At 35.1% G+C, this 71676-nt stretch overlaps 4 protein-coding genes, 1 long non-coding RNA gene and 1 other non-coding gene across 20 annotated transcripts; 2 read left to right on the top strand and 4 right to left on the bottom strand.

Annotated features, from left to right (window-relative positions):
* Window positions 1-933: 933 nt before the first annotated feature.
* LOC142505532 (pre-mRNA cleavage factor Im 25 kDa subunit 1-like) lies at window positions 934-4086 on the top strand. Of its 2 annotated transcripts, XR_012804444.1 has the most exons (9): window positions 934-1429; window positions 1543-1588; window positions 2172-2265; window positions 2374-2447; window positions 2524-2610; window positions 2690-2800; window positions 3052-3155; window positions 3477-3607; window positions 3868-4086. XR_012804444.1 is itself a non-coding variant. In XM_075618557.1 (7 exons), the coding sequence occupies exons 1-7, from the start codon at window positions 1257-1259 to the stop codon at window positions 3118-3120; spliced, it is 654 nt and encodes a 217-aa protein (XP_075474672.1). In that variant the 5' UTR covers window positions 939-1256; the 3' UTR covers window positions 3121-3415. The 2 variants fall into 2 exon arrangements, 1 of the variants encoding a protein (XP_075474672.1); XM_075618557.1 differs by lacking the exons at window positions 3477-3607; window positions 3868-4086 and having other exon boundaries at window positions 939-1429; window positions 3052-3415.
* A 6309-nt stretch (window positions 4087-10395) lies between these two features.
* Window positions 10396-10501, bottom strand: LOC142512985 (small nucleolar RNA R71). The gene has a single exon (XR_012808956.1). It is a non-coding gene; the product is annotated as a small nucleolar RNA R71 (small nucleolar RNA).
* A 19577-nt stretch (window positions 10502-30078) lies between these two features.
* On the bottom strand, window positions 30079-32673 carry LOC142505821 (protein phosphatase 2C 7-like). Of its 3 annotated transcripts, none has more exons than XM_075618934.1 (5): window positions 32084-32673; window positions 31687-31987; window positions 31099-31452; window positions 30919-31024; window positions 30079-30544 (listed from the first exon to the last, which is right to left on the bottom strand). In XM_075618934.1, the coding sequence occupies exons 2-5, from the start codon at window positions 31912-31914 to the stop codon at window positions 30210-30212; spliced, it is 1023 nt and encodes a 340-aa protein (XP_075475049.1). In that variant the 5' UTR covers window positions 31915-31987; window positions 32084-32673; the 3' UTR covers window positions 30079-30209. The 3 variants fall into 3 exon arrangements, with proteins under 3 accessions (XP_075475049.1, XP_075475050.1, XP_075475048.1); XM_075618935.1 differs by having other exon boundaries at window positions 31687-31992; window positions 32097-32673; XM_075618933.1 differs by having other exon boundaries at window positions 31687-31992; window positions 32088-32672.
* A 78-nt stretch (window positions 32674-32751) lies between these two features.
* Window positions 32752-34368, top strand: LOC142505739 (uncharacterized). Its single transcript, XR_012804488.1, has 3 exons — window positions 32752-32932; window positions 33017-33122; window positions 34030-34368. It is a non-coding gene; the product is annotated as an uncharacterized LOC142505739 (long non-coding RNA).
* A 4945-nt stretch (window positions 34369-39313) lies between these two features.
* LOC142505637 (protein phosphatase 2C 7-like) lies at window positions 39314-42585 on the bottom strand. Of its 6 annotated transcripts, none has more exons than XM_075618704.1 (6): window positions 42149-42585; window positions 41342-41445; window positions 40921-41226; window positions 40334-40687; window positions 40154-40259; window positions 39314-39779 (listed from the first exon to the last, which is right to left on the bottom strand). In XM_075618704.1, exons 3-6 carry the CDS (start codon window positions 41146-41148, stop codon window positions 39445-39447), a joined length of 1023 nt encoding a protein of 340 aa, XP_075474819.1. In that variant the 5' UTR covers window positions 41149-41226; window positions 41342-41445; window positions 42149-42585; the 3' UTR covers window positions 39314-39444. The 6 variants fall into 6 exon arrangements, with proteins under 6 accessions (XP_075474819.1, XP_075474822.1, XP_075474818.1 ...); XM_075618707.1 differs by having other exon boundaries at window positions 40921-41221; window positions 41338-41445; window positions 42182-42585; XM_075618703.1 differs by having other exon boundaries at window positions 42182-42585.
* A 13473-nt stretch (window positions 42586-56058) lies between these two features.
* LOC142504751 (uncharacterized) lies at window positions 56059-70742 on the bottom strand. 7 transcript variants are annotated; one of them, XM_075617537.1, is made up of 15 exons: window positions 70534-70742; window positions 68859-69400; window positions 68491-68770; window positions 67756-68051; window positions 64265-64444; window positions 62556-63290; window positions 62357-62451; window positions 62191-62253; window positions 62019-62107; window positions 59953-60555; window positions 59794-59853; window positions 58967-59037; window positions 58812-58869; window positions 57245-57518; window positions 56059-57107 (listed from the first exon to the last, which is right to left on the bottom strand). In XM_075617537.1, exons 2-15 carry the CDS (start codon window positions 69269-69271, stop codon window positions 56425-56427), a joined length of 3900 nt encoding a protein of 1299 aa, XP_075473652.1. In that variant the 5' UTR covers window positions 69272-69400; window positions 70534-70742; the 3' UTR covers window positions 56059-56424. The 7 variants fall into 7 exon arrangements, with proteins under 7 accessions (XP_075473652.1, XP_075473654.1, XP_075473655.1 ...); XM_075617539.1 differs by having other exon boundaries at window positions 62191-62250; XM_075617540.1 differs by having other exon boundaries at window positions 62357-62448.
* Between the last annotated feature and the right edge of the window lie 934 nt (window positions 70743-71676).

Below are 71676 nucleotides of genomic sequence, written 5' to 3'. Positions count from 1 at the left end.
GATACAAACTGTAGGCAATATGTATGTGAACGAGTTTAATGTAAAGCAAACCTGCTATTTATAGGAAAAAATTCAATGATGACCTTGTTTTTCAGTGTTCACTTACTAATTAAGGCAGGATGATTGCTCATACCCTACTTTCTGACAACTTTTCTGACACGCCAAACCCATGTGATCCTGACAGTAATGATACCAAGCGTAAGACCTCTCATACTTGTGCACTCGAGTACGGTACTACTTTCGAGGTAGTCCGGGTAGAAAACCATCACCCGAGAATTCGCCCGAGAACTCGGGCTCCTGGTTGCTCGGGTAAATAACATCCCGAGTACTCACATGCCCAGCTACTTACAATCTCCCTCTGCAAATTTATCATGATTCGGGCTAGCCATTTACTGTCCCGGGTTATCTATGACCCTGGCTCTTTCGGGAGTATCACACCACACTAATTTCACGATAACCCAACTATAATCGATTCACATCTTATATTATCAATGGATTTGTTGCTTTCGGATTATCATTGATCCAATGACATTTAATTACCTTAACATATGTGTTAATGTATGTTTTTCTGTTCCACAAAAACTCTTGTAAGACAGTTCCACATATCAATTTTGTGAGACGAATATTCTATTTGTGTCGCTAATGCCAAAATATTATTTTTTATGTTAAAATATTACTTCTTATTGTAAATATGAATAAAATTGACCGGTTCTCAATAAATATATTCTGTGTTAGTATTTCTTGGAAAAAAAAGAAAAAAAAATTGATTTAATTAATGAGATTTGGTAAATAGATCAATTACATCAATAACATTTATGTCCCAATATTTCTTACTAAAACCTGCAGCTTTGACCCCATGAATGGGAGTAAACACGCCTTGAATCCTGCTTCTGGTAAGGATCTCATATTTTGGCCGGTGCCAATCTTTGACGCTAGCAAATTGGTGTAGAATTTGTTAGGACAAATTTTTTGAGTTAGGACAAATTTTCTGCCACTAGGAAAACTGCTCTGGCAATATCACTACCCTTCCTTTATTTATTCCTTCTCACTATTATATTCGTGCCACCATTGTTCCAGTTCTCTCCAGTACAGCCACGTCGCGTTCCCACTCCCCTTCCCACTCCGCTGCTTTTTCCCGAATATAGTATGTATTCTCATTCCCCACTCGGCCACTCCTCCCTATCCTTCTACCACCTTCGCTTCTTCTCTTACACTGTTTAAGCACCGTGCTTCTGACACATCGGAATCGTCCTCAAATGGCCAATCAAACCGTGGTTTTGGGGAATGGTTACTCCCACCAGAGTGCAGATCATAGTGATACCGATGAGCTGGATATTTACCCCCTTAGCTGCTACTACTTCGGCTCCAGAGAGGCCGTCTCGTTGAGGGATGAGACGGTAGCTGAACGGGTTTTGCGAATGAAGGCCAAGTATGTATGAGTTTATTGATTTTTATGATGGGAGAGTTTTTCTCTTGTTGATTCTGGGTGTTTTTATGATGTGGGTTTTTTGGAAAGTTATTGAATTTGTGATTTGGAATCAGCTATGATGCGTATGGGATGAGGAAATACGTGTCTGCGGTGCTTGTGGTCCGTATTCTCTCTTTTCTTTGTGTTCTTTTATTTCACCATGCTGGATTTGTAGTTTAATTCCCGATGGTGTTACATAGTAGTGACTGATTGGTAATCGTCTTGATTGTTCAGTATGATGTACTCGAATTTTACATTTTCTGCTCGATAGAAGTTCATGACCGACTTGCTAATAATATTTAACTATGTTGTTTTTGTTATTTCTCTTTGAATGTGTTTCGACTCAGCAAACTGATACCTGCCATATCTTGAGGGTGTCCATTATTTTGCCAAATTCATTATATTAGCGGAGTTGTGGTATGAAACTATGAAGAGTGGAAAATAAATCCTATTACCTGATTTTCATACATACCGCTCCAGCTTATCTTTCTATGAATTGATTCAATTATGTAAACCCTATTATCTGATGTAATATAGTTGATGCACTTCTTTCAGTTTAACCATCCATCCATAGTCCCAACTCGCTCTCTCAAATATATAGTTTGGCTTTGATCCATGAACTTCGGCATGATAATGGACTGCATCTGCCTTTTGAGATGGCAATGCATCCCAATCCATGAATTATAAGTAGTTCTAATTACAGGGTGAATTGTTTAAAAACCCGCATATCTTGTTGCTTCAAGTACAAAACTCCACATTCAAACTTCCTGGAGGCCGCTTACGTGCGAGTGAATCTGGTAAATCTCAATTTTGGGTGTCATTCGTTTAATTGGGCTCCTAGACATAGTAATTGGACAGAAATCCTAGGCAAGGTTCAGGACTTTAAAATTTATTTTCTGCTGTAGATATTGATGGCTTAAAACGCAAGCTTTCAAGCAACTTATCAGTTGGTGAAGATGGTCGGGGTCCTGAGTGGGAGGTATAAAGAATCACAATCTCCCGATGATGGATTGATTACTTTAATTTGCTCAACATTTCTTTTTGTGGATTTCCAGATTGGAGAATGTCTTGGAATTTGGTGGAGGCCTAACTTTGAATCACTTCTTTATCCATATTTGCCGGCGGGTACAAAAAAACCTAAGGTGAGTTTCTCTGCATATAAGCGTTTTACATTTCGATATCTGCCAGAAGCCCTTGATTGTCTAATGCTCATCTTTTCAGGAGTGCCACAAACTTTTTCTTGTCAAGCTTCCAGCAAGTCGGAGATTCATCGTACCAAGGAACTTCAAACTTCTTGCTGTTCCATTGTGCCAACTTCATGACAATGAAGAGGTATGACTTAATTGCAGCCACAGCTCCGATCAAATGCAGCCACGTTGAATTCCATGCTAATCTTATTGTGATTTAAATGGAATTGTTTTTAACTTTTTGCTGCCGGAAACATGGTATTAATGTTTAAATGCTCTCCCTTTTGTGATCAAAATGCAGCTCACTGCAAACCGGATACTTGTGTTTTATGGGTGTTCTTTAAAGTTTGTGCAATTAACTAGGAAATAACTTGTCCCAATTGTTGTATTCTGTAGGCATATGGATCAGTTATATCTGGAGTCCCCCAGCTGCTATCCAAACTCTCCTTCAACATTGTAGAATAATGAATGTACTAATTCTTCGCCATTGTGTTGGTGTGGTAAGCATGCAGCAGTCATCATAGAACAGCCCTGGATGCTATTCAAGGAAAGGCTGTTTCAGATATATTAGTTGTTTTTGAGATGAGAACACTGTTAATATATGTTTATCAACAAATGGGTTTGTATACAAAGTTGTATTGTTATCCGTATATGGACGTTCCTTGTTTACGATGATGATAATTTTGTGTTAAATAAGACAGAATATGTTGCATATGTAGAAATTAAAGTTGGAAATACTTCCAATCGCTGGTTTCAAAGAGGAAGTTGGAGTACTTGATTCTTTTATATACTTAGAAAACATATCTGATTGAAAGTTTCAGGTAAAGGAAGCTGTTACAAACTGAAGCATCAGCGGACGATATTGTTCTGTTTACCAAAGGTCACAGCTTGATCAATTTTTGCATCAGCTCAAGCAATTGGAGGTTCAAATTATTTGCTACGATGGAAAGAGGTAAGTTTCTGAATTATGCGATTGTTGTATTTAGTTTGAGAAATGTCATATCTCCATTTTGAAGCTGAGGCTTGCCTAATGTTTTTCTGTTTGTTATAATTATAATTTGTTCACAAATTTTTTGCATATAGCTTTATCTGCTAATGACTGCCACAGTAGATATGATGCTTTGAATCTTGGGATATGGTGGTTATGAACCTTGTCATACTTGAAGTTCATGTTATTATTATACCTTAATTTAGAGGTCTCTGTTGCTGCAGAAACCAACGCATTGACTACGAATTCGAGAAACTTTGCTATATTTCGCTATCGCAATTTTCTTCTTATGCGGAAAGTTCTTCATGAATGGGCATATCTTTTGAGGTTTTGACTGTTGAAGTTGGCATTTATAAATGTCTCCTGCAATTGTTGTGTGTAAAAACCAGTATTGTTTAGTTGAATGTTGAGTATTCCATGCTAGCTCCATATGTAATAGTGAATTATCGGTTCTATAAAAGACCTTCTGGCTTTCCACTCGGGCTTATACAAAGTCGGGTAATTCGATGTTTCCCTATGTCCGTTAGACTGTAGATTTATTAATAAATTTGAAAAACGTGTTATTTTTTAATTTTCGTATTTTCAGCACTCCATAAATATAACTTTCTCTAATTCAAAATATAATTGTTTTTTTAGGTAGAAAATCAGATTATAACGAGATCCTTCCAAATAATTGTTGAGACGTATAATGCTGAACTCTATATTCCCAAATAATAAATAACATGTAGATATCTTACAACCCACGGACAAAAAGCAAACGGGCCGCCGACTTGACAGGTTGAGAGACCTCAATCCCATACAACATGCCTGTATTTTTTTTAATAAAAACACTAACCATTATTTTAAGGGTAAATTTGAAAAAAATATATATGTACATCTTTAATTTAAGATTATTTTAAGGGTAAATTTGAAAAAAATATATATGTACATCTTTAATTTAAGATTCAATTTCTGGATGATTTTTTTTCAAATCAATATCTGACAATAATACAAATTTAGTTTTAACTTCCTACAAAGATAAATTTACATTTTGCTCTTTTATTATTTAAATAAATATAACCAAAATAATTGTATCTTTTCTATCTATCAAATTAGTATCTATTATGGGGTTTTAGATACTTGATTTTGCTTTTTGAATACTTTAAATATGTAAAAAAATACTATATTTTCGAACAATCACCACAAATTCAGTTATTATTGGATTTTCACTAAAAATGCATTATGATGACTTATTCATGTTATGTTTTTTTTAGAAAAAAATATTTCTTCACTCATCATGAAATAAGATTAAGTGGATACTTTGACATATAAATTAGTATCTATTTTGAAGTTTCAGATGCTTGATTTGGCTCTTTAAATACTCCAAATGTGTAGTAAAATACTGGGTCTTCGAACGATCACCATAAATTTAGTCATTGTTGGTCTTTTCATTGAAAATGCATTAAGATGACTTATTCATGTCATCTAATTTTTGAAAAAACACAGTTTCTTACTCATCATGGAATAAGAAAATGTACTTATTTTGACCGATAACATATCTATTTTTGGGTTCCAGATATTTGATTTGGCTATTTGAATACTCCAAATGTGTAAGAAAATACTCGAGCTTCAAGTAATATTAAGTGACTTTTGATGGTGTCATGTGAAGTTAATATATAATACCTAACTTGGTACAAAGAGTACCGAATTCGAGTCTACAAATACTTGATTTTAGTCCCTAAATACTTGTATCCAATTATTTCGGGATGTCAAAATATAGTTTGAAGTTAATATTGATGGCGTAGAGTAAAAAAATGATACCTAAATTAAAACAAATAAGACATAGTTCGAGTTCACAAATACATGATTTTACCCTTTAAATACTCAAATTTGATTATTTGATGATACCAAAATATATAATTTGAAGTTAATATTGAGTGGCTTTTGATGATGAGATTTGTGAGCTAAAAATGTGGTATCTAAATTGGTACAAATAGTACTTAATTCGATCCCACATATACTTGATTTTACCTTTTTAAAACTCAATTTTTATTATTTTGAGGTATGAAAAAATATAGTTTCAAGTAATATTGAGTGACTTTTGATATGTCATTTGTAAAGTTAAAATGTGATACCTAAATTGGTACAAAGAGTATCTAATTCGAGTCTACCAATACTTGATTTTACTCCCTAAATACTAAAATTCAATTAATTTTTTTTCTTCAGCACGAGGGTGGGCTGGGCGAGCGTGCGAAAGGGCAAGATGTGTGGGCGCTGGACGAGGGCGATGCGAGGTTGATGGCGCGGGTGCGCAAGCAAGGCGATGGTGATGGTGTAGGGCAAGGCGAGAAGGGGCTGTGGGCGAGGCTGGAACGAGGGGCGAACGTGTGAAGGGGCAGAATGTGTGGGCGCTGGACGAGGGCGAGGCCAGTGGATGTAGGGGCGAGGGCACTGGCGGTGACTGGCAAGGCGAGGCGCACGGTGGTGAGGCGAGGGCTTGCGATGTGTGCGGCATTCAGGGCGAGGGCTTGCTGGTGTGCAAGGTGAGGGCTTGCGCTGAAGAAGGCACGAGCGAGGAGGGCGAGGGCAGGGGTGGGTGCGGGAGAAGGATGGGCGTTGGCGTGCGTGAGGCTGTGGAGTGGTGAGGGGCGAAGGCTGCACGATTTAGAGGGAGGACAGACGTGCGAGGAGGAGACGAGGCGAGAGGACGAGGCGCGGCTGTGATAGGCGAGGGCGGGTGCAAGAGACGAGGGCTGTGGCGAGACGACGAGGGCGAACTGCTGAGATGAAGGGGCGAGAGTGAGCAACACCGTGAGGCAGGGAGTTGGGCGACGCCGTGCAAGGTGAGGCTAGGGCTGGGCTGCGCGGTTGTGGCTGTGGACGAGATGGATAAATGTAAGCGAGGGCACAATGGCAAAGGGCGAGCGTGGGCGACGTGCTGAACGAAGGGTGGAGAAAATACTGTGCAGATGAAATGAGAGTGAAGTGAGAAGGGGACCTCTATTTACAGGAGAGTCCAACATAGATCTGACCCTTCAAGATGGGAAGATGATTTAATTTGTTTCCAAACTTGTGGAGACTAATGAGCAGTAGAGGAAGAACACACAACTCACATGTTGTAAACCGAGAACAACACAATTAATCGAACTTCGAACCTGCGATTCAGTTTGACTCGGGATGGAGAGACTGGTGATAACCCATGGACATTAGGCCCAAACCACATTTGGACCCCTGGCCCATCTCCAACCAAGATGGAAGGCCCAACACGGGCCCATGTATTTTCTTATAAATACCAGATTTGGGTGTCTAACTCATTCATTCACTATATTGTTTTTCAGCAGCACCCTTAGCTACTCTCCACTTTTATCCTCAGTCTCTGACTTGAGCGTCGGAGGAGCTATGCTAGGACACCCGCATGGCACTCTTCTAACGGTCTTATTCGTGATTTCAGGCTTGGGACAATTTTGAAACCTCCGTCTGGACTAGTGACACTTGCTGGAATCGGACCCTAAATTTCCCGTGAGTATCACCAATACACCAAATTTCTTTCTATTATCTCTATTTTTAATAATAAATAGCGACTGGGCATACATATTGAGTGTTGATGTGTTGTCGTTCGAACTACCAACTTAAATTCTTACTCTTTAAAAAAACGAGTTTAATGGTGAGTATGGTCGAATCCATAAGAAATAAAAAAATTTATTTTTTTCGAGGAAAAACAATTAAAAATTGGGGGATTTGTTGGATAAAGACTAAATAAAATATTAAAACTAACTTAAAAAGCAAAGAAAATTAATAATTTTTAGTCAAGAAATAAATAACAATGATGAATAATTAACGAATGAGAAGTTTTAATCTTACTGATTTCTAATTCAAGGGGTTCTACTATTCAATGTATCACTAGTCATAGGTCAACAAATTATTCATTCATGTAGTTTCAAGTAATTAACCTTAGAATTATATGGATAATCGCTAAAATTTTTGTGTTCTCCAAATTTAATTGATCAAACCTAGCATCCAGTCAAAATTTATCAGTAACTAATTAAGCACGACATCGTTCCATATTAGTTAAAGATAGAATTTTTGTTTTGTGACAACAGTTAATCCTAAAATCTAAAAACCGGGACAACTACAATTGATAGTTTCAGTTTCAGTTTCATTGATTTATTTAGATTAGATATGCTATGATCACACAACATACCTAATTTATCATTACTCACATATAAATCATTTACGACAATTACAGATCACTGAATTTATGAAAATTGAAATAGATGAGATATCACTTGAATTAAAAATAAAACTTAGCCTAAAGTTCTTGAGAAGATATGAAAAATTCATGCGTCTTTCTTTTCTTTCTTTCACGTGAAGTTAGTGTGGAGTAGAGAGAAGTCTAAAGAAAAAACCCGAAAACTAGAGCAAAAACTAATAATACTAGGAAGATATTAGGTTTATCAATAAAAAAAACTAGAGTTTTATGGAATCTTTCTTTATCACAATAATATATCCACATCTCCAAAAACATTCAATGATCAAATACCATAATTGAAACTCTTAAAATATGATATTATCATCATAATTTTCGAGTTCCTCTATGCGATTACAAGGCATTCATGAAGTAGTCGCAAGGCGTGGCCGGACCTTATTCCGGGATTTGTTATGTTTTGGTCATTATTTCAAAGCTCCATTTTGGAAATTTCAAATGTGATAAAAATCATTTCTTAGCCCCATTTTTCTCCAAGAAAATAATATTTACTTGATATGTGTGATTTTTACGCGCGTTATTACATTAGTTTGTGTGTGTTTGCATTGTGCATGCGTACATTTCGTTTACATTTTGTTCATTTTAGAGTAAACATTTGCATGTGATCGTGTCTCACTTGGATGTGACGAATTTGCAGGAAAAATGGCTGGAAAAAACGGAACTCGGAGCCAAGTGCTAAGCCAACAAGATTGTGTACAGAAAGGTTGGCGCCCAAGCGGTAATTTTCTACCGCTCGGGCGCGAGAAGCGAGTTGCTGAAGAGACGGACAGAAGATGTGGCGCTCGGGCGGTGAAATTCTACCGCCCGACCGCCCGAGCGCCACCTAATTTTGGCAAGATTTCTTGTCCGATCTTTTACCTTATTTTGGAGAAGGGAAGATATGGAAAGGAGGGAGGCACGAATTAGGGATTATTCAGACTCCATTATTCAGCCACCAGAAGCTTTGGAGAGCCTCTGGCGCTTGGATTGAAGATTTGAAGATTTCCGGGCATCGCTCTTCGTGTTTTTCGTCACTTCTAGTATTTCTTATTTAGTTTTTGTCACTTGAACTTAATTTTGTTGATTTCAATCATGAATTCTAGTAGCTAAACTTTAATATTTGTTGGAATTTAAGGAGAGCCTACCCCAAACTTTGATTTGAATTAATTTTTATTCGATTGTTGCGTAATTCTTTATTATACTATTGTTTTTCTTCGTGTTGTTAGAGCGTAGCTAACTTTAACAACGTTTTTATATTGCGAGTGAGTTCGAGAGAATAACTTGTGATATGAACGAGTAGTTTAATCCGTGGATCTACAATTTACATAGACATATGAAATTGGATATGCGCCGATAGTCATAGTCCTTAGGGTCGAAAACTAGGGGATTTCATAAATCGACATGTGATTCACTCTTGATAAATAACTAAAGACATTTAATTGCTTCATTGAGTCGAATTAGTTTGGCATAGCTCAAGAGAGTGTGTTCAATTGTAAAAGAAATCCTGTCGGAAGCATATAATCACTATCGAACGAACTAATTAATTAACGAGGGGTAGGTGAACCGAAATTCCCAACAAATTCATTTCTCATTGAATTTTACTCAACATTTTAGATATTAATTCTCATTCATTACTTATTAAAGCATTTTATTTACATCTTGCTTTGAGCATAGTAGTATTAATCACTCAATCAAATTTTCGTTGCTAAAGATCTCATAACTGAAAAGAATAATTGTTAAATACAGTCCTCGGTGGAACGATACTCGTACTCACTTACATTATACTATTACTTGACATCGTGCACTTGCGATTAATTTTCGAGCTTACAAAACCATATTTTTATTGGGGATTTTACTGTGCAAGTTTTGCTCGATCAAGTTTTGGCGCCGTTGTCGGGGACTGTTAATCTACAATTTTATTTTTAGTCATTTTCTTTAGCGTTATTTTATTTTTCTTTAGCTAACACTCCGTATTTTATTCCAGATATCTTGTCTAGTGCATGCCAAAGTCACTTGACTGTGGAGCTTGAGTTTGATCCTGAAATCGAAAGAACTTTCCGCAGGAGAAGACAGCAGCAGAGACTAAAAGAACTGATGGAGAGGCAGTTGAATGATCAAGAGGAGGAACGTCGTGAAGATAGACATATGGAGATACCGCGCCGCATACCAATGCTGGAATATGCCCAACCTTCTTTGGAGGGTGCACGCCCTAGCATTGTGAGACCTATCGTGCGGGCAAATCACTTTGAAATCAAGCCAGCCATAATACAGATGATTCAGAACACAGTCCAATTTGGAGGAACTGCAGTAGATGACCCAAACACGCACATCGCGGATTTTCTTGAAATTTGTGATACTTTTAAATTCAATGGAGTTTCTGATGATGCTGTTAGGTTGCGTTTATTTCCTTTCTCCTTACGTGATAAAGCTAAAACGTGGTTAAATTGTTTGCCTGTAGGTTCGATCGCTACATGGGAGGACATGGCGAAAGCATTTCTCATCAAATACTTCCCTCCCTCCAAGACCATGAAGCTGCGGGCAGACATTACAACATTTGCTCAATTCGATCAGGAATCTTTATATGAGGCATGGGAACGCTTCAAGGATCTACTACGAAGATGCCCACATCACGAGTTACCACTTGGGTTAGTCGTTCAAACATTTTATTATGGTTTGCTTACTCCTAACTGTACTATGATAGATGCTGCTGCTTGTGGAAACCTGTTGAGAAAAACCGCGGAGGAAGGATATGAATTGTTAGAGGAGATGGCTGCTAGCAGCTATCACCCTCAATCTGAAAGAAACAACCAGCGGAAGAGTGCAGGAGTTCACCAGGTAACTGATTTTTCTGCTATTACTGCACAACTTGATGCTTTAAACAGGAAACTAGACAGCTTGAATGTGGGTGGCACGGCGATGCGTCTTCAAGAGATATTCTGTGACAAGTGTGGAGGGGAACACTATGCGAAGGACTGTCAAGATGACAATCCATTTTATGTGCAAGAAGGGGTACCAATAAATCAAGTAGGGGTCCAAAACCGCCCAAGGAATGACCCGTATTCGAACACATACAATCCGGGGTGGAGGCAACACCCAAAATTCTCCTGGGGTGGTCAAAATAGCCAGAATAGACCACAAGGAGGACAATCATATGGGAAACAACCGATGTACAGGTCCGATCCTCCTAGAGAAGAGAAGTCCAATTTGAAGCAGATGATGTCTAAGTTCATCTCGTCTACCGAGACTAGACTACAGAATCAGGATGCATCGATAAAGGGGCTTGAGAATCAAAATGGGCAGTTGGCAAAAATGATCACAAACAGAGAGCCGGGAACCTTGCCAAGTAACACAAAGACAAATCCAAAAGAGCAAGTGAAGGCCATCGAGTTGAAGAGTGGAAAAGTTTTAGAGTCAAGAGAAAAAGAGAGAACTCAAAAATCGGATGAACACCCTGAAACATCCAAAGGTAAGTCCTCTAACTCTACATCATCACCCACTGCACAACCTAAAATTGTTATTCCCTCACCTTTTCCTGCAGCACTGAAAAAAGCAAGACTAGATGCACAATTCGGTAAGTTTCTTGAGATATTCAAAAAATTGCATATCAATATTCCTTTTGCCGATGCCTCGATGCAAATGCCTAGTTATGCTAAGTTTTTGAAAGATATATTAGCGAATAAGAGGAAGTTGGAAGATCACATGACAGTGAGTCTTACTGAAAATTGTTCTGCTTTGGTGCAAAACAAGATCCCACCGAAACTTAAGGATCCAGGGAGTTTCTCTATTCCTTGCACGATTGGAGATTTTGTTTTTCATAAAGCGTTATGTGATCTTGGTGCAAGTATTAACCTGATGCCTCTTTCTGTGTTTAGGAAACTTGGATTGGGAGAACCTAAGCCAACGCGAATGTCCTTACAACTAGCTGACAGATCTGTCAAGTAACCCCGCGGAGTGATTGAGGATGTACTAGTGAAAGTGGACAAATTTATTTTCCCTGTGGATTTTGTGGTACTTGACATGGAGGAAGACATAGAGATGCCCTTGATTCTTGGGAGACCATTCCTTGCGACTGGCAAGGCCCTGATTGATGTTCAAGAAGGGAAGTTGAGATTAAGAGTGGACGAGGAAGCGATCACTTTTGATGTTTTTAATGCACTTAAGCACACACTGCACTCTGATAGTTGTTATAGAATTGATGCTGTTGATGCTCTCGTTTCTGACTATGTGCAGGATGCTCTTGGGGACCCTTTGGAAGCCACCCTCACAACTGAATTGGAGAATGACGACTTGGACGAAGAAAAAGCTGAAATAGTAGCATACTTCAATGCCAACCCTCCATGGAGAAGGCCGATGAGGATGAGACTGGAAGATCTGGGAGAGCGCAGAGATTTGACCCCTCCAAAGTCAAGCATCGAGGAACCACCGACGCTTGAACTCAAACCCTTACGTTCGCACCTAAAGTACATATTTCTAGGTAAGAATAACACTTTGCCTTTCATTATTTCTGCTGCTTTGACAGATGCTATGGAGGAAAAATTGTTGCAAGTTCTCAAGGAGCACAAAAGAGCATTCGCCTGGAAGGTGGCAGACATAAAGGGAATCAGTCCATCGATATGCATGCATAAAATCTTGATGGATGAAAAGTACTCACCTCTCGTGCAACCTCAAAGACGACTAAATCCAAAGATGCAAGAGGTAGTGAAGGCTGAAACTATTAAGCTTCTCGATTCACGTATTATCTACCCCATTTCCGATAGTGCGTGGGTAAATCCGGTTGTGTGCCTAAGAAAGGAGGGATTACGGTGATCACCAATGAAAAGAATGAACTTATTCCCACAAGAACTGTTACGAGGTGGAGAGTGTGCATTGACTATAGGAAACTGAATGATGCCACCCATAAGGACCATTTCCCCCTTCCCTTTATTGATCAAATGTTGGAGAGATTAGTGGGGCATCAATTTTATTGTTTTCTAGATGGGTATTCGGGGTATAATCAAATCACTATTGCACCTGAGGACCAAAAGAAAACCACTTTCACTTGTCCTTATGGCACTTTTGCTTTTCGCCGTATGCCTTTTGGTCTTTGTAATGCACATGCTACATTTCAGCGCTGTATGACTGCTATATTCCATGATATGATTGAAACCTTTCTTGAAATATTTATGGATGATTTTTCTATCTTTGGTGCAACGTTTGATGAGTGTTTGCAGAATTTGAGATCCGTGTTGAGAAGATGCGAGGAGACGAACTTGGTGCTCAATTGGGAAAAGTGCCATTTCATGGTACAAGAGGGAATTGTTTTAGGGCACAAGGTTTCGGAAAAAGGAATTGAGGTGGACAAAGCTAAAATTGAAGTAATAAAGAACCTACCACCACCAGCCTCAGTAAAGGGAGTTAGAAGTTTTCTAGGCCACGCCGGCTTTTATCGGCGTTTTATCAAAGATTTTTCTAAAATTGCAAAACCTCTATCTTCCCTACTTATGAAAGATGTGCCTTTTGATTTTCATTCCGACTGTTTACAATCATACGATGATTTGAAGGAGCGCTTGGTGACGGCTCCTGTCTTGGTGGCACCAGATTGGGATCTACCTTTCGAGATCATGTGCAACGCCAGTGACACTGCGGTGGGAGCTGTGCTTGGCCAGCGACAAAACAAGGTATTTCATACAATTTACTACGCAAGTAAGACCTTAGATGAGGCTCAATTGAATTATGCAACAACTGAAAAGGAATTACTTGCAGTAGTATTTGCGCTTGACAAATTTCATGCATATCTTGTTTTGTCAAAAGTCATTATTTACACAGACCACTCTGCACTAAAATATTTGCTTGCTAAAAAAGATGCAAAACCACGCTTACTTCGGTGGATCTTACTTTTACAAGAGTTTGACTTAGAAATCAAAGATAAGAAAGGTGTTGAGAATGTGGTTGCGGATCACTTGTCTAGGTTAGAATTCGTCAGTGATGATTGTGTGAATGATGCTATTAATGATTGGTTTCCTGATGAACAACTGTTTGAGGTGAAAAATTGTCCATGGTATGAAAATTTTGCAAATTTTCTTGTTACAGGCTCACCTCCCCCAAATTTAACTTTTCACCAAAGAAAGAAATTTTTTTCGGACGTGGAATATTATTTTTGGGAGGAACCGTTTTTGTTCAAAATTTGTGCAGATGCCATGATAAGAAGGTGTGTTGCAGAGGAAGAGTTCGGTCAAATTCTCAATCACTGTCATGACCGTGAGGTAGGTGGTCATTTTGGACCAACAAGGACGGCGTATAAGGTACTTGAATGTGGTTTTTATTGGCCATCCCTTTTTAAAGATGCTCGTTCTTATGTGCTCGCATGTGATAGATGCCAAGAGACATGTAACATTTCTAACCGTCATGAAATGCCATTGAATAATATTCTTGAGTGTGAGGTTTTTGATGTATGGGGAATAGATTTCATGGAACCGTTTCCCAGTTCATTCACGAAAAAATATATTTTGGTTGCGGTTGACTATGTGTCTAAGTGGGTAGAGGCAGAAGCATTCGCCACTAATGATGCTCAGGTGGTCTTAAAATTTTTAAAGAAAAATATTTTTAACAGATTCGGAATACCACGAGCAATGATCAGTGATGGTGGCACTCATTTTTGCAACAAACTATTTGAAAAACTCTTGAGCAAGTACGGTGTCACACATAAGATCTCTACCCCTTATCACCCCCAGACAAGTGGTCAAGTTGAGGTGTCTAATCGAGAAATCAAACGAATTCTGGAAAAAGTGGTGGGTGTCAGTAGGAAGGATTGGTCGATGAGGTTAGATGATGCTCTTTGGGCATATAGGACTGCTTTTCAAAACACCTATAGGCACAACACCGTACAGATTATTGTTTGGTAAAGCATGTCACTTACCTGTAGAGTTAGAGCATCGGGCATATTGGGCAACAAAAGCACTAAACTTTAACTTTACTGATGTAGGTGAACGACGTTTGCTTCAACTAGATCAGTTGGAGGAATTCCGAAATCTGGCATATGATCTCGCACTGTCCTACAAAGAAAAGACAAAGAGGGCTCATGACAGGCGAATCATCGAAAGGGAATTCCAAGAAGGAGAAAATGTCCTGCTCTATAACTCCCGGTTGAGACTGTTTCCAGGAAAACTGAAGTCACGATGGTCCGGTCCATTCGTGATTTCGAAAGTATACCCATCGGGATCTGTAGAATTGAAAGATGGAAAGGATGGGACATTTACGGTCAATGCCCAGCGCCTGAAGCACTACATGGGTGGCACCGTTGAGCCACAACTTGGAATCACCCGGTTCCAAGACAATTCGAACTGAGACCGACCGACAGTCTAGCTCTCGACTGTAAATTGAGAACTTACTTTTCTTTCCCTTCTCTTGCATTTGACTTAATTTTTCTTTCGTGTCAATTTACTTATTTTCCTTTGCTGTTGTTTCGTTTTCATTTAATTTAAAAAAAATAAAAAAATAAAAAAAAATTTTAAACGATTTTGGCCAGAAAGGCTGGCGCTCGAGCGGTAATTTTATACCGCCCGAGCGCGAACGCTTGCCTCGGGATGAAAACTCCAGAGAGGCTGGCGCTCGAGCAGTAGTTTTCTACCACTCGAGCGCGACTGCGTTAAAAAGCGAAAACCCCTTTCCCCTCTTTCATTCTGCACGAAATTTCTTCAAATCCCTCACTCTCTCTTTCGCCCCTCTCAAATTTCTTGCAGGAAACTTCTCTTAAGATCAAGACTTGGGTACGTGGGTGCACTCCTCCTTGCAAATCAGGCAATTTTTCCCTCTACAACTCCGGTCACCATCTCCATCTTCAACCACCATGGCCCCCAAGAAACAAAGAGGTAACCCCGGTTCTTCCTCTTCTTCTTCTTCGTTTGATAGAACACGCTTTGTAAGTGAGGCGGCTCGGAATAGATATGATCATGCAAAGATTCACAGAAACCCCATTCCTGAGAGGGGATTTCGTCGTACCTTTGAGGATAGATACATGCCACCTCTTGTGGAGTTGGAAAGAAGAGGATGGGAAAAATTTAGCGAGCAACCTAAGGCGGCTGTGGTGTCTGTGGTTAGGGAATTCTACGCTAATGCCGTTGAACGAACTGATAGTAGGGCATTTGTTAGAGGACGGTTTGTGCCGTTTGATTCTGCCACGATTAACGCTCTCTTAGAAACGGCCGAGGTCGATGACTCTAATTTCCAGGCGTTGGTGGTTGATCCCAACTACAACTTGATTATCGAGACTCTTTGCCACCCGGGTGCGATGTGGAAACCGTTGGGCGGAGCACCAAGTTATTTTGATGAGAAATACTTGAAAGCTGAAGTTGCCCTGTGGTATTTGTTTGTGGCCCGACGGATGATGCCAGTCTCGCACAAGAGCGAGGTGCAAAAGGAACGTGCGGTGCTACTTTTTCGCCTTGACCCAAGGATACGACATCAATGTGGGCAAACTAATAACTTCTCAGATCATGTTGAGTGCTCACAACAGCCACATTGGTCTGTTCTTTCCGACGATCATATCCGAACTGTGTGCACGGGCTGGGGTACATTTCCGAGACGACGAGGAGTGGCTTCAACCTATGAAGCCAATTTGTTCAGGAGGATGAACAACGAAAAAGGGCGAAGCGACGGGCAGATTTCCCCACTCGGGCGGAGGAAGCCGGTAGATCCAGCACTTCCGTCCCACGTCTGCCATCACAACCCCGGAGGCGACCCCAAAATGAAAAAATCGATGAAACCCTCACCTTCATGACGCATCAAAATCAGATCAACTCGTACCTCATTGACCATGCAGCTCAAATGGACTCCATGATGCGCACTTTGCTCATACACGGGGGCATTGACCCAGGCACCTTCCCACCGACTATGCCACCCCCTACCCGTTCCATTTTCAGTATGACTACCAGCAGCAGGGGGACGCTTCCGGAGTGCCACCACCTGAGCACGACGACGACGAGTCTTGACCAGGGGAGTTTACTGTTTCCCCTTCTTTGCACTTTTATTTCTTTACCGCTTTCTGTTTTCTATCTTATCGTTGTTTCAGTCTAACATGTTTTTAGCTTTCATGTTTATGAGTCTGCATTTGTGTTTGCATTTCTGTGTTTTGAGTCTTTTGTGCAATGGGGACATTGCACACGTCTAGTATGAGGGGGTTGTCGTACGTCTTCTTATTTGTTTGCGTTCGTATTTGTCTTGCATGAGTGTCAGTGATGGTGAAACTAGTAAATTGGTAGCCGATGATGATTGTGGGATGAATGAACTGCATGTTATTTAGTCTGATCGCTATGTGTGAATCCCCAAGTATATTGAATTTTGGTTATGCACACATAGTGGATTTTAATAGTGGTGTCGATGACAGTTAAGTTCAAAACAATCTGTGAGGGGAACCGGAGAAACATTAGATGCGAGTTGAACTTGAATGAATGTCTGTTGACATGAGGGACTAACCAGTAGCATGAATTCGAGTAGCAAATCAAGAGTACGTATCAAACATCCTCCTTCCAATCGTGCATAAGACCTGAAAATTCATCCTTAGGCCGGATAAATAAACATATACCAAAGCCTAGGGAGTACGTATGAGAAAACTATGCACCAAAAAAAAAAAAAAGTGGAATAATAAAGGGGATGTAAGGTGTGGGGGAGCCGAAAAGGGATGAAATCCTATCCCAAAGGCTAAAAAGAAGGAGATGTAAGGCGTTGAGGAATGTCAGAGAAAATTTTCGACAAGGGCATAGTGAAAATGATCTACGTACTCCCAATCTCCCTAAGCCAGTTGAGCAGTTATAACTATTGACCCCATGCCTTTTGATGTTTTACCATGAAATTCTACCACTTTATGTGTTTACTGGTCGGTCCCAAATAGAGACAGAACTTAGTAGAGCGAAACTTGCGTTGACTTGTCTATTTGGCAACCCACATGATTTGCGAATAAAATTGTCTGAAACACAAGCTAGAAAAATCCACGGCACACACAACCACACTCTGTTGGAAAAGAACAAATGCTGTGCAATGTTTTGAAGGGGCAGTAATATATGTTGTGATTTGACTAAGTGGATGTGGTTCAAACACCCGCTGAGGCAGGAGATACCGGTTCGCTACTTCACCATCATTTTAGTTGTTTCAGTACCCTCCCTTTTGTGTTTGTTTTGTGTTTTGATTGTGGTCTATAACCTATTTTACTTGAGGGCAAGCAAAAGGTTAGTATGAGGGGGTTGATATGTATGATTTTTACGCGCGTTATTACATTAGTTTGTGTGTGTTTGCATTGTGCATGCGTACATTTCGTTTACATTTTGTTCATTTTAGAGTAAACATTTGCATGTGATCGTGTCTCACTTGGAATGTGACGAATTTGCAGGAAAAATGGCCGGAAAAACGGAACTCGGAGCCAAGTGCTAAGCCAACAAGATTGTGTACAGAAAGGTTGGCGCCCGAGCGGTAATTTTCTACCGCTCGAGCGCGAGAAGCGAGTTGCTGAAGAGACGGACAGAAGATGTGGCGCTCGGGCGGTGAAATTCTACCGCCCGAGCGCGAGAAGTGATCCACAAGGAAGAAATTACAGAAGATTGGCGCTCGAGCGGTACTTTTCTACCGCCCGAGCGCCAAAAGTCGCATACTCCAGGCATTCTACGGAGAGTGTGGCGCTCGAGCGGTACTTTTCTACCGCCCGAGCGCCCGAGCGCCACCTAATTTTGGCAAGATTTCTTGTCCGATCTTTTACCTTATTTTGGAGAAGGGAAGATATGAAAAGGAGGGAGGCACGAATTAGGGATTATTCAGACTCCATTATTCAGCCACCAGAAGCTTTGGAGAGCCTCTGGCGCTTGGATTGAAGATTTGAAGATTTCCGGGCATCGCTCTTCGTGTTTTTCGTCACTTCTAGTATTTCTTATTTAGTTTTTGTCACTTGAACTTAATTTTGTTGATTTCAATCATGAATTCTAGTAGCTAAACTTTAATATTTGTTGGAATTTAAGGAGAGCCTACCCCGAACTTTGATTTGAATTAATTTTTATTCGATTGTTGCGTAATTCTTGATTATACTATTGTTTTTCTTCGTGTTGTTAGAGCGTAGCTAACTTTAACAACGTTTTTATATTGCGAGTGAGTTCGAGAGAATAACTTGTGATATGAACGAGTAGTATAATCCGTGGATCTACAATTTACATAGACATATGAAATTGGATACGCGCCGATAGTCATAGTCCTTAGGGTCGAAAACTAGGAGATTTCATAAATCGACATGCGATTCACTCTTGATAAATAACTAATGACATTTAATTGCTTCATTGAGTCGAATTAGTTTGGCATAGCTCAAGAGAGTGTGTTCAATTGTAAAAGAAATCTTTTCGGAAGCATATAATCACAACGAATTAATTAATTAACGAGGGGTAGGTGAACCGAAATTCCCAAAAAATTCATTTCTCATTGAATTTTACTCAACAGTTTAGATATTAATTCTCATTCATTACTTATTAAAGCATTTTATTTACATCTTTCTTTGAGCATAGTAGTATTAATCACTCAATCAAATTTTCGTTGCTAAAGATCTCATAACTGAAAAGAATAATTGTTAAATACAGTCCTCGGTGGAACGATACTCGTACTCACTTACATTATACTATTACTTGACATCGTGCACTTGCGATTAATTTTCGAGCTTACAAAACCATATTTTTTTTGGGGATTTTACTATGCAAGTTTTGCTCGATCATTACTCCTACAATAAAATAACACAAAATTGTATCAATTTAGTATGCCGGAAGCAGGAATGGGAAATTTGTTAACAAAAATACAAATTATTATGCGCTTATCAAAATCTCCACGTCTGAACCATATTTGTATTCAAGAATAAAATACAAATAATTATTTCAATTCTTTATCCTTCGTCCGCTTCCTCTACTTATCCCAAATATTTTTCATGCATTTAAAACAAGTTAAGTATTGACATCTCACATACCAACATCATGAACAATCACTTCCATCAAAATGTACCGGAAATTAAAATGCATAGGATCTAGAAACTCCTCACGTGATTCACTCGTTACAATCATAAGTGTGGAATATGTATCAAATAAACTCTCGCGTGAAAAGAGTGAAGATTTTTACCACATGCTTGTAGATATATCACGTCCCTTCCACCAAATGAATGAATTAACATGCACAATCAAAGGAGTTGTAAATGAGTTGTAGTGTGACTAGAAGTAAGTTAGTAAGAAAGATAACAATGATTTTATGGAATTGAAAAAATCATATCATTTTTTCGATGTATGAGATGTTTTCGAGATAATGATTAAAAAACCTCGAGCTTGTTTCAATCAATCTCAAAAATTTGCACTTTCTTGGTTCTAAGTGATGCTAAATGTGAAATTATTATTTTTTTATTCTCCGATTCAAGGTTAAAAAAAGAGTAATAATAATAAAAAATAAATGATTTATCATGTCATGTAATTTGACTAGTTTTCAAGAAAAAGGCTCAAACACGAACTTGGCTCATTAGAGGTTTATGAATCGAGGTAGACTCAAAAAAAGGCACACATGATGCAAAATAAAATGGTTTGAACCTAATACCCTTACCATTTTGTGTATGCACATAATTACTATAAAGTGTTGACAAAGACATGTATAACAATGTAAGTTCTAGAAAAATCAACGATGCATAACTAACACACAATAAAAAAAAATAGTGAATGATACAATGATTACCCATAGGCTCAAGGCTCACAAAAAAATGGTATGTGCAGCCCACACACTTGTCCTTTCAACTCATTATCAAGAACAACTCCCGAAATGTGGTGGTGAGAATGCAAAATCAGATGCACATAAAGAAAACATCAAATTTTTCATAGACTTGCATCGGAAGTTTTCAGGACTCAGAACAGAAAAATAACAAATAAACATTAGATGCACCTACAAAAAAATTGAAGACTAGAATTCTAGCCATATACCCTCTTACCACACATATATCTAACATTGTCTTCAATGACTCTAAAGCAAATGTTCAATTAAAACAATAAAAACGCAAGGAAAATTAGATAACTCTCATGAGAATATTGAGCATCGTAGAAAAAAACGTCATGAACTGTTGCAGTGGTGACGACACGATGTGAGGGTGGTGGACGGTGGTGTGTAGACAATATCGTTGCATGGTTTTGGTGATGCGCTGGTGAGATGTGTTGTGGATTGTGCTGATGGTCGCTGGTTGCTACATGAGCATTGTTTCAATTTTAGAATATGTTTTATTTCAAGGCGTGCTCACGTCATGATCGAAATTTCTTCTGCACAAAAACATGACAAAAATTATATCTAATCTCAAAAAGATAAAAATTTAAATTAAATAAAAATGAGAAAAAAAATTGGGTTGCCTCCCAAAAACGCTTGATTTTTGGTCATCAGCTTGACCCTCAGAAGCACTCATCAAAGAACGACTGACGCCCAAATTAAGTGTCATATGACACCACGTATGAGTATTGGTTCTATGTGCCCTCTGGTTTTGTTTGATGAATACAATGTAAGCTCGTCTCTTAAACAAACGTGATTTTAAATAAAAGGCATGCGATGAGAATATCAATGTAGGATCTTGAAGAAGAAAATATATTAAGGTCGGTGATGGAGAAAGACAAGGATCTTGTAGATGTGTGTATGATAATACTATCAATGATCTCAAATCGATAGTCTCGGGAGCTTGTTCTTCACTCAACTTCATTGGAGGCTCATCTTCTTATGGTATATTTTCCCAAAACTTCTTCTGGCTGAGGCTCGATAGCTCCTCATTCAATGCCACACACTTGTTGCCATGTCATTCAGCAGAGTCATGATTAATTCAATACTTTCTCCCTTGTATTTTAGATGTTCGAAATGTTGGTCTATAAAATCTGGGTAGTTAATTTCTAGGAGGTATTGGAGGCTCCAACTCTATAGCGAATGATCCCATTACTGGTGGTAGTCAAAGTCTGTCATATCATCCATCAAATATATCGTGTTTTCTTCATCTCAACTAAGTAGTGAACTACCGTGTTAGGATCGATCATGGGGATCATCGTTGAGCTACAATAGCTCGGTTCTTAAAATATTGAACACCGATGATTAAATCAAGTTTGGATTTCAAACGAAGTGGAAGACACTAAAAATAATCATTCATAGAAATCGATTAAATATTTTTGTAAAGTATTTAAATTATATGCAAGTTGAATGAGTAAAAATATTTTGGTTGAAACATTTTATCAAACACTTGATATGCAATATTTTGGTACTTGAAGAACACATAAAATACTTCAACGATGCATCTTTAAAAACAATGGAAATGATAAGTAAATGTAATAAATAAATAGACACAAATTTGTTTATGGATGTTCGAAGATTAAAAACTCCCACGTCACCCCTTATTCCTCTTGGGAATGATCCACTAGAAGACTTTGATTTATACTGATGGATCGGTTCGGGGGCACCAGCTAGGGTGCTTCGAACACAATACTTTCAATGAGCTGCAATAGCTCGTGTTCTAAGAATGTTAATACCTATTAATTAAATCGAGTTTGGTTTTAAACCAAGCAGAAAATACTCTGTAGGACCGAGCGCTTGCCGCTTTACCAAAAGCTATAGATAGTAGTAATGATGCAACTCAAATCTTTTAAATCGCACAACAGCTCAAGCACCACGGTTCGATCGTTCTATCAAGCAAGGACAATTATTGCACCCAACAATCTCCCTCCCAATAATTGCACTTCCTTGCAATCAATGAGAATCGAACCCGTGACCTTGGCTATGATACCAATTGTAGGACCGAGTGCTTGCCGCTTTACCAAAAGCTATAGATAGTAGTAATGATGCAACTCAAATCTTTTAAATCGCATAGCAGCTCAAGCACCACGGTTCGATCGCTCTACCAGGCAAGGACAATTATTGCACCCAACATACTCGAAGTAATCCTTCATTAAGAAAGCTGATCAGTTAAAGCTTTTAACTTATGTCAAGTGATTAACCGAAATAAAAGAAGATCAGTTGGAGCGTGTATCAATTCAGTTATAGTGAGAACTGAACTGATATCAGCTCAACTGATCAAAACAATTTAAAACAATAATTAAACAGTTAACGACACAAGATATGCTTATGGATGTTCGGAGACTTCAACTGCTCCTACGCCACTTTTCTACCACCTCGGGTAGGATCCACTAGATGACTTTGATTTATACAACTTCTTGTACAAACCCACTCAGCATAGGACTTACTCTACTGCCTAACTGAACTCTCAGTCTCGACTGAAAACAACACCTTCCAGCCAACACTTTTTTAATGTCTATGTGTAAAGACTACATACACATTATTTAATGTCTTTGTGCAAAGACTCACTCAACTGGTCTATACACTCAAATTTCTGTATATGTGAGTGATTGTGTGTGTGAGAGAACTGATCTATGAACACAACACGAAAGTGTTCTCACACACTGAGGAAAAAATGCTTCTAATCTAAGCTGATAACATGTTGAAGTGTTCCCTCTGGGCTGATTGCTTCTTGTAAGCTGATAAGCATTATGCGTGCCTTTATTCTTTTTCCACACACTTTTATTTGTTAATGGTCTTGGTCTGTATTTATAGCATCAATGTGACCGTACATCAAGACTCATCAAATATGTCTGTTGCAGCTTGAATTTGTTCCTCGAAATTTGGCTTGTACCCATTCAAGAACATTTTGGCTTTAAGCTCTGCTGCAACGTTCATTATTGTACTATTGATAGTACAATTGCTTTTATACTGTTGTGCACAACTGGATTAGCTTTTCGTATTCTGCAGACTGATTGATTCCTAATTGATGATCTGAATTGATCAGTTGAACTGGTCTTGAACTGGTTTGTTGAAATCAGTTGGCTCGTCAGCTGGACTGATTTCACTACTTCAGTTGAACTGGTCAGTTTGGCTCTTCATCGGTTGAACTCTTCATCAGCTGACCGGGCTTCTGAAGGTTTTCTGCCGAACCATCTATCAACTGAACAATCAGTTGAACTGGTCTTTGATATTTCAGTTGGACTGATTCAGTTTGGGCAATCAGTTGTCACTTCAGTTTGCATCCCGATAGCTTCAGTTTTGGCTAAATGATCAGTTTCAAATTTCTGTGCACTTAGGTAAATTCATCATAAACAAACTAACAAGTTTTGTTAACATCAAAATCAAAATTGTGAACATGAAATGTTCCAACATATACAACACCTTGTACAAATCAATTTCAACTTTGGACTTATCTCTCGCCTAATTGAAACTGCTAGCACACCCTCGATTGTAGGCCGCAACCTCACAATCCGCATAATGTTTAATGTCTCTTATGCCAAGATTACAAACACAATCTTTAATGTCTTTGTGTGAAAACCCACTCAACTAATCTTTGAAGTTCAACTCTATTGTATATATGTGAGTGATTGTGTGTGAGGATTTATACTTTATAGTGTACATCTCAAATGTATCCTCACACAAGGGCTTGTGCTCTCAAATAGCATATTTCTTAATGCTAGATCCCCATGTTTTGAATCTGTTTCAAAAGCTCGTGTTTGATCTTCAAGATATTGTATTTATAGGCCACAACAACTATATATACGTTAGACACAAGAATATGACCGTTTGGTAAGTTTTTGTACTGTTTTTGAAATTTCAACGGTCAAATTCGCCTTGCTGGATATTTTCCCGAGCTTAAACTGGTCGTTCAGCCATTGGTCAGCAGTTGGTCAACGGTAGGTCAGCGGTTGAAACTGATCAGGGGTTGAAACTGTTAGGCGGTTGAGTCAACGATTGAAGATTTTTTGTAGATCATCGTGTTATCTTTCCAAAGCATATTGAATCGCTTCATTCCAATAACCAAGCTGAGTGATATGACCAAAATACCGCAACTGCTCATACCCAACTGATTGCTGTTTTCGTGCAATCAGTTTGGTAATTCAGCAATCGGTTTGACCTAGATATCATTCGATTTCGCCAAACTAACGTGAGATATAACTTGTTCCAAATTGAGTTTTATGATCCGTCGAGTTGGCGGATTGTCATTTTAATCATCCACTTGAGAGATATCATTAAAAAATCAAAGCTCGCCAGAAATTCAGTTTGGCTAATTCATTTTCAGTTTCCATCTTGTGTTTGCAACTTCACATGTGAGTAAATATGTTAGAAATACAATAGCAATTTTTGTTAACATCAAAATCAAAATTGTGAATATGAAATGTTCCAACATGCAAGTTGTCAGTGCTCCATTAAATACCATCTTCGTGCCACTGCATCCAAATCTTTAAAGAAAAGTCGAATAAAAACATAATTAGAAAAATCATGATTCTTGACTGTTGTTGCTAAATTATCGAATCTCTCTCATGCTGCGTAGAATAACTCTTTGTTTTGTTCGGAAAAACTTGTGAATACTTGTTGATGAAACATATCGAAATACTACACAACAACAATTCCCCGTAGCGCTGCTTTTTTTTCTCAAGCTCCTAGCTGTTTTCTCAATTTATGGAATATATTTGAGTTCACATGCACAAGAAGAACGAAACATAAAAAGAAAAGAAAATAACAAAACTCGAAATAAACTAACATTGAACCGATCCCTGGTACCAATGCCAAAATTTGATGTGTTATCGTTGAACAACCAAATTTAAATTCTTAATCTCTAAATAAAATAGGTATCATGGTGAGCATGATCAAATTCACATGTAATATGAGATTTATTTCTTTCGAGGAAAAATAATTAAAATGAGAGATTTTTTTTGTATAATGACAATAATACTAAAACTAACTTAGCAAGTAATGAAAATTAATAATTTTTAAACGATAAATAAATAAAACAATGCATAATTAACGAAGGAGAAAAGTCAATCTTACTGAGTTCTGATTCAAGTAGATTCCACTATTCAATGTATCACTAGCCGTCGGTCAACAAATTATTCATTCATGCAGTTCCAAGTAATTAACTTTAGAATTACAGGGATAGCCACTAAAATTCTTGTTTTCTCCAAATTTAATTGATCAAACTCAGCATCCAGTCAAAACTTATCAGTAATTAACTAGGCACAATAGCGCTCTATAAAAATAAAATATTACATTTTAATTAATCCTAAAATTAAAATCTGACAATTGAATTAGCTGCAATTGATATATCCAATTTCGTTGATTTATTTAGATTAGATTTGTAATAATAACACAACACACCTAATCTGTCGTTATTCATGTACCAATCATTCATGACAATTACGGATAATTGAATTTATGGATATCAATAGAAAATCATACATCAAATTAAATTGTTAGATTAATCGATATATAACTTTCATATAAATAAATCATAAACCAACAAATATTTGAACAAACAATAATATTAAATTAAAGTGCAAAAACCTCACAATGATAAAATTGAAATATATGAAATATCTCTTGAATCAGAAATAAAACTTAGCCTAGAGTTTTTGATAAAAGACGAAAAATTATTGTGTCTTTCTCTTTTTTCTTTCACATGAAGTTGGCGAGAAGTAGAGAAAAGTTTAAAGAAAAACCACAACAACTAGAAAAAAAAACATAATACTATAAAGAGATTATGTTTATCAATAAGAAAACTAGAGTTTTTATGGAATAAAACTCTATAATATCTTTCCTTAGGCCATCTTCAACCCATAAATCTATTTTGGTGCAGTTTCTGCACCAAATATAATATTCATCTCCAACCCATTTACTTCAAATCTTACACTAAAAAGTATTGATGTAGCAAAAAATTATGATTATCCGAACTACTCTATTGGTTCGTAATCGGGTCCTCCAAGTAGCTTGTGGAGAGAAATCTTTGTGGGCTATCACCTGCGTCACAAACAAAGCGTCAGAGGCGCCGGGGTAGACACTCCGATGCTCAAATCAGGAAATAATTCCTAGATCGTAATTGAGAGCTAAAAAGTTTAAGTATCCAAAAAAAATCCTCCTTGAATAATGAGAATACTCTCTTATTTATAGATTTTTTTGGAGAGTGTATAGTGGGCTTGGGCTTTTATAAAGGCATCTCCAACCGTCCTCCATAATGGAGGAATCCTCCATTATGGAGGATGAAATCTTCTCCAACCGTACTCTATTTGTTTCCTCCATTTTAGAGTATGCAACAGTGATCCTCTATTATGGAGTATCACTGTTCATATAGAGGATTGAAAAGGGGTGGAAAAATAATTACAAAATAGATATTTTAAAAATTGCCATATAGTCCTTTTGAAAATTAATAAGCGAATTACATGTAGTTGTGCCATGTTTAGCGAATTAATTACGTTTAGTTAAATAATATATTATGAAATTAATTAATTATATGTGTGTATGTGTTCGAAAATGAAATAAATTAAAAAAAATTATTTGGTAATATTTAGAGGATATGAGTTGAAAATGAAATAAATTAAAAAAATAGAGTATTTGGTAATATTTAGAGGATATGGGTTGGAGAAGGTGTTTGAAAATAGAGATCATGGATCTCTATTTTGGAGGATAGAGGATGAAAAATATAGGATATGGATTGGAGATGGCCTAATTAATTGTGGGCTTGAACTTTTATAATTAATTTGAGCCTCATTACCCATCAAGTATATTCCTAAAATATTCTTTTTGTGTACTATTTATTTATAAATTTAACAATATAATTATAATTAATGTTAATATTAGTATTATAATTATAATTTTATTTTTATTAATAGTTAAATTTATTTATTTGATTCTTATATATATTAACTCTAATGTTTATAATACGAATTAATACAAATGCTTCAATATTAAAATTGACATAATTTTAATACAGATAATTTGTTTTTAGAAATTAATATAAGTCCAAATTCAAACATCTGAACAACTATATTCCTCTCACAAATGATCAATTAAAGCATTTCGTAGTGCATAGTGAGCATTTTTGTCTTTTATATTAATTAAAAAACATTAAAAAATTAAAAAAAATAAAATCGAATTAGTTTTTAAATATTAATAATTAACATAAATAAATAAATATTTTAAAAATCAACAATTATATTTTTTAAAATTTTTAGGATTAAATGTTTAGTTATTAAAATAAATATTATACTATTATTTATAATATTTACAATTTTTAATACAAATATTTATAATAAATATATATTAAAAAAATTAAAAAAAATGACCCCTGCGCGGGGCTGCGCTATTTTGGTGCATTGGCGCAGCTTTGGAGTTGCCCTTATGTCAATATTATATCCACCTTTCCAAAAGCTTTCAATGATTCAAATACCATAATTAAGAACATTAAAATATTGTATTATCATCATAATTTTTGGGTTTCTCTATGCAGTTATAAGACAATCGCGAAGCAGTCACAAGGCATGGTCAGACCTTGTTCTAGGACTTCTTTTGTTTTGGTCTTTTTTCAAAGTTCCATATTGAAAACTTCAAATGTGATAAAAATCACATTTTTAATCCAAATTTGCTTAAAGACAACAAAATAACATAAAAATATATCAATTAAATATGTCGGAAGCGGGAACAATGGAAATTTTGATAATAAAAATATAAATTATTACGCGCTTATCACGTGTATAACAATAATATATACTAGCGTCCTTCGGCACTCGTTACATGTATTTAAGTGATATTTTTTAATTTTATATTTTCTTTTTTATTATGAATTATATACATTTAAAAATTCAAAAGTTAAAATAAAGATTAAAGAACATAATTTATTAGTTTTATATTTTTGGAAAATGTGTAAAATAATAATAATAACAATGAAATACATAAATTTACTAAAATATATTTTTATAATATTTTTTATTAATTGAAAATACAATAATATTATAATTTTAGAGGAATGTTATTTTTTAAAAATCACCATGACACAAAAATTAATTACTTTAAGTGTCTCAAATTTAATAACACAATATAATATAGATAATATATTAAAAATATTTCAACAATATTTTTTTAACAATCTTCTAATATATATCTGATCACAACATTATGAATTTAACGCCAAACATATAAATCCCCAGAATAAGTATTTCAGCTTTTAAAAAAGTTATTATTAATTTTATCCATAAATATTATTAAAAAAATAGTAACAAGAATTAATTATATTTTTTGTTTCATGAATTAAGTAGATTTAAGATATAAATAGATCAATCACAAAAAAGTTATTACTAAATACAAATAAAATATTTATATAAAACTTTGAATCCAACAAATATTTTCGATTTGATTACTTTTAAAACCGGCGGTTTGGTTCGGTTTCTTCTACCCCTTCCCTTATTTAAAGAAGACTAGGTCTCATGTGAGACAGTCTCACGAATCTTTGTGAGACTGGTCAATCCTACCGATATTCACAATAAAAAGTAACAATCTTAAAATAAAAAGTAATATTTTTACATGGATGACCCAAATAAGATATCCCTTTCACAAAATACGATCCGTGAGACTGTCTCACACAAGTTTTTGCCTTTAAAATAAGTAGAAAAGAGAGATCATCACAAAAACATTTATTTAAAAAAAATGATTTTCTTATTTTTATATATTGTCCTATTTTTGAGACTATATATTTAATTTTTGTGCTGCTCTTTCATACTTGAATGATATTTCACTTTCGGATTTTACTTGTTTGGCTAAAATTTTTAAAAAGTAGAATTTTTTTATGAATATTTAATTGCGATCGATTACCAACAACCCCAGGTAGAAACGCACTCACGAGTTATCAGGTGCACCTAACAACTACTATCTTTGACATTTTTTTTAACTTATCAAGAGTGAAACACATGTATTCTGATAAATGATAATATATTATTGAATTATTTAACTAAATGACTTTTATTTGATTACAAATTTGAAATCTAACATTCTCAATTTTAGCCTTTGCTTAATTTTTATATTTCTTGTATGTTTGAAGATCATTCTGCATTTTTTTTAATTAAAAAGTGTTAAAAAAATTATTGATCAATGTCATTATTCAAATTATTAGGAAGGAAAATTATGGGATATATTTGAATCAAAGATAAACTGACCCAAAATTTTAGACTCAACCAAGTTTCACTCTATTCAATTAGAAAGGTAAACGAGTCAACATTGGACAAATTTACTTGTGATAATCCTCACTATTTTCACATTATAAACTATTAGCTTTGTAGATGTTGCAAAGAACAAAATACTCTGCATTTTCTTGAAGAGTGAACTAGATCCTTGTTTACAATGGTTAATCTTCAATCCATGTGTCCCATTGAAGGATTTGAAATCTTAAAATGAAGGGAATAAATCCAAGAAATAAAATACCACATTGCAAGACGACCATAACAAGAAGACACGACGGTTCATTCGAATAAAGGAGTATCGAACTTCATCAGCTCAAGTCTTGTTTCTAACCTTCCTTTGAGCTTTCAAATCTAACACAATAACGGAGATATTATCTTTGCTTCCTCTATGGAGCGCAAACTGTGAGAGATAATCTGCTGCATCTTGGGCCGCAGGATCGACATCCTCACCTCTTTCTTTCGAAAGGGTAGCACCGTTCTTCCTGTGCCAAAGTTGGATTCGCCTTCGTGCCAAATCACAAGCCTCTTGATTTGTCATTACGTCCCATAGACCATCACTAGCTAGGATAAGGCACTCGTCTTCTTTGGCTCGAGGAATGAAAATCAATTCCGGATCAGCAATAACGTAGGGCCTCAAGTATCTATCACCTGCCCACAAAAGAAGTGATTATACTATTAGTTGTCTTGAGACTCTCGTCTGCAGACAAAACATTTGTAAATCAAGATCCAACATTAGAATTTCAAGATCCTAAGGTGGAACCATTTTTCAATTTCGAATAATTACTTGGTTCGAAACTAAATAGTATCATCACTTGATTTATTTCTAGTTTTCAATGGAATAGTGTGTGCGTGCGTGCGTGGTTAATGCTAGTTTTGTCCCCCAAATGCACCAAGTCTCCCCCCTTAAATCCATCTCTGCCCTCAACACAATCCAGATTCCTTTATCAGCCCTTCTATGTAGATACATATATCTTTCTGGAAATTAGAATGCAAGAGCATTCATTTAGAAACATATCGCATACCAATGGATCTTGACATGGCAAGGACCCCAGAAACTCGATATCCTTCCCAGTTAATGACCCTGCCTCCTGCAGCTTCTATCCTGGCGCACTCGTCCTCTCTATTTGGCTGGGAAAAAAGGCTGAAGCTAAACACACAGAAAACAAATGAAAAAATTTGATTTCGAAGAACACGAGCCTTACTTTATGGTCTATAGATAATGGCATCGATGCTTTCCCTCGACAAATAACCGCTCTTGAATCACCACAATTAGCAACAATAATATGAGTCGAACAGACAACAGCAATAACAGCAGTAGAACCAACTGAGTCAGGAGCAATAGGTGGAAGTACAGGGTTAAAAGCCATGCCCCTATTAGCAGCTGTGGGGAATCCTCCAACTTCATCATCTAGTTTGCGCAAACAATTGACGAAAACCTTCGTCCACTCTTCTTTCCAATTATGCACACCATTTTCAATCTTAGAATTTGCTTCGGAAGCAATACTTAGTTCCTCTGCTAAAGCTAGGTGTAGATGCTCTCGACAATAATTAGCAACCTATCCGTGCAAACAAAAAAAAAAATCTGCTCTTTAAACAAATTAGAAATACAATGTCACCTGATGGCTAAAATACAGTCAGATAAATCTAGTTATAAATAATACTTCAAGACAATATCAAAATCAAATTTTATTAAAGAGTACTTGCAACCTTAATAACATAAAATCTGAATCCTAAATATATTTTACTGTCTAATGAAAACAATTAGATAAAAAGGTATTGGTTGTGTCTACCTGGGGACCTCCGTGTCCATCAAAAACTCCGAACAGATGAGCCGTTGAATCTAAATCTTGACGCTCAGGAACCAAAATTTGGCCGTCACCCAACATCTGAGAAGGAATATTCAAGAAATGTGGAAGTGCAATAACCGAGTCTTCCATTTCGGACATTCTTCCACAAATCGATGACAAGCCCCAAAGGGGTGGAAAATCTAAGGGAGAGACCTGCTTGTTTATCTTCATTTGTTAAGAATCCTCAAGAATCAAAATGAAAATCGTCTTTCTGATTCTTCTAATTCCACAGCCACACCATTCTCTTCACTAGAAAAACAAAAAGGAAAAAAAGCTTCAACTACATCTGAGTTGATTGACGACTCCCATTAACTGAGCTTCTCAATTCTACAAAAAACACTTACATTCTTTACTATGAGATTAAGCAATATTTGATCAAAATTGGAGTCCTAAACTGGAATCTCCTTGATGAACGGAGTCGCTTGATTTCATTGAGCATCTACAATGCCTGCAAGACAAATGTTTGATGATCTTCCACGAGCTGCTGGTTTATGTAATCATCATATATCGAACAACTTTACAGTTTGCCCACGTTATGTAAAAGGTTTGCTGAACCATCATTAGAACTAAATTAATTTGAACTCAACATTTCCGTACCTCCATTTTGAATGTTTTAAAAAAGCAGAGGTTGTAAAAGCAGCTTGGTATAGATGGTTCTGAAAAAAAACTTTTGCTGTGGTTTTAATCCCAGTAATATAATCAGAATTTATCAACTCCGAATCAAACTTTCAAGCTTAAATGATGTAGCAACCAGTAATCTATTTCATCCATGAAATACAAGATGTAAGGTTTGTCAATCTCACATACATATCAGTTGAGACCAAAACATATTAAAACAAGAGTTTATTACAACTCCAATGGAAGAGATTCCATGACCTCAGAGAACTGAATTTATGACAGATTATTAATAATTCAGGAAATGTTATCTAAACTTCATCAAATAGGACTCAAAATCCACACAACAGAAATATATTAAGTACTAATCCTTTCTTGCAATGAGCTAGCACGCTATAAAGAGTATTTTACCATGATTCTTGGGTCCTTGACAGATTTTATTTATACACGATTCAATGTGACATCAATTATAATTGCAGTTCTTTGTAACAAGTCCTCTAGCTTGTGAAGTGTCTGGTTTGCCTATAATACATGTTGAAGATGATGACGAAGCTTTGATAAATGAGAAGAGAAGGTAAGTTATTTATTATATCCACATTACTAACTGGCATCATATCCCAGTTCTAAGTGAACAGTTGATATATTCTCTTGTATGCAGACACAGGACCAATAAAGCTAGGCGTCGTTCTCAATCACAGAGAGAGCAAAGGAAAAAGGGTCTAGCTTCTGAAGAACCTAAACAAGTTGCTGAAGGAGCTAAAGATGTAAGTTATTCGTGACTTCACAAGTTGGTTGTTTTTGGGCTTCATACAAGTTATCCCCGATGCTAGAAGTGTCACTAAAATTTTAAAATCTTACATTAGCCAATCATGTTTTGATTGCAATATCATATCGATAATCTTCCCAATAATTCTTTCTCCATAATTTTTTTACAACTTACGGGGCTCTGAACAATAGCTCTAGTATCATGCATCGATCACTTCACCGGATAAGCAACCGCACCGAACAACATGGATGATTATTACCCCGACAAATCCATATACTACAAGAGGCAAACTCGTCTTGAATGCGGGCTCAAGATCATTCTTTTGTTGAACTTTTTTGTTCACAATTTTTCACTCAATACAACTGATAAGTGGTGTAAAAGAACTCAATAGAGCTGAATACGAAAAAAATTGTAGATATAGTGGAGCTCGATTTCGATTTGAAGCTCGAAAATGTTAATATTTTTGCTCGAATTCGGTTCAAATCAATGTTCAAGTTCGAATTTAGTTCAAAATATTCGTGAGCTACTCGAAATAAATATTATGGGCTACTCGAATATATTTATTTAATTTATAATTATATTATATTTATGAAATATTAAAGTTCGCGAACGACTCGCGAACTATGGAAAAAAGTAATTTGGGTTCGAGTTCGGTTTTAAAAAAGTTCGAATATCTTTATGTTCGGCTAAAATACGACAATTTCGAGTACGATCAAATATTTTTCGAGTTGACTCGAAAAGCTCGCGAACTGGATCCATTGGTTTAAACCCCCCTAAGGTTGATCAAACCTTTTGAAAGGACCATCCTTTTAATCAAGATCATTTTTCTGTTATACCTTTTTTACACAATATCAGTCACTACAAGTCTGCCACTGATCAAACATTTTGACAATCCTTATGTGCAGGAACTGCCGAAAAGTACAGAAACATCCGTCTTTAGCACAGAGCCTGGAAGCAGCAAATCAAGCTCTTCCTCCACAAACACAAAGCCACCAGAAAATGGGGAGATCCCTGCTCTTTTATTTCCTTCCCATGTCGTTCCAAGAACAGAAGCTCATCCTAATGGTACCAGGAATATCAGGAACCGGCCCCCGTTACCCACAGATAATAGACGTACAGTCAACTATATCTTGGATCATGATAGTTCCTACAGATTGGGCACGGTGCAAAGGTCTGCATCTACTAGGGATTTTCGAAGTTTGGAGAACAAAAACAGGCCTCAATGATGCCCAGGAGCATGGAAACGGTAGAAAAATCATGATTCTTGACTGTTGTTGCTAAATTATCGAATCTCTCTCATGCTGCGTAGAATAACTCTTTGTTTTGTTCGGAAAAACTTGTGAATACTTGTTGATGAAACATATCGAAATACTACACAACAACAATTCCCCGTAGCGCTGCTTTTTTTTCTCAAGCTCCTAGCTGTTTTCTCAATTTATGGAATATATTTGAGTTCACATGCACAAGAAGAACGAAACATAAAAAGAAAAGAAAATAACAAAACTCGAAATAAACTAACATTGAACCGATCCCTGGTACCAATGCCAAAATTTGATGTGTTATCGTTGACCAACCAAATTTAAATTCTTAATCTCTAAATAAAATAGGTATCATGGTGAGCATGATCAAATTCACATGTAATATGAGATTTATTTCTTTCGAGGAAAAATAATTAAAATGAGAGATTTTTTTTGTATAATGACTAAATAATACTAAAACTAACTTAGCAAGTAATGAAAATTAATAATTTTTAAACGATAAATAAATAAAACAATGCATAATTAACGAAGGAGAAAAGTCAATCTTACTGAGTTCTGATTCAAGTAGATTCCACTATTCAATGTCTCACTAGCCGTCGGTCAACAAATTATTCATTCATGCAGTTCCAAGTATTTAACTTTAGAATTACAGGGATAGCCACTAAAATTCTTGTTTTCTCCAAATTTAATTGATCAAACTCAGCATCCAGTCAAAACTTATCAGTAATTAACTAGGCACAATAGCGCTCTATAAAAATAAAAGATTACATTTTAATTAATCCTAAAATTAAAATCTGACAATTGAATTAGCTGCAATTGATATATCCAATTTCGTTGATTTATTTAGATTAGATTTGTAATAATAACACAACACACCTAATCTGTCGTTATTCATGTACCAATCATTCATGACAATTACGGATAATTGAATTTATGGATATCAATAGAAAATCATACATCAAATTAAATTGTTAGATTAATCGATATATAACTTTCATATAAATAAATCATAAACCAACAAATATTTGAACAAACAATAATATTAAATTAAAGTGCAAAAACCTCACAATGATAAAATTGAAATATATGAAATATCTCTTGAATCAGAAATAAAACTTAGCCTAGAGTTTTTGATAAAAGACGAAAAATTATTGTGTCTTTCTCTTTTTTCTTTCACATGAAGTTGGCGAGAAGTAGAGAAAAGTTTAAAGAAAAACCACAACAACTAGAAAAAAAAACATAATACTATAAAGAGATTATGTTTATCAATAAGAAAACTAGAGTTTTTATGGAATAAAACTCTATAATATCTTTCCTTAGGCCATCTCCAACCCATAAATCTATTTTGGTGCAGTTTCTGCACCAAATATAATATTCATCTCCAACCCATTTACTTCAAATCTTACACTAAAAAGTATTGATGTAGCAAAAAATTATGATTATCCGAACTACTCTACTGGTTCGTAATCGGGTCCTCCAAGTAGCTTGTGGAGAGAAATCTTTGTGGGCTATCACCTGCGTCACAAACAAAGCGTCAGAGGCGCCGGGGTAGACACTCTGACGCTCAAATCAGGAAATAATTCCTAGATCGTAATTGAGAGCTAAAAAGTTTAAGTATCCAAAAAAAATCCTCCTTGAATAATGAGAATACTCTCTTATTTATAGATTTTTTTGGAGAGTGTATAGTGGGCTTGGGCTTTTATAAGGGCATCTCCAACCGTCCTCCATAATGGAGGAATCCTCCATTATGGAGGATGAAATCTTCTCCAACCGTACTCTATTTGTTTCCTCCATTTTAGAGTATGCAACAGTGATCCTCTATTATGGAGTATCACTGTTCATATAGAGGATTGAAAAGGGGTGAAAAATAATTACAAAACAGATATTTTAAAAATTGTCATATAGTCCTTTTGAAAATTAATAAGCGAATTACATGTAGTTGTGCCATGTTTAGCGAATTAATTACGTTTAGTTAAATAATATATTATGAAATTAATTAATTATATGTGTGTATGTGTTCGAAAATGAAATAAATTAAAAAAAATTATTTGGTAATATTTAGAGGATATGAGTTGAAAATGAAATAAATTAAAAAAATAGAGTATTTGGTAATATTTAGAGGATATGGGTTGGAGAAGGTGTTTGAAAATAGATATCATGAATCTCTATTTTGGAGGATAGAGGATGAAAAATATAGGATATGGATTGGAGATGGCCTAATTAATTGTGGGCTTGAACTTTTATAATTAATTTGAGCCTCATTACCCATCAAGTATATTCCTAAAATATTCTTTTTGTGTACTATTTATTTATAAATTTAACAATATAATTATAATTAATGTTAATATTAGTATTATAATTATAATTTTATTTTTATTAATAGTTAAATTTATTTATTTGATTCTTATATATATTAACTCTAATGTTTATAATACGAATTAATACAAATGCTTCAATATTAAAATTGACATAATTTTAATACAGATAATTTGTTTTTAGAAATTAATATAAGTCCAAATTCAAACATCTGAACAACTATATTCCTCTCACAAATGATCAATTAAAGCATTTCGTAGTGCATAGTGAGCATTTTTGTCTTTTATATTAATTAAAAAACATTAAAAAATTAAAAAAAATAAAATCGAATTAGTTTTTAAATATTAATAATTAACATAAATAAATAAATATTTTAAAAATCAACAATTATATTTTTTAAAATTTTTAGGATTAAATGTTTAGTTATTAAAATAAATATTATACTATTATTTTATAATATTTACAATTTTTAATACAAATATTTATAATAAATATATATTAAAAAAATTAAAAAAAATTAAAAAAAATGACCCCTGCGCGGGGCTGCGCTATTTTGGTGCATTGAAAGCTGCGCCTTTTGGCGCAGCGTTGGAGTTGCCCTTATGTCAATATTATATCCACCTTTCCAAAAGCTTTCAATGATTCAAATACCATAATTAAGAACATTAAAATATTGTATTATCATCATAATTTTTGGGTTTCTCTATGCAGTTATAAGACAATCGCGAAGCAGTCACAAGGCATGGTCAGACCTTGTTCTAGGACTTCTTTTGTTTTGGTCTTTTTTCAAAGTTTCATATTGAAAACTTCAAATGTGATAAAAATCACATTTTTAATCCAAATTTGCTTAAAGACAACAAAATAACATAAAAATATATCAATTAAATATGTCGGAAGCGGGAACAATGGAAATTTTGATAATAAAAATATAAATTATTACGCGCTTATCACGTGTATAACAATAATATATACTAGCGTCCTTCGGCACTCGTTACATGTATTTAAGTGATATTTTTTAATTTTATATTTTCTTTTTTATTATGAATTATATACATTTAAAAATTCAAAAGTTAAAATAAAGATTAAAGAACATAATTTATTAGTTTTATATTTTTGGAAAATGTGTAAAATAATAATAATAACAATGAAATACATAAATTTACTAAAATATATTTTTATAATATTTTTTATTAATTGAAAATACAATAATATTATAATTTTAGAGGAATGTTATTTTTTAAAAATCACCATGACACAAAAATTAATTACTTTAAGTGTCTCAAATTTAATAACACAATATAATATAGATAATATATTAAAAATATTTCAACAATATTTTTTTAACAATCTTCTAATATATATCTGATCACAACATTATGAATTTAACGCCAAACATATAAATCCCCAGAATAAGTATTTCAGCTTTTAAAAAAGTTATTATTAATTTTATCCATAAATATTATTAAAAAAATAGTAACAATAATTAATTAGATTTTTTGTTTCATGAATTAAGTAGATTTAAGATATAAATAGATCAATCACAAAAAAGTTATTACTAAATACAAATAAAATATTTATATAAAACTTTGAATCCAACAAATATTTTGGATTTGATTACTTTTAAAACCGGCGGTTTGGTTCGGTTTCTTCTACCCCTTCCCTTATTTAAAGAAGACTAGGTCTCATGTGATACAGTCTCACGAATCTTTGTGAGACTGGTCAATCCTACCGATATTCACAATAAAAAGTAACAATCTTAAAATAAAAAGTAATATTTTTACATGGATGACCCAAATAAGATATCCCTTTCACAAAATACGATCCGTGAGACTGTCTCACACAAGTTTTTGCCTTTAAAATAAGTAGAAAAGAGAGATCATCACAAAAACATTTATTTAAAAAAAATGATTTTCTTATTTTTATATATTGTCCTATTTTTGAGACTATATATTTAATTTTTGTGCTGCTCTTTCATACTTGAATGATATTTCACTTTCGGATTTTACTTGTTTGGCTAAAATTTTTAAAAAGTAGAATTTTTTTATGAATATTTAATTGCGATCGATTACCAACAACCCCAGGTAGAAACGCACTCACGAGTTATCAGGTGCACCTAACAACTATCTTTGACATTTTTTTTAACTTATCAAGAGTGAAACACATGTATTCTGATAAATGATAATATATTATTGAATTATTTAACTAAATGACTTTTATTTGATTACAAATTTGAAATCTAACATTCTCAATTTTAGCCTTTGCTTAATTTTTATATTTCTTGTATGTTTGAAGATCATTCTGCATTTTTTTTAATTAAAAAGTGTTAAAAAAATTATTGATCAATGTCATTATTCAAATTATTAGGAAGAAAAATTATGGGATATATTTGAATCAAAGATAAACTGACCCAAAATTTTAGACTCAACCAAGTTTCACTCTATTCAATTAGAAAGGTAAATGAGTCAACATTGGACAAATTTACTTGTGATAATCCTCACTATTTTCACATTATAAACTATTAGCTTTGTAGATGTTGCAAAGAACAAAATACTCCTGCATTTTCTTGAAGAGTGAACTAGATCCTTGTTTACAATGGTTAATCTTCAATCCATGTGTCCCATTGAAGGATTTGAAATCTTAAAATGAAGGGAATAAATCCAAGAAATAAAATACCACATTGCAAGACGACCATAACAAGAAGACACGACGGTTCATTCGAATAAAGGAGTATCGAACTTCATCAGCTCAAGTCTTGTTTCTAACCTTCCTTTGAGCTTTCAAATCTAACACAATAACGGAGATATTATCTTTGCTTCCTCTATGGAGCGCAAACTGTGAGAGATAATCTGCTGCATCTTGGGCCGCAGGATCGACATCCTCACCTCTTTCTTTCGAAAGGGTAGCACCGTTCTTCCTGTGCCAAAGTTGGATTCGCCTTCGTGCCAAATCACAAGCCTCTTGATTTGTCATTACGTCCCATAGACCATCACTAGCTAGGATAAGGCACTCGTCTTCTTTGGCTCGAGGAATGAAAATCAATTCCGGATCAGCAATAACGTAGGGCCTCAAGTATCTATCACCTGCCCACAAAAGAAGTGATTATACTATTAGTTGTCTTGAGACTCTCGTCTGCAGACAAAACATTTGTAAATCAAGATCCAACATTAGAATTTCAAGATCCTAAGGTGGAACCATTTTTCAATTTCGAATAATTACTTGGTTCGAAACTAAATAGTATCATCACTTGATTTATTTCTAGTTTTCAATGGAATAGTGTGTGCGTGCGTGCGTGGTTAATGCTAGTTTTGTCCCCCAAATGCACCAAGTCTCCCCCCTTAAATCCATCTCTGCCCTCAACACAATCCAGATTCCTTTATCAGCCCTTCTATGTAGATACATATATCTTTCTGGAAATTAGAATGCAAGAGCATTCATTTAGAAACATATCGCATACCAATGGATCTTGACATGGCAAGGACCCCAGAAACTCGATATCCTTCCCAGTTAATGACCCTGCCTCCTGCAGCTTCTATCCTGGCGCACTCGTCCTCTCTATTTGGCTGGGAAAAAAGGCTGAAGCTAAACACACAGAAAACAAATGAAAAAATTTGATTTCGAAGAACACGAGCCTTACTTTATGGTCTATAGATAATGGCATCGATGCTTTCCCTCGACAAATAACCGCTCTTGAATCACCACAATTAGCAACAATAATATGAGTCGAACAGACAACAGCAATAACAGCAGTAGAACCAACTGAGTCAGGAGCAATAGGTGGAAGTACAGGGTTAAAAGCCATGCCCCTATTAGCAGCTGTGGGGAATCCTCCAACTTCATCATCTAGTTTGCGCAAACAATTGACGAAAACCTTCGTCCACTCTTCTTTCCAATTATGCACACCATTTTCAATCTTAGAATTTGCTTCGGAAGCAATACTTAGTTCCTCTGCTAAAGCTAGGTGTAGATGCTCTCGACAATAATTAGCAACCTATCCGTGCAAACAAAAAAAAAATCTGCTCTTTAAACAAATTAGAAATACAATGTCACCTGATGGCTAAAATACAGTCAGATAAATCTAGTTATAAATAATACTTCAAGACAATATCAAAATCAAATTTTATTAAAGAGTACTTGCAACCTTAATAACATAAAATCTGAATCCTAAATATATTTTACTGTCTAATGAAAACAATTAGATAAAAAGGTATTGGTTGTGTCTACCTGGGGACCTCCGTGTCCATCAAAAACTCCGAACAGATGAGCCGTTGAATCTAAATCTTGACGCTCAGGAACCAAAATTTGGCCGTCACCCAACATCTGAGAAGGAATATTCAAGAAATGTGGAAGTGCAATAACCGAGTCTTCCATTTCGGACATTCTTCCACAAATCGATGACAAGCCCCAAAGGGGTGGAAAATCTAAGGGAGAGACCTGCTTGTTTATCTTCATTTGTTAAGAATCCTCAAGAATCAAAATGAAAATCGTCTTTCTGATTCTTCTAATTCCACAGCCACACCATTCTCTTCACTAGAAAAACAAAAAGGAAAAAAAGCTTACAAAAAGGAAAAAAAGCTTCAACTACATCTGAGTTGATTGACGACTCCCATTAACTGAGCTTCTCAATTCTACAAAAAACACTTACATTCTTTACTATGAGATTAAGCAATATTTGATCAAAATTGGAGTCCTAAACTGGAATCTCCTTGATGAACGGAGTCGCTTGATTTCATTGAGCATCTACAATGCCTGCAAGACAAATGTTTGATGATCTTCCACGAGCTGCTGGTTTATGTAATCATCATATATCGAACAACTTTACAGTTTGCCCACGTTATGTAAAAGGTTTGCTGAACCATCATTAGAACTAAATTAATTTGAACTCAACATTTCCGTACCTCCATTTTGAATGTTTTAAAAAAGCAGAGGTTGTAAAAGCAGCTTGGTATAGATGGTTCTGAAAAAAAACTTTTGCTGTGGTTTTAATCCCAGTAATATAATCAGAATTTATCAACTCCGAATCAAACTTTCAAGCTTAAATGATGTAGCAACCAGTAATCTATTTCATCCATGAAATACAAGATGTAAGGTTTGTCAATCTCACATACATATCAGTTGAGACCAAAACATATTAAAACAAGAGTTTATTACAACTCCAATGGAAGAGATTCCATGACCTCAGAGAACTGAATTTATGACAGATTATTAATAATTCAGGAAATGTTATCTAAACTTCATCAAATAGGACTCAAAATCCACACAACAGAAAACTGAAAGACGCTAATAGAAAATCTTCTTGAACTCTATTTCTATATAGTCTTTCGTCTATAAGACAAACTCACCAGCAATCCCAAGTTCCAACCACAACTTATCACAGACGCTAACATACACACAAAGCATGAAATTCTTGAACACAGAAATTACAACTTATGGAAAAAGATCAATCTTGAACCTTTAGAAGGCGAATAGCCAAATCCCATTTTACCTCTTGATTTAGGATGGCTTCTTCCGTCTCCCTCAACTTCCATGTATTAAAAGTCCGACCTTTGATCTCCACATGTCACCCAGAAACCATTTTATCAGTCAAAACTATTAAGAAAAAGCATTAACTACTGAGAAAAAGCATTAGGGACACCTAACGTTTTAACATAACGTAATTGGCAGTCCTAAAAAAAACGTAGCTCTACATAAATAAAAAAAACTGCTCATTCATACAGAAGAAGGCAAGCTGTTTACTATTTCAAAACAGTGCATCTAGTGGCCCTAATGCCTAAAAGTTGAAAAGGGCTGTTTCTTGATTTCTCAAGAGAGAAAAGGGGCCCCAAAGAAACATAAGCAATTTTGTGTCAACAATAAGGAAAACTTCGAATAACCTTCCCATCTTGCTTATGGCAAACTTCACTCCTCGTATAAAAAATTTTGTCTTGTGGGCCATTTGTGGACATGTGTCCATTTAGGTGTCCCATGGTGATATGCTCAGTACTTTGATGAATGGTTGCTTTCCATGGATGTCATTTTCTTTTTGAAATATCGGAAAACTACACATACACGCTCATAGACTTGGCTTTAGGAAATTGCGGGCCCTTAGCCAATAGAAACTCTCCACGGTTGGCAGAAGATTTGTTGGCTAATGGCAGAACACCAGAGTATTTGGTGTGACAGATGCTGGCTTATTGGTTGCGTGTCAATTTCTCAAGGGCTGGATTTTAAAACTATGGAGTCAAGTATTAAATGAAACATTAATCATTTTACCCTGTATGTATTTCACATTATATATGTAGTCATAAATATCATAGGATGATATGTGTATATGTGTGTATATATATATATATGTATGACTCTAACGTATACAAGTGTTATATGAACAATTATATTGAAAAAAAAACTTAAATTGCAAAAATTAAAATTTATGAATATAAAGTTACAAAATAATAAATATATTGAATTAGGATTGTAAAACTATATGATTTGTTTTAAATAATATATAATATTTCATTCAAGAAAATGGAAAATAGAGATATATAAAATTTGTAAGTATCACAAATTTTAGAAAAAGGGTCAAATAATCAACAACTAAAACATAAAAATTCAATCCACGAGTTGGTCAAATATAAAACAATAAGTATATATTAGATTAATATTACCATTATACATACAAAATTTTAAAATTTAATTAATAAGTCGTATAGTTTTTTTGTTTGAGCTCTACATAATTGAATTAAATTTTTAATGAACATAATAATTTAAAGAATAATTATCTTGTGAGACAGTCTTACGAATCTTTATCTATGAGACGGGTCAACCCTACTGATATTCAGTATAAAAAGTAATACTCTTAAAATAAAAAGTAATACTTTTTCATGGATAACTCAAATAAGATATCGATCTCACAAAATACGTTCTGTGATACCGTCTCACACAAGTTTTTGTCATTTTTTTTAATGTCCAATAATTTACGTACGTATAGTTATTATTATCAAACTAATAACGTGTTGAAGTATTATGAATAATAGGCTAGACGGGAATCAAATTTTCACCTATCTCCGCTCTCAACCACCGCCACGAGAAATTGAGAGGAAACCCTTCCAAAAAAAAAAGAAGGAAATAGAAAAACTTCTACAAACTAAAAGAAAGTGAAATTGAATTGCAAATTTCTTTAAAAATATTTTTAAAGAAACTTTTATATGAAAATTGGAATTATGACTAGTAAAATATATTACAATATAGAGCCCATTAATCATTAAAAAGTCATTTATCTTCGCAGATATATCGAGCTCATGTTACCATGGTCTCAGATTTGATACGAAAATTTCTGGTTCAAGGACAAGAGGTGGATCACAAAACCTAAATTAGGAGCAAATATTTCTAAAAGTTTCCCTCATATTATATCACCCCTTCCCCACTCGTCCATTTACGTCTATGTACTTGATAAGCTCAAATCTTATAGAGATTTGAGGATTTTATTTGTACTTATATAGATTTTTTATCCATAATTATGTGCTTAATTGAATTAATAATTGTAGATTTGAATAAAAGAAAAAAATTGATTAAATTTTGAAATAAAATAAAATTACAAGACTTCAAAGGAAAATGAAAGAAAATATTTTAATATTTTTATTATCTTGATATTATTGAAGTTTTGAAAGAAAAATTTGTGTATATCTTGATAAAGATGAATACTCATCTTTGAAAATAAAATCTACAATTTTATCTACAAGGTTTAAGTTTGAGATGAGCTTAAAAGAAATTGAAAGAGGAAGCTCATTGAGAAAGATAAAAGGAAGGCAGAAGCGTACGGAGAAAGGGAGTGTCATAACAGCAGAGGAAGAGAGAGGAAGTGTATAACAGAATGCCAGCGCAGAATAAGAAATGAAGGGAGGAATTTCTCAACACACGTCAAATCACTGAGAATTCATTTCATTCCTTATCAACTATGTTTTTTTCATTAAATTCAAACATGGATTTGCACTTTTATTTTGAATTTTTAGAGTAGACTTTTATAGACAAAGCCACGATAGGGCCGAGGACAAATTATTTTTGATGTTTTGAGTTTGATTCAATTATATTATTATTGTATTCATTGATTGATGTCGTTTATTATGTGTTCTTTTAATCTGACCAATTAAATTGAATATTTGTTGGTTAATCTAAAACCGAAAGGCTACAAATTAATATGTGCTTCATACATCAACCAACACATGGTTAAACCTACTAGAAATAGTATTCGGTTTCAGTGTATGTCTTTAGGTTGAAAAACTGAAATTTCAGAGCGACTTAATGTGATTGAATATAATTAAATTCAGTTAGTAATAATTGGACTGTTAGATTTAATTATATTTATTAATTCGAGAAGTCGTTTAATAGAAAATTTTGGGAACTTCATCGTGAATGAAGCAATTAATTATTGAATTTAATTTTGACACGTTAGATTATAAGTTTGTCTCGTTACCGTTGTGTGACTGAGTCGTTTTTTAATAATTTAAATTTCTTTTAAATTAATAGCTTGGATTATTTTTGGCTTTAGTTATTTATTTAAATTGTTTAATTTAATTTCAATTAATTTATTTCATCTCACTTAAATTTGATTAGCCTAAATTAGAAAAAAAAATTCATATTCTAGTATTTAAACATCGATCTATGTAGGTACGATACATGGACTCATAATCCAATTACTATTACTTGACCTAGTCCGCTTGCTAGATTTATTCTCAATCGAAATCGTCGGTCAAGTTTTTGGCGCCGTTGCCGGGAGATCGAATTGTTTAATATTAGGATGTATTATTTTCTTGAGATTATGTTTTTATTTAATTTTGTTGATTTTACGCATATTCGTACGTTTAAAGTTTGTTTATTTATTTTCAGGAATTATGTAACTGTGCATGAGCCGTGCTAAAGGAGACACATAATTAGAGCCATTTGATCCAGATATTGAGAATACTTTTCGACAGAGACGTAGAGCACAAAGGGATAAATCCTCAAACTCTGACGTGGAAGAACAGTTAAAACCAGAGGACAAGGTTGAAGCAGCAGGGATGGAAGCAATGGCCAACGAGGATGATGATCGCACTGTCTATGATCTCACTAGACAAACTACTGGAGGTTATGGTTCGAGCCTCACTCGTCCTACTGTAGAAGAAAACAATTTTGAGTTGAAGCCATCCATTATTCAAATGATACAATATCAAGTGAGATTTGGAGGATCGCAGACTGAGGATCCTAATGCGCATCTGGAAGGATTTTATCTATCTGTGACATAATCAAATTTAATGGAGTGAGCACTGATGCCATAAGATTGAGACTATTCCCTTTCTCTTTGCATGGTGAAGCAGCCGAATGGCTTAGAGATTTGCCAGCTTGCTCTATTACTACATGGAATGGTTTGGTTGAAATGTTCTTAAATCAATATTTTCCACCCACCAAGCTAGCACAACTGCGTATGGATATTTCATCTTTTCGCCAGAAGGATGGGAGATGACCTCAACATGGTTTTTCTTCATTTGAGCAAGTTCAGATTTTCTATAACAGAGTGTGATCCTTCCGTGCGTTCGGTAGGCAACCAATGGTAGTTTATACAGGAAGACTTCACGAGTTGCCTTGGAAATAATTTCAAATATGGCCGAAAATAGTGCAGGTTGGCCGGACATTAAACAAGAAAAGAAGGCTGGAGTTCTTGAAATTGATGTGTTGAATGCACTTACTGCTAAGATTGATGGTTTGGCCCATAAATTCTCTCAGCTGTAACCGAATCAAGCAAATCAAGTCCAAGGAATAGTCATCGAGGAACAACCCAATTTTGATGAGGAAGCAGTGAAACGTGGGAAATCAATGGAGACAGCAATCCAATCCATACAGTTCCACATACAATCCAGGATGGAACAATCACCCTAATTTATCTTGGAAAAATACTGAGAATTCTCTTAATCCAACACATATTCATCCACTGTCCATTCCTCAACAAGTGAGACAACAAGGATTATTGGTACCAGCAGCACCTCCAAGATTCAAGCAAGGAGATCAAAGACCAATTTATGAGGATGTTATGATGAAACATGTTGCGGGCATGGAGATGAGGCTGCAAAATCATGATGCTATCTTGCAAAGGTTGGAAACTCAAATGGGTCAAATAGCCAATCAGTTAGCAAATCGACCCAATGGAATACTACCAATTGATAGTGAGAAAAATCCGAAAGGAGTGAATGCAGTGAGTACAGTGATCAAGGCCGAGGAAGAGGAACCAAAGAAGCAGAATTCTAAAGATGTGGAGGAAAAGAATGATGGAGGAGTGAAATCAAATACAGAAGATGCTAAGGAACAGAACACTCACACCACCCTACATGGAAGACAGGTAAGAAAGCTAAGGAGTTTGATTCTAATGATAATATTGATATTAATACACTTCTTTTTCCTCAAAGAGTAAGGCAACTACAATTGGATCATCAATTTTCAAAATTTCTTGATGTTTTTAACAAATTGCACATAAATATTCCTTTTGCAGAGGCTTTGGCTCAAATGCCTTTTTATGCTAAATTCTTGAAAGATATTTTGACTAAAAAAAAGAAACTTGTTGATTTTGAAACTGTTAATCTTTCCGAGGAGTGTTCAGCTATTTTGCAAAATAAATTACCTCCAAAACTTAAGGATCCAGGTAGTTTCTTCATTCTTTGCACTATAGGTAGTTCTAATTTTAACAAGGCATTGTGTGATCTTGGTGCTAGCATAAATCTTATGCCTTATTCTTGTTTTGAGAAATTGGGGATTGGAGAAGTTAAACCAACCACTATTTCACTTCAACTTGCTTATAGGTCAACTAAATATCTTAGAGGGGTTATAGAGGATGTTTTGGTTAAAGTTGATAAATTTATATTTCCAGTTGACTTTTTTGTGTTAGACATGGAGGAGGATCGTGAGATCCCCATAATTTTAGGTCGTCCTTCTTAGCTACTGGAAGAGCTCTCATAGATGTACAAAAAGATGAGTTAGTTTTGAGGTTGAATGATGAGAATGTAATGATACTTTTGTTGAAGACCCACTGGAGATGCTTTTGGTGAACCCAAAGTCCACGGAATCAAACTAGAGAAGAGGTGGAGGAATGTATGAACAACTTGGAGGTATCAAAGCCTCTGCCAAGATTGGTAAATTCAAAGATTGGGGAGTTTGGACATATTCCAAAATCACTTAAACCTTCCATAGAAGAACCCCCATTCCTCGAACTCAAACCACTTCCTCCTATTTTAAAATATTTATTTTTGAACGAAGAAGATAAACTGCCAGTAATTGTTTCTTCTTCCTTGACATGTGATGAAGAAGTTTGTTTCCTTTTCGTTTGTTTCGAGATAAGCTTTTGTGAGTGCTGAAGGATCACATATGTAAAGTTGGATGGAGCATAGTTGACATCAAGGGGGTTGGTCCATCCATGTGCATGCACAAAATTTTAATGGAGAATGAGCACTCCCCCGCTATTCAACCATAAAGGAGACCAAATCCAGCTATGCAAGATGTCGTCAAAAAGGAGGTAATCAAACTCATTGATACAGGTATGATCTTTCATATATCCGATAGCAAGTGGGTAAGTCATGTGCATGTTCTTCCTAAGAAAGGGGGAATCACAGTTGTTGAATGTGAAAATAACGAGTTAATTCCTACTAGAACTGTGACTGAGTGGCGTGTTTGTATTGATTATCGCAAATTGAATGATGCCATAAGAAATGATCACTTCCCCTTACCTTTTGTTGATCAAATGTTAGAGCGTTTGGCAGGTCATGTTTTTTTATTGTTTTCTAGATTGTTATTCTGGATATATGCAAATCAACATTGATCCCGAAGATCAAGATAAAACAACCTTTACGTGTCCTTATCGTACTTTTTCTTATAAAAGAATGGCGTTTGGTTTGTGTAATGCTCCTGCTACTTTTCAATGTTGTATGATGGAGATTTTTCATGATATGGTTGAAAAGTATATTGCGGTCTTCATGGATGACTTTTCTGTTTTTGGTTATTCCTTCGACTCTTGTTTGATTAATTTATCAAAATGCTAAAGAGATTTGAAGAAACGAATCTTGTACTTAACTGGGAGAAATGTCATTTCATGGTAAGAGAAGGAATTGTCCTTAGTCACAAAATTTCTGAAAAAGGGTTTGAAGTGGATAGAGCTAAAGTAGATATCATGAAAAGCTTTCTCCCCCAACTAATGTCAAGGGAATTCGTAGTTTTATTGGGCATGCATGTTTTTAATGGCGATTTATCAAGGATTTCTCAAGTATTTCTAAGCCTTTAACTAATCTGCTAATGAAAGATGTTCCTTTTGTTTTTTCTGAGGATTGTTTACAAGTTTTTCAAGTATTAAAGCAAAATTTGACCACAACCCCAATCATTTCGCACCAGATTGGAATCTACATTTTGAATTCATGTGTGAAGCAAGTGATATTGCTTTAGGAGATGTTTGGGGGCAAAAGAGGGACAAATTCTTGCATGTAATATACTATGCAAGGATGAAACTTTCAGGAGGTCAATTGAACTACTCTACTACAGAAAAAAGTTGTTGGCTGTTGTGTTTGCTTTGGACAAGTTTTGGTCATACCTTGTAGGGAGTAAAATGATAGTTCACACAGATCATTCAGCTTTGAAGTATCTTTTAAACAAGAAGAAGGTCAAGTCAAGATTGATAAGATGGATCCTTCTATTGCAAGAATTTTACAAAGAGATCGTGGATCGCAAGGGGACTGAAACCAAGTTGCTGATCATCTATCGAGATTGGAGAAGCCCGAGGAAGGTAAGTATGTAATTAGAGATGAATTTCCTGACGAGAGGCTTTATATCATCTGTAATTTATCATGGTATGCTGATTTTGTCAATTACTTGTCATGCAAATTTATTCCTTCCCATCTTACATATCAGTGGAAAAAGAAGTTCTTTACGTATTTAAAATATTATCTTTGGGAATGTCCTCTTTTGTTTAGAATTTGTGCAGATGACATTATTTGTAGGTGTATTCTAGCGGAAGAGGTAAGTTTTATACTTGCTCATTATCATAGTGGTCCAACTGGAGGACATTTTGGGGTAACTAAAACGGCCACAAAATTCCTTCAAGTTGGATTCTATTGGCATACACTATTCAAGGATGCACACAATTATGTTTTGAATATGAAAGCCAACGTGTTGGTAATATTTCAAGGAGACATGAAACGCCATTGAATAATATTTTAGTATGTGAATTGTTTGATGTGTGGAGAATTAATTTTATGGGGCTTTTTCCAGATTTCTTAGGAAATAAATATATTTTGGAGGTTGTGGATTACGCATCCAAGTGGGTAGAAGCAAGTGCTTGTAGAACCAATGACTCTAAGGTTGTGATTTAATTTTTAAAGAAAATATTTTTGCAAGATTTGGCACACCTAGAGCCATTATTAGCGACGAAGGAACACATTTTTGTAATCATCATTTTGAATTTCTTTTGGCTAAGTATAGGATAACGTACAAGGTGGCAACACCTTATCATCCTCAAACTAGTGGTCAAGTAGAAATGCCAAATAGGGAGATTTAAGAAAATTATTGAGAAGACGTTGGATCTTCGAGGAAGGAATGAGCTAGTAAATTGGATGATGCATTGTGGGCATATAGAACAGTATTCAAAACCCCTATAGGAACTTCCCTTTTTCGTTTGGTCTATGGAAAAGCTTGTCACATTCCTATTGAAATAGAGCATAGGGAATCATGGGCTATTAAATTTTTGAACTTTGATGTGCAAGCTACATGTGATCAGCGTCTTCTATAACTCAATGAGCCAAAGGAATTTCGTCTTGATGCATATAAGAATGCAAAAATCTACAAGGAAAAGACAAAGAAGTGGCATGATGCAAGGATTGTGCACTGGGAATTGAGTCTGGACAAAGTGCTTCTTTATAATTCTCGTTTTAAACTTATGCCAAGTAAACTTCGTTCCAAATGGTCTGGGCCTTTTACTGTTACTGAAGTTTTTCCATTTGATGTTGTAGAAATCCGTGGAAATTATGGAAATCCCTTTAAGGTGAATGAACATCGATTGAAAATTTTTCATGGAGGAATTATGGAGAAAGAGGAGCCGAGTACCCCTCTGCACGATCCGAACTAATTTATAAAGGGAGTTGTCTGGCTAAGACAATAAATTTAGCGCTTGCTGGGAGGCAACCCAATTATTTATTTTATTTCCTGTAATTTCACTTTTTATTTTTACTTTTTCATTTTGTTAGGTTAATCCTCTGTAATTTTGGTGTGTATATGGATTAGTGGAACGAAGCAAGATGATTCAGATGCTGGAAAGCTTAAACTGTTGAAAAAAATATATTACAATCATCGAGGAATTCTATCATCTTCATGTTGCACTTCATGGATCTTAAAGCAACACTGCCAGGAAATTGTTTTGTTACTATTATACTCAAGTTTTATATACTTTTGAATGACATGACACTGAGGACAGTGTAAATCTAAAGTGTGGGGGATTTGTGTTTTGTTTCACGTCACAACATTAGCATTTGATTCAATGTTTAATCTTCGAGCATGAAAATTTTTCTGGTTATTTTTTAAGAAACCGCACTTGTGATTACATAACACATTAATTGATTTTCTAGATTTTTTTTAACTCAAGAGATTGAATCACACTTAGAATTGACTGAGATGAGCTGTAGAAGGATTTGAGCACAAACTAGTTTTGTATCATATTTTGAGACATCATCTATGCACTTTAGGTCATATTTAGATGAATTGATTGTGAATTGGCAAGAGGTGAGCTCATAAAAAAAATAAAAAAATAAACAATCTAGAATTTGTCTGATTATCCTTCGAGGCGAAAATACGGAGGAGAATGAGTTAGGGATGATTTATGCGATCTTTGGACCGTTTGATCCTTTCGAACCTACACAATGCATCATTCATATCCCTAGTATTCCCTTTTGATCCTAATAAATCAAATGGAGTGTATCAAAGACATACATTAACCCCCACTCGAATTCCTTCAAAATCCCACATCAACTACTCATACAATATTCTTCTACCTTAATTTTGAGAGAATTAAACCTCCTTTAGCGATTTAAAATTTTCAATAACTCTCATGTGTTGATAATTGATAAGAAAAATTGGAGGAATTTGAAAAAGAAATCATGAAGAAAGGGAAGGGAATTGATGAAAATATATATATATATATATATATATATATATATATATATATTGAAAAAAAGGAAGAAAGAATGTTGTATGATATGGTGATTGAAAAAAAAAAATAAAAGAGAATGTTGTTGAAGATTGAAAAAAGCTAAAGGAAGAGAAAAAAAAAGATGGGGGAAGATGAACGAAAGTAGAAAGAAGTTGAAAATGTTAAATGGATGATGATGAAATTCAATAAATGGAGGAAGATAAGAGATGAAAGAGTGTGTTGTGTCATTAATTGTTTATGATGGATCGGTTCGAGCACCTGCGAGGGTGCTTCAATTACGATATTCTCAGTGAGCTGTAATAGCTCGTGTTCTAAGAATGTATACACCGATGAATTAGATCGAGTTTGGTTTCAAACCAAGCAAAAAACACTCGAAGTAATCTTTCGTAAGAAAAACTGACAGATTTTAAAATCTAATGACTTGTGTAAACCGATCTACTGAAATACGGGGAATCGGTTCTGGCTTTTATCAGTTCAGCTATTGACAGAACTGAACTGATATCAGCTGAACTGATCAAATCAGTTTAAAACACAGTTAAGCAGTTAATACACAAGATATGTTTATGGATGTTCGGAGACTTCAACTGCTCCTACGTCACCTCTTCTACCACCTCGGGTAAGATCCACTAGAAGACTTGATTTATACAACACCTTGTACAAACTCACCCAGCTTAGGACTTACCTACTGCCTAACTAAACTCCTAGTTTAGACTGAAGGCATCACCTTCCAGCCAACACTTGTTTAACGTCTGTGTGTCAAAGACCACATACACAAGTTTTACGTCTTTGTGCAAGACGGTATTTGAGTGGTGGTGTGTGTGTGTGAGAACCGATCTCTGAAAACAACCCGAAAGGTGTTCTCATACACTGAGGGAAAATGAGCTTCTATACTAAGCCGATATAACTTGAAGTATTCCCTCGACTGACTAATTACTTCTTTGTAAGATGATATGCAATAAGTGTGCCTTTTCTTGTTTTTCCACACTTCCTTGGTTATAGTTGTTGATGGTCTTGATCTGTATTTATAACAACAATGCGACCGTACATCAAGACTCATTACATGTGATCGTTGCAGCTTGACTGTGTTCCTTGAAATTTGTGTCTCGACTTTTCGGACAGCCATTCTGGAACATTTTGTCTTTAAGCTTTGCTGCAACGTCCATTATTGTACTATTTGATAGTACAGTTACTCTTGTACCTTTGTGCGCAGCTGGATCCCATTGATTAAGCTCGTCGAATTCAGCAACTGATTGGTTCTAACTGATGCTCTGAACTGGTCATGAACTGATCTTCAGTTGGTCTGGTAAAATCAGTTGACTCGTTAGTTGAACTGATTTCACTCTTTCAGTTGATCTGGTCAGCTACGCTTTTCATCAGTTGAACTCTTCATTAGCTGGTCAGGCTTCTGAAGGTCTTCTGTTGAACCACCTATCAGCTGGACAATCTGTTGAACTGGTTTAAAATCATCAGTTGAACTGGTTCAGTTCGATTAATCAGTTGGTACTTTCTGTTTGCATTCTTCGATAGCTTCATTTACGTTCAGCTAACTGCACACTTAGGTAAGTTTTCATTAGTAACAAAATAACAATTTTTGTTAACATCAAAATAAAGTAAGATTGCGAATATGAAATGTTCCAACAGTTAATTTTCTCTCATTTTGAATATCCCTATCTTTATTGTGCCGTGAGCCATGGCCTAACATTATAAACTTGAAAAGACTTATTAACCGGGTCATATTCCTCTAACATTTAGTGGAGAAAGGTATGAAAGACAAGCCTATGGAGAGTTTTTTTTAAAAAAAAAAATTCAGAAAATATGAGCACTACTTGAACTAAAACACATTTGAGAAATATGAGTTTTGACTTCCACACTACACACGTCTCATTATCTGGATTTCTAGTGAATGTTTGAGTTTTAAAGTTGTAATGAAGGTGTATCTTATTATTTTCTAAGTGTGATCTTCTGATTGAGTGTGACGGAATTTGGAAGGTTGAAAAGTGTTGATTGTGTCAATTTTGTGATGAATCATTGAATATTCCACCGTTGTATTTTTATCCTCTGATTTGCTCGATGACGAATAAAAGCTAAGTGTGTGGGGGAGGGGGAGGTTGGTAAGCCCAAATCTTATAGAGATTTAAGGATTTTATTTGTACTTATCTAGACTTTTTATCCCTAATTATGTGCTTAATTAAATTAATAATTGTAGATTTGAATAAAAGAGGAAAATTGATTAAATTTGAAAATAAAATAAGTTTACAAGACTTCAAAGAAAAAAAATACCAAAAGAAAGGAAATAAAATATTCTTATATTTTATTATCTTGATATTATTGAAGTTTTGGAAGAAAAATCTGTGCATATCTTGATAAAGATGAAGCCTCATCTTTGAAAATAAAATCTGCAATCTTATCTATAAGGTTTAAGTTTGAGATGTGCTTAAAAGAAATTGAAAGAGGAGGCTCGTTGAGAAAGATAAAAGGGAGGCAGAAGCGTACATAGAGGGAGAGAGCCGTAACAGCAGAGGAAGAGAGAGGAAGTGCAGAACAGAATGCTACAGTGAAGCAGCAACTGCGCGGAAGAAGAATTGAAGAGAGGAAGATCGAAGACAGAAGCAGGAGGAATTCCTCAACACGCGTCAAATCACTGAGAATTTCTTTCATTTCTTCTCAATTATGTTTTCTTCATTAAATTTAAACATGGATTTGCACTTGTTTTGAATTTATGGAGTAGACTTTTATAGACTAAGATCACGATAGGGTCGAGACAAATTATTTTTGATGTTTTGAGTTTGATTCAATTATATTATTTATTTTTATTCATTGATTGATGTCGTTTATCATGTTCTTTTAATCTGGCCAATTAAATTGAATATTTGTTGGTTAATCTAAAACCAATAAGCGATAGATTAATATTTGTTTCATACATCAATCAACACATGGTTAAATCGACTAGAAATGATATTCGGTTTCAGCGTGCGACTTTAGGTTGAAAAACTGGAATTTCACAGCAACTTAATGCTGTTGAATCTAATTAAATTCGGTTAGGAATAATTGGATTGTTAGATTTAATTAGATTTATTAATTCGAGAAATCGTTGAATAGATAATTTTGGAAATTTTATCGTGAATGAAGTAATTAGTTTATTGAATTTAAATTTGACACGTAGATTATAAGTTTGTCTCGTACCGTTGTGCGCTTTAGTTGTTTTTAAATAATTTAAATTTTCGTCTATGTATTATTTTTGGCTTTAGTTAATTTATTTAAATTGTTTAATTTAACTTCAATTAATTTATCTAATCTCACTTAAATCTGATTAGCCTAAATTAGAAAAAAATAATTCATATTCTAGTATTTAAACATCGATCTCTGTTGGTACGATACATGGAACTCATCATCTAATTACTATTACTTGACCTAATCTGCTTGCTATATTTATTTTCAACCGAAATCATCGATCAGTACTCATCTCTACGCAATTCCTCAATCAGAATAACACTAGGATACCAGCCAGCATACCTCTGCACTTTTAGCCACAAGTTAGAGCGCACAGATTATGGGATAACTTCATGTAGAGGTAGTAGTTCAAGTTCATGTTCAGGTTCTAGAGCATCTGATGATCGGGATTAGAATTAAGAACATGCAAAGAAATCTGAAATCGCAGACACAGAGCAAGGCATTTTTAGCTCAACAGAGTGAACTAGGTTTATTTTGTGCTTCAAAAGTTTACAAGTTCAGTCAGAAATAGAGTTATTCACATATCGTCTAAGAACATAGTTTATAACAAATTGACCAGGTGACTCAATAGCTACTCGTCATGTAAAAGAAAAGGTGATCTTACCTTACAATCTATCTATAACCGATATTGAACATGATGGATGGCTGGAAAAAGATCATCAAGAATTCTGCAATCAGCCATCTCACACATTCTCTTCCCTAGACTGTCGGATTCTACACTTTATTCATGAAGAAGACAGTTCGGAACAGCAATCGTTAGCGCTTCCTGCAAGATTTGTAATCGTAAAACAAACTGAGCCACAGAACAAGGAAGAACTGACCAATTGCAACCATAAATCATATGGATCTTGAAACGAAGAGTTCATCTGCAAGAAATAGCTTTGTAATTGGACTACAAGTTCATATGTCCAAACGGGAAGCATCTAGCTGCTATCACCAGATATGAGAACTCAAGAACAAAAAACATATTTTTATTGAGAATATAAATTTATGTACATTGGACATCGTTCTCTGATCTTTGCTAAAACCATGTGCTAAGAACTTATCACTACAACACGATCTAGTGCAGTTGAACAAAAAGATCTTTACAGTCGACAGAGCATAATAAACGTCGGAAGGGCTTACTAAAAAATCACTAAAAAATCAACTTGCGCAGTGCTCAACTGAACAAATATGTTTCCTAATTATGGTTTGAATGGTCACAAAACTAATTATGGTTTGAATGGTCACAAGACCTCCAAGCGATAGGTCAACAAATGAAGACCACTTTTCCTGGTGATCGTACCATGTAACAAATGTATAGCGTAGAAGCCTCAAATCATCATATTTAAATTCGCCAGGTCATCCATTGGTATTTCAAGGCCACCCATATAATTATGATCATGTCCGTCATCTTCTATATCCAACCATGATCCTATATCTTCTCCTTGACCACCAAAATCATTGGGATCCATGTCAGGGAGTTGCAAGCCAGATAAATCTATTGGTTCCTCCAATATGTCCAGATTATAATCGTTTTTATCCTCAGGGACGTCTCTTCCACTGATATCATTTGACTTGAGTGTTGATGGCAGCATTCCTTTTGTTTCTTCTGGCATATTTCCTGGAAGACCATTAATAGAAGCAGATAAATGAACATTTTTCTGCTTAGGTTTTGCCTTGGACTTCCTCTCACCCTTGACAGTGGCTGATGCAGGGCGACCAATTTTAGCAGTTCCACTTCTAGACACCACCTCCCTGCTATTTCCTTTCCCTTCTCTGTCCCTCTCAGTCCTTTTACCTTTTGCACTGCATACAAGTGAACCTCTAAGGCATGATGGGGAACCTGGAGATGTGCTAACACCAACTTCATCAAGTAGTAGTTCCCTCCTTTTCACTCTATTTGACCAGCTATCTTCTTTACCAGAATTTGGTTCATACCCCAAATTTGAGGGGAAAACTTCAGAATAATACGTTTCCTGATTGTTTGAAGGACTCTGCTGCACGCCCACATGAGCTGCAATATAAATTTATTCAAGAAACTAAGATATTCATAAAAGCAAGAGACGATCATCACCCAATTGAAGGAAACTATTTTTTATTTAAAACAAATAAATGACAACAGGGATTGTGATATGTATCATTGCCACATACCTGAAGCTCTAACTTCCATAAAGCCTCCAGATGTCCTAAGATAAGGTTCACAAAATTCATTATCAGTGATTAAATTTGGAGGTTGTTCATCAGTGAGCCGTGATACTCCAGCAAGGAACATGTCTCTGTACAACGGTTCGTCAAAGCAACTCTTTCCGGTTGCCTCAAATTCCTGGCATCGTTCCAGTGTACGCTTAACAAAATCTAAGGCAGCTTGTTTGGTCATTTTACCAGTAGCACTCTTCATCCCGTGAACATTAGAACACCATAAATGCTGCAGAAAAAGAAGCCTAAACTTATTAATTTCATATTAACAAAGGAATGTGTCACTGTTTTCTTGGTTCAGTGGCAGAAAATAATTATATAAATTGAACCGGAATTTGATGTATAGATATGACTTCACCAAAGGTAAGAGAGCATCACAATGAACTATCCCCATTAAAACGGAACCTTATCAAAATATTTATTCGAGAGAAACAAAGAAGTAAAAAACCTTTATATTCACCCCACTCTTTTCCAGATAACTCCCGAGAACACAATTAACCATTTCTTTATTCTAAAAAGCCTAAAATGTCCATTCAACTCGTCTTATTTTCAGGATAAAATATTTGAAATGCCAAACTCATCGCATAAAAAAAAGAATTTATAATCTGACAAATGAGATAATATCAGGTAACTAAGACAGAAACATTGCACAAGTATCATTAAAAGTCATTCTGCAATGTCAAACCACCATGTCATTAGTAAACAGACTTGTCTCATACAATGGTCCACTGATTGCACTAAGTCCAGCTCTAGTAGCAACCTACTCAAAGCTCAACACAACAAAAAACGGTACTTGAGCTGAAGCTTGATACTCAATTGAGTAGTGCTTCTAAATCTCAAGCTCGACTCGAGTAATTCTTGAGTTACCCAAGCTCGAGTATTAAAACTTTATTTACAAAAAAAACCCTTTAATTTTTTAAAAAAGAATGCAAAAATATGTAATGTATGACAAAATTAAGGTAAAAAATTAGTTGACATTTTTTAAAAAAAAATATATTAGTTTTTGAGCTTGAGTACTTCAGCATGAGACATCAAAGCTCGAGCTCAGCTCGAGAGAGCACTTGAATTATTCAATCTCGAGTTAAACTTTGACCAACTAGTGTGAAGCTCAGCTTGGTTCAAATATTCACTCTCTGTTGATCTAACTTACTATAGCGAAATGATAATTAATTATGCGATCCTTTTCTTACATTTTACATGGTTTCAATCATCTAAAACCATTACAGTTATCCGGAAATTTTTTATTTTAAATTTTATGACCAACCAAACTCAAACCATTCAAACAACTTTAAGGTGAGATTTTGTTCTAATCAAAGTTCATTGAACTTATCTTAAGAACTTAACAGCTACTATCATCACTTAATAAGTTCATCATATGATAGATACCATCTAATAGAAAAACTTCAAAGGACCTCAGTTCCTCAGAAAGTCTATATTGCTGATAAACCAGAGTCACCTCAAACTTAAAGGAAAGTTCATTTTGTAGATCAAAGAGAGAGAGGTTCAGGAAAGTGAAAATTACCCTGTACTTTGTATAAGCCATTGCCACGAGATTCTCAAGAGCATGTCCTTCAAATTCCCTATATATGTTAAAATGATTAGATAATCAGGAGTTCATAGAGATTGTCCAGATATCATAAAGAAAATATCACAAATAAAACAGGAGAAATTTCATACTTTTCCTGGAGTTCTTTAGCCTCAGAAGTGGAACTTAGTAATTTCCCAAGTAGCCTTTTCTTCTTGGACACCTATAAGTAGGCTAAGTTAAGATTTTGCTAAAATGACCGCAAATTTGAAGCTATAATGATAAAAAAAAAAGCAATAATATACTCGTACAATCAACATCAAAGAGTCTCAAGTCTGATCTACATCGACTATGAATCAACTTCAGCAGGAAAAACAAAAGGAAAAGCACAAATTTTTAAAGCTCAGTGGTTCTACTGCAAAAATTCATTTCGAGTTGCTGGAGTAAATCTAAAGAGGCGTGGGAAATAACTTCCATAGGGCTTTACTTAAAATTCATCAGAAACATGTATCGGAAAAAAATATGTAGTCTGAAACAGGAATTCCCAAGCTGACCAAATTAACTAAACTCCTGATTTTCAAGTACAAGAAGACAGTGAAGCATCTTTCACACCAATTTCCTTTTTCAGGTACTTAATTGTCCTGTATTGATTTCCTTTTTCCTAAAAGTGAGATACTGAAAGGAAGGGAGTTGGGATCATTCTAAAGTAGTAAATTAATGTGTGTGTATAACCAATATAGCAAGAAATGGCAGCAGTAATGGGTTGTGTTATGTTCACATGTGTGTGTATAAATAAAATAGCAAGAAATAGTAGCACAATGGGGGATGTTATGCGCACAACCAAAATGAAACTCAAAGAAAAAATGAAAAATTAAGAGCTGATTTAAAATAATCATGGCAACAAACCAAAATTCAATTGCCCATGCTTTAATTCCATACATATTAATTACTTCAGACTACAGATGGGATCTCATCCTACCTGTTCCTGGTGCTTGTGATCCATTTTACCAACATCTTCGTTTATGCATTCATCTTCGTTCTGTGACAAATTAGACTCATTCAGACGGGAAAATATACAGATATGTAAAAGAACTTGACAAATTTAAATGCAATTTTTCTTGAACGAGATCCATCATACCACTAGATCTGGATAGATTCCAATACTGTGAACCTCCACAAGAAGTTGTTCATCCGTTGGCATGCTATAGTACTGATACTCGGAGTATGTAGTGCCAGGTAAAACCTGGTCCGAAACTACACCATTTTGCGTATGATCATGGCTTGGTATAAACACCGTGTTTGGTATGGATACAATATTGTTTTCTGGCATAGTGTGGTTCAGCTCATAGATTGAATTACCATTGGCATTTATGCCATTACCATTAGAAGAATGATAACCAGAAAGGTCGCTACTTCGCCACATCTTGGGGAAGAATGTGTCAGGTACCGTATCATTTTCCATCTTATTTCGTGATTCATACACATTGTGCTTGAGGTCTTCCATACTGCAGCTAAGCTCCTGATTTCCTTCTTCAGGAATCAAAGCTGCAATAAGTCTCTGGAACAGAGAAATCTCATTGTGTGTCTTCGCTCTTGAACCTAATCGTTCGGGGCTAACCTCAACACTTATCGTTTCAATCTCCTTGCATTCATCTAGCTTGCAGCCATTAGGTATTGAAGTGGAACTATCTCCAGCAAAAGGTGCTGCTGCTGGATTATCTACAGCTGAACCAAGGGTCACCTAGAAGGAAAAATAAATAAAAAACAGAATGAGGCAAAATATCATCATAAATATAATGTGTCATCATCTTAAGAAACTTGTACCGTTCACATTTTCATTTCATTGTTCTGTCACCTGACAGTACAATGAAATGAAAATGTGAACAGGACAAGTTTCTAGAGGCCAACACAGAAACATGTGCTGAAACACAAGGTACAAATAGCAAAAATAAAACAATACATTTTAAGAACGAAAAAAAAAACTGTAAATAAGAATGTATAGATAAACAATATTCAAAATTATATATCGGGAGTAAAGTTATGTTTTGGAATCTCGGTGGGTTGATATAAGTATTTGTGATAATCATCCATCAAGTATCATCAAGCTACCTTGGACCATATGGTACGGTCCTTTAATATTTTGCACTTATAAAGAAAATCCCTGTGTTTCTGATACAAGGAACTATCAACCATTTAGTGCCACATGAAGACTAGAAATATGGATACCCATGCATTCTTTGGCACATGAAAGTAAAAAACACGGCTGATAGAACACGACCACCTAATGTTAATAACATTCATGGGCACCTCGCACAGCCTACCTCTTCACCTGCACTTTCATTCTCTTTCAGATAGGTGGTTTCTGACAACTATTCCCTACCACCACCAAGACACCTCGTGGTTATACAAAGTACAAACCCCCCCACTATCACACAGAATCTTTTCAAGGCATCTGTTCCGCTGTCTGCAGGTAAAGCATGTCACGGTAAAGCTGGATGCACTAACATTTTTGCACCACCAGCATATCTAAGCAGGAAGTTTGAAGGTGAATAAGAAATATGCGCGAGTTTCTCAGCATGTCCAAGGCAGTGTGGAACTTTTTCTAAAAAAAATCAACACGCGAGAGTTTGAGTAAGATGTCAAACAGAGTGATTTTCCTACATATCGGTGCACTGTAGACAACGCCGAATGTGAAACAAATTATAAAATCGCTGTCGCACGAAAGGCAAAACTACAAGCCAAAATCTAATATTATTAATCAAACATTCTGACTTGGAATCGAAAAAAAATCTGATAACCCCAGGAGAGCTAATCAAGGATATTAGACGACTAGCATGGTAGGCTTAACATTTGTCCGTGGCTGCTGAGAAGAAAATGATAAACTTTTCATTTATGTTTGGTCCATGGTCTAATGTTTGATAAGGTAATAGATTAATACTTTCCATGAAATTATCAATATCTTGCATTTTATCACTAATAGAACTGCTTCAAAGCAATAGAGAGAATGCTGTAAAGTTATAAAAACGACTCTTCTTTTCGACTGCAGCATCACAAAGTGACTTCAATTCTAATTACGCAATTTATACATCGGCTTTAACAAAGGGTAGTACGGTAGAATTAAACTTTAAATCATCAGTAATTAAGAATGATCACTTCCAGACTGAATAAAATTGAGTAAAATCACAAAATAAAACATCTTCATACCTGTTCTTTCAAATAGGAGATGTCTGTGTCAGATATAAAACGAAACAAAGGTTCCATCTCCATCCAGAATGGGCTAGAAAGAGATTGGTCTGCATTTTAATTAGGATAGTTATTGCCTGAAGAACAACACGCTTTGAGAAAAAGAAAACTAAACATATCACATGAAGAATACCTCTGTTCATAACAGCATTTGTAGCAGCCAAGAGCTCTTCATGTCCATTATCAGAACCAACTGCTAAAATTATCCAGTAAAAATCAATCAACTGTCAATAAAAGTAAATAAATAATGGTGTCCATGAAAACCAACACCAACATTAGAGAGATCATAAATAATTTACCCAGGAAATCTGCTGTCATACTTATAGCCATATTCTTTTGACGTGTATATGCTTTCCTGTCAGAAAGCTTTCTTGTAGGTCGCCTACCTGCTCTGCTGAAAAGAAGGTTTTACCGAGTCAAAAAAAATACTCCAACCAATTCAAAAACTAAAACATATATAGGACCAAAAATAAAAGGAAACTTAGACATCATGTTAACCTTTCAGTCTTGTCAAGAATAAGTCTGGAACTTCTAATTTGTTTTGTTGTTCCCACATTACCAAGCCTCTCAGCTGTTAAAGGCAAGAGGGGTTTTGATGAAGTAAACCCCCGACCCATTCTGCCTTGCCTTCTGACACCATCCCCATGATCATCCTCACAGGCGGCCTTGTTTTTTCTTGGTGGTAAGAGTAGGGTTGACATTTTCTGGACATTCTGGCCACTTTTCTCATCTATCTCATCACATTTCTTATTCTTGTCTCTTGACTTAATTTCAGGAGCACCTGATTTCTCAGTTTCAGATAATGCAGCTGGAGATAAATTGTCACCTTTTATTTTAACATGCTGAGGAGAATGAGCAGGCAAACGCCTTTCATTTACCATCACTTCAGCCGAATCCAAAGTAGGGTTCTCGTCGTTTCCAGGAACAATGGGTGATAAATTAGTTCTTCTTGCAGTTCGAGAAATCTTCTGTGGCTTCTGAACCCAATTGGCAACCGGAGGAGATGTAGACCGTGCAGAAGGTGAACGCTTCCGATTGTTAGACCCAAGGACACAAGGAAGTTTACTCATGCAATTAGATAATTCCCAATCATCAGAAGATGCGGAACGTTGTGCCACTTGAGACAACTTGGAAACCCCACCAACTGAACCAGACCGTGGGGCACGTATGTTACCATTCAACTTTGAGCTTGAGGTCGGGCTGCCTGAACTTAAATCTTCTCGGGAACTTGCCCTAATTTAGAGGAGCGAACTCAATTTAAAAAAGCTACATGATTTATGTTTTTAGTTCATTAAGGGGAAATCAACAATATAAACAAAAAAAAACATATTTCACCCCAAAATCCAACTCATTGCATATTTCCAAATTTAAACAATCATCATAATTTATTCAACTACAGTTGAATGTAGCCTTATTTTCTACCCCAGAAAAAGATTCAAAGAAGGACATAAGAAAGAAACCACTGTCTTCAGCAGAATTGCAACGCTAAAAAATAGCAGAAGTTGAAGCTGATTCTTCCCGTGCTTAAACTAAGGCTGTACTGAAATTTTGAGCAACTTTCAACTACAGGTCTAGGTTAACTGTTAACTGCAGGGGATAACATCAAATGATCTACTTGATGCATTGTCGAGTAGACTCGAATCCTCTTTAGCACATGCAAAGCAATCACCAGTAAGCTAAAAATAAGTGAAAAGCTACAAAGCCCTAAATCCAAAAGAAGAAAGGGAGATGAGATTTGAGAAAGCAGTTGAGCAGCTTTATTCACTTATCTCGTGCAATTAATCGTTCTTGGTGCTTGAGCTGTAATAGAGCAAGGACACATGTTGATGAAAATTTAGATCAATTCATTATTTTGGCCAATAAGAGTAAATCTTGTCATACTTTTTGGATCAAATTAAAAAATGTGTGTTTTCTGTTTTAAGAAGTGCACATTTTTAGCACAATTCCCAATCAATTTGTCCCCCACTCAAAAGCGCCAAAACCATTTTCTACAGCCAAATTATCAGGAGACAGCATAGCACAGAAAGCTGTATGCATCAAAAGCTGAGGCAAATGGAACTACTCAAAGGCCGATATACTTCAAAAAAGGTTAGCTTTTAAAACAAAAAACACACTAAATAAGAAGGGAGAAAAGCATAAATTATCAAATGGCAACATCAATGAAATTTTGAGATTTATAATGACAGACAAAGAGAAAAGATTGTTACCTGTTTCCAGCTTTAAGATTCACCCTTTCTTTCTCTTGACCACTTGGACGTTCTCTCCTCTCGTGGAGAAGGGAACTATTGTCTGAATCAGTTCTGGAAATAGATGAACGAATGCCCGAGCTAGTCTGTGAGGTGGCTTCAGATTTTCCTACTCCCAAACCTCCATTAGCAACTCCAGCTCTAATCAAGGTGCATAATTAGATAACAAAGCGGTTCACATTTATGGCGATAACAAAAAACCAAGCAGAAACAAATAAAGTAAAGCCAGAAGGAAACAAATAGAGAGAGATAGACTTAAAAATTTTCGTGCTTATTAGTTTCATAAAAAACACATTTTATTCTGGAAAGTCTAAAAAATAAAACTGTCCCTAGATATCTAGGGCCATCATTTTTTAGAATCCAATATTATATCTTGTGATACTGATAGAAGATGAAAATTGAATGATGAAAATTTTCATTTCTTCACGAGTATGGAAAAACTGTGTACCAAGACCCGTCATACTTCAACCCCAAATTACACGGTTTTTAGAGTGCTATAAGCCTATAACTGATTATGTCATACACAACTGGAATAAAAACCCGCTATCAAACATGAAATATCGTTGTCATGAAATTGATGGAGTAAATAAAACCTCAATGTCACTAATAATTAAAATAGAGAAAATTCAGTGAACGCCAAGTTCATAGCACCAAATCTGTCAAGAGGTTTTTCAAGTACATGTAGGCATTCTAGCATCTCTGTCTCTTTAAATTCCCCCCTTATTCCTTCATATTAACATGTGAAATTTCCAAACTCAAGTTAAAACAACACACAGCACCAAAAACTTTAGGAAATCTGCTGCTTTATGTCACGCCTACACTTAATTCATCAAAGAATCCTACAAATTATAACAATGAATGAGATGTTTCTCAGATACAATGCCCAGTAAACTGGAAACACACTAATTAGTCCCAACTCACCAAAAGAAAAAAGCTTATATGTTAGTTCAAAAAATTAAACTTTCCTTGGCTAAAACCACGAACAAAACCCCATACACTGCTAAAAGTTTTTGGAAGCCTTTGGTTCTAAGTTCAAAAAAAATTATATAGTGTAGTCATTGTTGTAAGAGGCAAGCGCCTGGCTGTGCCTGTCCTTGCGCCTTAAACAAGCGCAAGCCTCTGCTGAAAGGCGCGTTGTGCCATATATGGTACAATTAGGTATATATGATTCAAGCCCAATAACAAACACAATCCCTATTTAATGTTTTAAAAAGCCCTGCATGCGTTCTTTTCCCAGCGGCCTCTCAAATTCTTTCTGTGTATGCGTATGCGTGTAGCGGCCTTTCTCTTCAATTCTCAAACTCTTTCTGTGGATACGTGCAGCGGCTTTCTCTACTAAGTTTCAAACTCTTTCTGATTCTGTGTGTCTGCCAGTGTCTTCATCAAGTTCTCTACGTCTCAAGCTCTGCATCTCTGTTAGACTGTTGCTAATTGCATGATGTCAAAATTGGTTTATTACTTTATTATCTACGGTCTACAATATCTGACTTCTCACGTCCAAATTATGGACTACTTTCTTGGAAGATCTATATATTATTTATATGCGTGTAGATGTATTCGAATGAATTTAGCCACAATAGATTTTTAAACATCTAATTCTTGATTTGAAATTTCACTCCAGTTTTATTCTTAAAGATCATTTATAAGCCAGTGTTTGTTATCATGTCTACCCCAGCCCCAGCCACCGATATCAACTTTCATTGCTTCCCAGATGACTGGTTTAATTAATATATTGTATTTCACTATTTCAGCAATATATTTATATTTTGTATTTATTCCTTTAATTTTGTATTTCAACAATTTATAGCAGAATTCTAGAATAAAGCTTGATCTTACAGATAAAATGTCAAATTCCGAATCACAAGCCCTTCGAAAAGATCCAACATGAAATTATGCAACATTACAAGACCCAAAAAATACCAATAAAGTGAAGTGAAATTTTTGTGAGAAAACAACTAATGGTGGGATTTATCGACATGAACAACATCTCGTTGGAGGCAATAGGAATACGAAAACTTGCTCAAATGTCTAGAGCACGTGAAAGAAGAAATCAGTTCTTGTATGATGAAAGTATAAATCTATTGGACCAGCTTGTTTTAGTTTCTTCACAAGAAAATCAGGTGCAAGATTAGAACGCTGACCAAATGAAGCGGATAGATCGTTTCCCTTTTGCCAGTACATCTTCTTCAACTTCTAAAGATTCTTGTTGTACTGCAACTTCATCAAAGTGAGGGATAACATACATTTGATTTTTCAGTTCTTTCTTTTTTGACATATAAGAACTGATTTCTTCTTTCACGAGCTCTGGACATTTTGAGCAAGTTTTCGTATTCCTATTGCTTCCAACAAGATGTTTTTTATGTCGATAAATCCCACCATTAGTTGTTTTCCCACAAAAATTGCACTTCACTTTATTGATATTTTTTGGGTATTCTAATGTTGCATAATTCCATGTTGGACCTTTTCGAAGGAGTTGTGATTCAGAATTTGACATTTTATCTGTAAGATCAAGCTTTATTCTAGATTTCTGCTATAAATTATTGAAATACAAAATTAAAGGAATAAATACAAAATATAAAATATAAATATATTGCTGAAATAGTGATACAATATATTAATTAATCCAGTCATCCGGGAAACAATGAAAGTTGATATTGGTGGCTGAGGCTGGGGTAGACATGATAACAAACATTGGCTTATGAATGATCTTTAAGAATAAAACTGAAGTGAAATTTCAAATCAAGAATTAGATGACTAAAAATATATTGTGGCTAAATTCATTCGAATACATCTACACGCATTCAAGTAATATACAGATCTTCCAAGAAAGTAGTCCATAATTTGGACGTGAGAGGTCAGATACTGTAGACTGTAGAGAATAAAGTAATAAACATACTTTGACATCAAGCAATTAGCAACAATAACAGTCTAACAGAGATGCAGGGCTTGAGACGTAGAGAACTTGATGAAGACACTGGAAGACGCACAGAACCAGAAAGAGTTTGAGACTTACTAGAGAAAGCCATTTCACGTATCCACAGAAAGAGTTTGAGAATTGAAGAGAAAGGCCATACACAGAACAATTTGAGAGGCCGCTGGTAAAAAAACGCATGCAGGACTTTTTAAAACATTAAATAGGGATTGTGTTTGTTATTGGGTTTTAAAACTTATTGGGCTTGAATCATATATACCTAATTGTACCAAATATGGCACAATCGGCCCAGGCGCTCCTTTCAGCAGAGGCGCGCCTGGGCCGAGGCGCGCACTTGTTTAATGTGTTGCGCCTGGCTGCACCTTTTACAACAATGATAAGATGGTTACTAAGAATATAATAATCTATATGATGGATGGACAACTAAAAAGTTCCAAATTTCTATAAATATATCTAGTGCTTGGAGCAAAATGATAAAACTACATGAATGTAACCGAGTCACTAAAATATAAGAGGATACCTAAAGCCATGAGAATCATTCAACCTTGAACGAGCTTCAGTAGGAAGCCTTGGCTGAGTTCCTTGTTTGGTTTCCCGATAACCATCAACAGGTTTTGTTGTCCTTGAACTGGGAGTAACATCTGGCTTTATTCCAGTACGCTTTTTCTTCATTTTTGACTTCTCCCAACCATCAACACTACTTGATAAAGAACGCTCCTCGCCCTGAATTCCACCGCTGTTGGAGAGTCTTACAGCATCCCTGTCCTTATCCATATTTCCAGAAGGCTTTGAAGGGGTACTGGCACGCATTTCCGTCTATATAATTTAGTCACATAGTCAATTATTTTCTTAGCAAAAAAGTTAAAATTGATTGAAAGCATAAGTTGTAATAGCAGAAACCTCAAAACAAAAAAAGAAAAAGCAAAAATGGGTCAGAGTAGCTTCTGTTTTTGATGTCCAGTTTAAAAATCTCAAAATTACAATCTTATACAAATAACTGAAACACATTAAAATGGGTAAATATCTACTATATTTGAACAAAAGCCAAAAACTAGATAAGAATCAATCCCTCATAAAACATTTTGTGGAAGTACTATCTTTCCATATTATTCTTATATAAATGGACAATGCTAACAAAGTATAATGTAGTAAAAAAATCTGTCCCTAACAGTAATCATAACATCAACTATGCTCAAAGAAAAGTTCGCTAACTTCCAATCAAAATTCAATGGTTGAAAAGGAAAATGAAACAAACCCTAACATCAACCAAAGAAGTTCGAGTCCGCTTGTTTGGAAAGGCATTTTTGGATCTTTCATCGGCTTTTTGCTGCTCCAATTCAAAACCATTTGTACTTGCTTGATTTTGAGATCCAATTTTACCAATGCCTATTGCTGGTGTGGAACGGTCAATTGACAACAATGTGTTTGATCGGTCATTGGACAGGGTATCCAGCCGCGATCTCTTTCTGGATGGAATGGTGGGGAAACACTTATTAATTACCGACAAACAGTCGTTCAATATCTTCACTCGTTCCCTAACAAACAGTGAAACTTTAATATATGCCTCATCCGATCCATAAAGGATGCATGAACAAAACAAATAGCATTTTTCTAAAAAAATACCTAGCTTTGGTCCCACTCTCCCGCACACCAGATTTGAGTCGTCTCAGATCCTCCGGGGCAGGAGTAGACAGTTTGCTTTTTGTAGGTGCTGTTTCAGAATCTTCCATAGGAAATCCAACAGCAGCACTTGCAAGCCGCTTAAATTCCGCTGGTCGATTCAACTTATGCTCAACCACCATAGATTTCGGATCAAAACGCACGCATTGGAAAAAATTAAGCATGTCCCCTTGAGTTACAGATGAAGTGCTTCTTGTCATATTTGGTAGACTGGATAAAAGTGGGTTCTCCATGTTCTCGCGGAAGCTACCAGATCTGTCCAATGTAGCAGCACCATAAGATCCACGATGCCCAGATGTGTATAATGGCCTATCTGGGCTAGCAGAAGAAAGTTCAAACTTGCTAGAAGCTGACATTGCATCAGATTCCACACTCTCTCTGTCTTAGAAAACCAGTCAACACAATTGCGCATGACAAGTTGTGGGACTAAAATTTACAGAGCATAAAAGCAACTGGTTGAAGTGTCAAATTGGAGAAGAAGACACCTGCAATGCAGAAAGAATCACACTTCAAAAAAGTCAGATGCGATTTTTCTAATGATTTTCCTTATAGTTGAAACTTTGGATCAGAAACACAGAAATTCCAAGACATAAACAAGAATAAGAGCCAGTTCAAGAGATATAAGAGAGCTTCATCAAAAGAATACACCAAAGTCAATTTGTAGAATCAGGCAGTCAGAGTACATTTGAAATGCATCTGTCAGAGCTAGTACAGAATTTTGATCATATGTAAGTACCAGTTTGTTCTGAGGTATAAAATAGAAAGCCTTTCTAAAGCTAATGCTGTGAATAGGACAGTACAAATGAATAAAGAGCGTCTCAGGTCATCAAGGTCACTATTTTTCTACACCGACAATTCAATTTGTAAGTCGACGTTGAATTTTAACATTTAATGTTGCTACATAATATAATCTCAGGTTCCCTGGGTGAATGTTCCTCTGATGACAGAAGGTAAAATTTCTGAGATTCCACGTACAAAAGCTAGTGCATTAAAACACCATGCAGCATTATTCAGCTCATTAACTCGCTCATTTTCTCATTTTAAGAAATAAATTTTATTAAAAAAATTCTCATCGAACTTCAGAATCTTCACTTTTCATCTCCACGAGCCAAAGTTCAATTCTACGGAAAGTTTTCAGCATAAGCTAGATTCTGCTTCTAAGGAGTGGCCCTAAAAACATCCGGACTTATATGCATGTTTCTCACTAATAACCACAGCAACCGATATTAACTATCAACGGCAAATAACAAATCACACCTCTCTGATCAAACCAGAATCCACAAAAGACACTTGAATTTCATAAAACTTAACATCTATAGCTCAGATTCAAAACCCATAAGTTCCACAACCCAAAAAGTCCATAAAATCACAGAATCGGCACTATCCTCTCTCCAATAGCTGTCACATAAATGCTATCCGCAAACTAAACTCTTCCATAATCACTGATAAATCCGAAAAAAAGGCGTGTGATCTAGACAACTCCAGCTCGTAATCGTGCGATAATCAACACAGCATCGTTGATAATCCATCATCTACGGGTTCGATTAGGGTTTTGAAAATATCAACGGAACTTAAAAACAGAAACAAACAGACGACGAAGACGTGATACAATAATTACCTGAACGTCCATTCATCATTGAAATTAACCTAATATATTACTTCAAATCACCATAATTGAAGCGAAGAAAAAGAAGTAACTGAAATTATTGCACAAAATTGTCGAGAAAAAATTGCCCGCCGGGAGCGTGTCGGAGGATCGGTGGTCGACGAAACGATCGAAGGTGCAGATAAATAATTTCACCGAATTTTGGCGGTTTTTAGCCCCAATTATAAAATAAACTGTGTAATCAGTGCAATCGAAATATTTATTTTATATTTCGTTATTTTTAGATTTAAATTAATGATTTTTATATATTTTTTATTAAAAGGGATAGATTATCTAAAATTTTAAAATATTGATAAAGATATAATTGTGTTTTCAAATATAGATGAAGATAAGATTGAATTTTAAAAAATAAATAAGAAAATATCGAAGATTTAAAAAAAAAATTTACAAAAATAAAAACGTTTTATTAATAAAATTATATAATGAATGTATAATTGTAATTTTAAATAAGGTTTCACCAAATTAATCAGGATGTAATTATTATAGGGACTCAACTTTATTTAAATATTAACATATATAGTAAAAAATTTATAAATTAATATTTGATATATTAATAACCTCTCTAAAATAATACGTTTTTTGCAATCTCAACTTATGTTTAGTTTATTAAATCAATACTTTCGATAAATTAATAAGATAATAAATTTTGAAAAACCCTTATATAAATATATGGTTACATAAATATCATAAATTAATAATATTCTAAAATTAATAAATACTAGTATTTAACTCGTGCGATGCACGGGATGATATTATTAAAAATGAGTGAAAGATGAATAGATATTTAAATTGAAAAAAAATAATATAATTATAAAAAATAAAAACTATTTTTCGCTTATTTTAAAAAACTTTCTTAAATACAATGTATGTCGATTAATTTTTTTGTCTAATAATCACTATCATATATCAAAATTTTATATTGTGTTAGCCTAAGACAATGACATGATGCTTATCGTGTTTAATGTATTAATGTCAACCACCACTCTTAATACATATTTAATTCTTTAATTTTCGAGAAGCTATATATTATTATTTTTTAACATGTGATAAAAAAATATTTTTAAACCATGTTCAATAAAATTAATGAGAAATAAT

Source organism: Primulina tabacum, chromosome 10, assembly GCF_025594145.1.
Source record: "Primulina tabacum isolate GXHZ01 chromosome 10, ASM2559414v2, whole genome shotgun sequence".
NCBI classification, from domain to species: domain Eukaryota; kingdom Viridiplantae; phylum Streptophyta; class Magnoliopsida; order Lamiales; family Gesneriaceae; genus Primulina; species Primulina tabacum.
This window is presented reverse-complemented; position numbering and strand designations above follow the sequence as displayed.

Excerpts from the sequence above, each read along its gene's own strand:
- LOC142505637 (XM_075618704.1), bottom strand. The coding sequence starts at position 41,148 with ATGAAGATAAACAAGCAGGTCTCTCCCTTAGATTTTCCACCCCTTTGG. Across the intron at positions 40,688-40,920 it reads ATGGACACGGAGGTCCCCAG|GTTGCTAATTATTGTCGAGA; the intron begins GTAGACACAACC and ends TTGCACGGATAG. Across the intron at positions 39,780-40,153 it reads TGCCATGTCAAGATCCATTG|GTGATAGATACTTGAGGCCC; the intron begins GTATGCGATATG and ends TTTTGTGGGCAG.
- LOC142505532 (XM_075618557.1), top strand. The coding sequence starts at position 1,257 with ATGGCCAATCAAACCGTGGTTTTGGGGAATGGTTACTCCCACCAGAGT. Across the intron at positions 2,266-2,373 it reads CTTACGTGCGAGTGAATCTG|ATATTGATGGCTTAAAACGC; the intron begins GTAAATCTCAAT and ends TTTCTGCTGTAG. Across the intron at positions 2,801-3,051 it reads AACTTCATGACAATGAAGAG|GCATATGGATCAGTTATATC; the intron begins GTATGACTTAAT and ends TGTATTCTGTAG.
- LOC142504751 (XM_075617537.1), bottom strand. The coding sequence starts at position 69,271 with ATGTCAGCTTCTAGCAAGTTTGAACTTTCTTCTGCTAGCCCAGATAGG. Across the intron at positions 68,052-68,490 it reads CTTCTTTGGTTGATGTTAGG|ACGGAAATGCGTGCCAGTAC; the intron begins GTTTGTTTCATT and ends TAAATTATATAG. Across the intron at positions 64,445-67,755 it reads AATGATTCTCATGGCTTTAG|AGCTGGAGTTGCTAATGGAG; the intron begins GTATCCTCTTAT and ends CACCTTGATTAG.
- LOC142505821 (XM_075618934.1), bottom strand. The coding sequence starts at position 31,914 with ATGAAGATAAACAAGCAGGTCTCTCCCTTAGATTTTCCACCCCTTTGG. Across the intron at positions 31,453-31,686 it reads ATGGACACGGAGGTCCCCAG|GTTGCTAATTATTGTCGAGA; the intron begins GTAGACACAACC and ends TTGCACGGATAG. Across the intron at positions 31,025-31,098 it reads CATTATCTATAGACCATAAA|CCAAATAGAGAGGACGAGTG; the intron begins GTAAGGCTCGTG and ends CTTTTTTCCCAG.